This window comes from Saccoglossus kowalevskii, chromosome 14, assembly GCF_978046115.1.
Source record: "Saccoglossus kowalevskii chromosome 14, keSacKowa6.1, whole genome shotgun sequence".
Taxonomy (NCBI): Eukaryota; Metazoa; Hemichordata; class Enteropneusta; family Harrimaniidae; genus Saccoglossus; species Saccoglossus kowalevskii.
In genome coordinates this window covers 30,495,335-30,556,282 of record NC_140654.1, presented here as the reverse complement: position 1 = coordinate 30,556,282, position 60,948 = coordinate 30,495,335, and the positions used below count along the sequence as shown (strand labels likewise).

General features: G+C 36.0%; 1 protein-coding gene across 1 annotated transcript; it reads right to left on the bottom strand.

Moving 5' to 3' along the window:
* Positions 1-4,245: 4,245 nt before the first annotated feature.
* Positions 4,246-9,600, bottom strand: LOC100374709 (tribbles homolog 2-like). Its single transcript, XM_002742267.3, has 3 exons — positions 8,742-9,600; positions 7,350-7,642; positions 4,246-5,403 (listed from the first exon to the last, which is right to left on the bottom strand). Exons 1-3 carry the CDS (start codon positions 8,991-8,993, stop codon positions 4,935-4,937), a joined length of 1,014 nt encoding a protein of 337 aa, XP_002742313.1. The 5' UTR covers positions 8,994-9,600; the 3' UTR covers positions 4,246-4,934.
* Positions 9,601-60,948: the final 51,348 nt, after the last annotated feature.

The window sequence follows — 60,948 nt, the reverse complement described above, 5'->3', positions numbered from 1 at the left end:
AGCTTAAGAATAGATACGGTAAGAGGTAATCCATTTTCTTATCATTGAGCTTAAGAATAGATACGGTAAGAGGTAACCCATTTTCTTATCATTGAGCTTAAGAATAGATAGGGTAAGAGGTAACCCATTTTCTTATCATTGAGCTTAAGAATAGATACGGTAAGAGGTAACCCATTTTCTTATCATTGAGCTTAAGAATAGATAGGGTAAGAGGTAACCCATTTTCTTATCATTGAGCTTAAGAATAGATACGGTAAGAGGTAACCCATTTTCTTATCATTGAGCTTAAGAATAGATACGGTAAGAGGTAACCCATTTTCTTATCATTGAGCTTAAGAATAGATACGGTAAGAGGTAACCCATTTTCTTATCATTGAGCTTAAGAATAGATACGGTAAGAGGTAACCCATTTTCTTATCATTGAGCTTAAGAATAGATACGGTAAGAGGTAACCCATTTTCTTATCATTGAGCTTAAGAATAGATAGGGTAAGAGGTAACCCATTTTCTTATCATTGAGCTTAAGAATAGATACGGTAAGAGGTAACCCATTTTCTTATCATTGAGCTTAAGAATAGATAGGGTAAGAGGTAACCCATTTTCTTATCATTGAGCTTAAGAATAGATACGGTAAGAGGTAACCCATTTTCTTATCATTGAGCTTAAGAATAGATAGGGTAAGAGGTAACCCATTTTCTTATCATTGAGCTTAAGAATAGATACGGTAAGAGGTAACCCATTTTCTTATCATTGAGCTTAAGAATAGATACGGTAAGAGGTAACACATTTTCTTATCATTGAGCTTAAGAATAGATACGGTAAGAGGTAACCCATTTTCTTATCATTGAGCTTAAGAATAGATAGGGTAAGAGGTAACCTATTTTCTTATCATTGAGCTTAAGAATAGATACGGTAAGAGGTAACCCATTTTCTTATCATTGAGCTTAAGAATAGATACGGTAAGAGGTAACCCATTTTCTTATCATTGAGCTTAAGAATAGATACGGTAAGAGGTAACCCATTTTCTTATCATTGAGCTTAAGAATAGATACGGTAAGAGGTAACCCATTTTCTTATCATTGAGCTTAAGAATAGATACGGTAAGAGGTAACCCATTTTCTTATCATTGAGCTTAAGAATAGATACGGTAAGAGGTAACCCATTTTCTTATCATTGAGCTTAAGAATAGATACGGTAAGAGGTAACCCATTTTCTTATCATTGAGCTTAAGAATAGATACGGTAAGAGGTAACCCATTTTCTTATCATTGAGCTTAAGAATAGATACGGTAAGAGGTAACCCATTTTCTTATCATTGAGCTTAAGAATAGATAGGGTAAGAGGTAACCCATTTTCTTATCATTGAGCTTAAGAATAGATACGGTAAGAGGTAACCCATTTTCTTATCATTGAGCTTAAGAATAGATACGGTAAGAGGTAACCCATTTTCTTATCATTGAGCTTAAGAATAGATAGGGTAAGAGGTAACCCATTTTCTTATCATTGAGCTTAAGAATAGATACGGTAAGAGGTAACCCATTTTCTTATCATTGAGCTTAAGAATAGATACGGTAAGAGGTAACCCATTTTCTTATCATTGAGCTTAAGAATAGATACGGTAAGAGGTAACCCATTTTCTTATCATTGAGCTTAAGAATAGATACGGTAAGAGGTAACCCATTTTCTTATCATTGAGCTTAAGAATAGATACGGTAAGAGGTAACCCATTTTCTTATCATTGAGCTTAAGAATAGATACGGTAAGAGGTAACCCATTTTCTTATCATTGAGCTTAAGAATAGATACGGTAAGAGGTAACCCATTTTCTTATCATTGAGCTTAAGAATAGATACGGTAAGAGGTAACCCATTTTCTTATCATTGAGCTTAAGAATAGATACGGTAAGAGGTAACCCATTTTCTTATCATTGAGCTTAAGAATAGATACGGTAAGAGGTAACCCATTTTCTTATCATTGAGCTTAAGAATAGATACGGTAAGAGGTAACCCATTTTCTTATCATTGAGCTTAAGAATAGATACGGTAAGAGGTAACCCATTTTCTTATCATTGAGCTTAAGAATAGATACGGTAAGAGGTAACCCATTTTCTTATCATTGAGCTTAAGAATAGATACGATAAGAGGTAACCCATTTTAAATTGGGGGAGCTAGAGGATTTTCGAGAACTTTTACAGACTCCAAGGAAGAATAAAAATTTCTCTTGACAGAAGTTAAAAAAAAACACTTCATATTTGAAACAAAAAAATAATTCAGACATGTCCTCAGAAAAAAAATGCAATTGATCAATTTTCTCCAGCACCCCACCCGAGATTTCAAAAAAGTCACCCCTAACTGCAAAAATCTGAATTCTTGTCATTCATCTGATGACTCATTTCACTCAGCAAAGAGCAAATAAAAAGAACTTGTTTCCATGGAAACAATGACTTTGTAAATTCCCAATTTATGTTCCATCCTTTTGATAAATTGAGGTTCATAGTTCAAAAATTAGCCTAGTTTCTTTCTTTTCTAGACAGTCTGATAGATATTCGTGTTTTGAATATTCTAGAAATAATTTGAAGAAATGTGTTGGCATCACTCATATCAGTACAGTTTTGCATAGTTGTGTGCGCAAATATCTCCATTTTCTGTTAACCTTGATCCATCAGGGTATGAATAATAATCAGCATGCTGATATTGGCATTTAATTAATTATTTTATGTAATGTGTACAAAAACAGAGTCCAAATCTCGTTGCTGACCATTGTGGATATCAGTACACATAACAAATTTTAGGAAAGTGCAGAAAAGAATGTTTATTTTATCTGTATTGTGTGTGTGATGAGCAAGTATGGTTTTCATTTTTTTATAATGTAACTACATTACATGACAGTTTCATTAACTGAAGTAATTTAAAAACAAATTCTGAGAATTTTTTTAATTGAACAGGTCAAGCTCCATAATCAACCTTCAGAAATATTACAATCTAAAGAACAATTTTGTTCAATATTAAACAACATCATAACCCATAACAAGTCAATTGTATTTTTATATTAATGTAAGTGACCTCTGACAGAATTATTTTGGTAAAATACCCCATGTTTTGCCTGCTGTTGAATACATGCATGGTGTTTGAGTGAGCAGTTTGATCTTTTAATTGTAAATGTAACCAGAATACAATTAAGTAACACCATGGGGAAGTCTGGAACATCAATGAAATTTGCACAGCGCCCTCAATTTGTTGCATTGTCACTGCATTCCACACACATTGGCAATGTGGAGCTACTTAAACTTCTGAATGACTGGCTTGCCACAACACTTGGGGATTATTTATCATTACATTTCAGCTGGGAAGGGCTTTCACACACTTTTACAATGTTAACCATATCTGAAGCACCTACAATTATTTTCATGTTCCATGCATGTTGCACTTTATTCAACAAAGTACTCTGGTCAACAAAAACTCCACAGCAAAAAATCAATTATCTAAAAGTATACATTCCTTTGCAGTAGCATTTCTTCACCCCATTTGATCAGAGACTATCCTGCCCAAGATGAGTTTGTGTTAACCTTAGATGCAAATAGCTGTTAGGGTCTCATTTCCAGTGAGAGCCACCATTCCCTTCCCTTCTGATCAAGTCCAGTTTTTGGTAACATGGATCAGTCAAAGAGTAGACACGATAAAAGAATATGCCGTCACATGGTCGTCTCACTTTCAATTTATTCTTGGAGGTTACTTGCATTTAAGGCTATTTGGAAATAATATTTTGACTTGGGTGTACTGATATACTTCAGGGGAAATCTGAAAGAGCATAAACAACTAAACCAGTACACACATCTAACACCAGATAAATTAAAATAAATGAACATTACTTGCAATAAAGAATGGGAAATCAACACTGTGGGAGGATGCACAACTGTAGAATAAAGTGAATTCCCGAGAGTTAGTGACCATCTATTTGCCAACAATATTGGACATTCCAGCAGACATTCTAGGAATGTTTGCAGTTCACATTTCAAAGGTTCAATTACAACGCATGGTCATGTTGTATTAGTTCCTGTACTGGCTGGCTATCAGGTTAGACAGCTCAAATATATTGACCAAATACTTTATAGTGTAGCAACAAGCCAGATGTGCAATAGTACCTGCATTAACAAGTACGGTCTCTTCACATGGATTCATCCACTTACTGAGTAGAGGTGGCACTCATCAGTTGAGGGTGCACATCACACAAAATTACACTGTACATTGATAAGTTTAAATCATATATATTACAACAAAATTTAAGTCAGAACAGTCTGATTAATTGTTGTTTCGCAACAAATTTTTACAAGCGAAATTTTCTCTTGAACTCCAGTTCTTACAAATAGAAGCTATATTACAAAGCAATTGCATTTTTGTCAAGTTTTCTGTTAAAACTCTTTAGTAAATTTACATTGTACTCCATGTGGCTGTTCTACCACGACAAGCTGTCCCATACAGCCAAATATTCCCTACTTTGGCTTTAAATGGATGTTTTGTGCACCAGCAATGTGGGAAGTTATAATAATTGTGTCTAGTAGTTTTACAACACCTGATTCATAGTTTGAAGTTTCATTGTTTCTTTCTTTCTTTCTTTCATACAGTACACCCAGTCTCTTATTTGAGTCTATAGGGATACTATTATGAATAATGCTATCTCAACTGTTAGTAATTGTTGACAGTACTGGGAATGCCTGCAACACAGACAATATGTGATGTGATACAGAATTCCAAAACCATGTTACATTACATGTATACTTAATAATAATTGTTTTTTTAAACAGTGCAGGTTTTTTTCTGCATTCTTCATTCTATGCCAGTGTCTGATGCTATATATAGTATACTAGAATGAAACTAAATCCTGTACAACCAGGACAAAAACGAGTGTACTAGTTGGTTTCCATGGATTTGCATCCTCCTTTAAGAGAAGAATTGACTATCATCAGACATGCACATATCAGGCACCATCTGATCCAGAGGTTTGTTGCGATCAGCACGGCTCTGATTAGACAAGTGATACGTTGCATGGAACCACGGATGATCCAGTACTTCCCTCGCTGTTAGCCGAACTGCTGGATCACGCTGCATAATACTGCGAGCCAAACACCGAGCTTTTGAAGACTGTGACTCTGGCATAGAGAACTTGCCACGACGAATCTTGTTGAAAAGAGCCCCAGGCTCTGTATCGTGGAATGGATAACGCCCAACCAGCATAGTATACAGCATGACGCCCAAACTCCAGACGTCCGCAGATCTACCAGAATAGGAGCAATTGGCATTAAGGATCTCTGGACTGACGTATGCGGGGCAACCATGTTTATCAGTTAACGAATCATCATCATTGTCCAATACATAAGTGTCTTCCAAACTTTCTAATTTTAACGATGTTCTGAAAGTAAAACAAAATGTTGTGATTAATCTAGAGGGAAAAAAACCAAACAAAATTGCATCATATTAAGTCGTATGATATACGTTGCATGAATACACATAATTTTGTTCTTATCAATACTGTTATCATGTGACAAGCCATCAGCGATAACATGATGCAAGAAATCAAGGTACTGTCTTGTTTACAAACACAGGCCAAAACATTGCATCAGCAAATATCATGTGAGCTGCTGACCCAGTAATTGCATCAGCAAAAAATAAATCACATGATAACCAAAGTTTGACCTCTATTACATGACCTTTTGGAACGCAATAGTAGTGAACAAGAGATGCGTGTTTAAACATCAATAAACACTTTGTCCAACCTACGCAATAAACAAAACAACCTCCTTTACATGTTTTAACTTTTTACAATTTCCGGAATGACTTCATTTTGAAACTACGTACCCACATCACATCCTGTCCCCCACCTTTTCTTGTAAGGTTGCTCAATATAGTTTCAGTGTTTGGAATTATTTTACATTTCGAGAATAGACATGCGAGATAGATATACAATTTCATTTGTAAAAAAAAAATCCAGGGTACGGTAAGATAAATGTGATATTACTCTATCTTAATAACCCAGTTGATACATCTGACTATACAAGGGAAGAATCTGTTCAATTAGAAAAAAATCTTCTTTAAATTTGAAGTAATAAAACAATGCATCTGGAGATACATTTTGAAAAAAATAAATGTTTTTCTCTATGCTAACATATACATATGCTATGTGGGCGATGCATTCTCATGTGAAAACTCCTGCGAATCTACTTCAAACCCAAAATGTTCATGGAAATTGTATTGAGCAATCTTAACAAAATGTATCATAGCTTGAGAAATGGGAATTCAGAAAACTGGGAAACTAATTTCATATTAAATATTGGGATTAATACAATCCGGATAATAATCTTCTATTTTTATATATTCATATTCAATCTAAAACGTGTACATTTTAGGAACCAAGACGAAGTACAATGGAAACGTTTTTTGGTTTCTGAAGGCCAGCGGAAGTGATTTGTGAATCTGATTATTTCCAATTTGCATAACAATTGAATTCCAAATCAATTTCTGATCATCCCACTTCTTACCATATCCTTTTATGCTGTATTTATTAAAATCTTAAGGGTACCTCAACTTTTATTAACCTTGAATTTTAGTGCCTAAAATAAACTCCATACTAAGGTATTAAATAAATCCCTGACACTGATGTTTTCTCGTTCAATAACTTCAGTTCGTCAGCATGTAATGAAAGAGCACATATTGCATCAAATTGCAATTCACTCCTAATTATTACCATGGTAACCTTTAGATTAATTGACTGGCTTTCACATCCCAATTAACAACTTCCTTCCTCCATACATACAATATAAATGTCTTCCTTTGACATTTAATTGAAGAAAATTAAACACTGGCAATTAATATAGGGGAAACAGTCAATTTAGTCTTTTCATAGATTTTAAATGCAATCCATTGTCTTATTAACTTTCGTATTATAGCTCATGGAAATCTCACCACAGGGGATTACATCAGATTTCCTGCATCAGGAAATGCATGCCTCATGGGAGAATACCATGGAAACCGATTCTCTCTTCATCAACCCCCCCCCCCCCTCCCTGCTTGAAATAATTTTCTAATGGCAAGCAAATATGTCACAATTTCTCATAAAAATTATCAAAGTTGTAACTCATAGCACAACAAAGGTATTCCCTCATCTTTATAAATATTTAAAATTTTCACAATTCAAATTGAAACAAGGTTTCTATTAAACAATTGAATAACACTGAATTCAACTGCCATTAAAATTTATAAAGAAGGAAATGCCTTTGTTGTGCTGGGAGTATGATAACATAAATATGCATTCAATTATTTTTTTTAAACAGACCACCTAAGTTACACTCAAATTCTTACCTCTCTTTGTCTTTGAAAACAAACTTGCGCAATTTCAAGTCACGGAGGACGATACCAGATTCATGACAATGGGCAACTGCTGATGCGATTTGATAGAACAACCGACTAGCCTCCTCTTCCTTGATTCTGCGTTTGCTGCGCACATAGGAGTGCATGTCACCATAACTCCATTCAAAGAATACGTATGCATAGGTATCCCCAAGAAGGATTTCCACAATGTGGTTAATGTTCTCATGTTGTTCAAGTCGGAAATAAGCTGCTAGAGACTCTTGGTATCTACTAACTTCAAAAACCTACAAGAGGAAAAACGGATCAAGATATATGAACATTTATGCAGTACAGTTAAGAATGTTGACAATTAACAAACATTAATCCACAACCCTGCTGGTTCTTGATTTTTTAATTAGTTTATACAAGCTACCAGTCTTGCTGTGCTAGCAGTCTGCATACAGCTGTTTACTTTAAAACTTCCTGAAATAGGATAGAACATTTTGAATTTCTAGAATGAGCCACTACAAAGCATTTCCAAAACCACACAAAATGCAAAGCCCAGGGTCAAAAAACAATAGATCTCTCTGTAGAAACTCCCGCCAAATTCAGGAGCATTTCAAAACAAAGAAATGAATTGTTTTGCAGACCAACAACGTTAAATATTTTTTTATTTTTTGTCTACCACCGTACATATACGACTTTGCTAGAATGTTCTTTTTTTTAGAAATTTAATTCAATTGTAATGAATACGAAATGGATGATTCATCCATCCTTCCACGGTTTAAACAAAGAACATTTCAATATGTACTAAAAAAACTTCCCCATCTTACTAATTACATTTACTGGACTAAGTTTTTTCTATATTAAATTTGATTTGCAAATGCAGATATCAATGTCAAATTCGTGGCATATGTTATCCACTTGGCAATCCCTCTGTATTGGTGAATTGTGACATTGAGCTCAATCCACGTGATGGAGACAAAAGGTTGATTTCACAACTACGAAAAAGAATTAGTCACTCCAGTCAAATGATTTGCACTATATTGCACCAGGTTTAATCTTGCCAACATTCTTTTGCTGTTACGAAATTTCAAAAACTGTTCCTTGCAATAAATTGCATCACTAAGTATGGAGCATGGTTCGATCGTTACCAAGTGAAATAAAAACGCCCAGACAACACAAGTGTGATGAACTTTACTCTGGATCAGGCGATGCTCAATAAAAACAACAGAGTTCAGTTCACGTTGATTAGATGAATATGTTTCATCTTACACATATCTTATTGAAAAGCACATAAAAATCCCGATTTTCATAAATACATTTCGAAAGAAACAAGTCGTACATCTATGATCTAGTATAACAACATGGCAAAACGTGTTACTCCTTTGTTTTCAAACTTACCTTACAAAGAAATACACCCTGAGTCAAAGTATCGATGGATTTATATTGATTTTTCTCCAGTTGCTCCACCAATATGTATCTTCCAATTTTGGAAATGACATGAGTACAGTCATTCTCAGTGAACTGGGGAGGGCTGTTAGCCTGTAAATTCGGACTTATGGAATTAAAAGTTAAATCGGGTGGTGAGTCGTATGGCACGAAGTGTTTTGGTCCATGTTGAATTTGGATAGGGGTTGAACGCTGGATGTTCATCTAAAATTAAAACCCTTCCAAAATTCGACAAAGTTTTCTGGTTCCCGAGTTCTTGAATGTAAATATTTCCGTTGACAACTTACTGTTGCAGACGATAATACTGTGTAATGACGTATGTTCTTGCAAGAAATATAAAGTCACTTAAAAACGAAGTATGTCAGGTGAAGTTTTCACGTTGGTAGGAGTAACCAAGAATTCCTCTTCGACGTAAAGAGAAAATTACTAGATTACACAGCTGAGAATCGCACGTACTTGTGGTGACACGAGGTTGCGAAATATCCAACGGATGCACACTGCTGTCAACATCCAAGTATGGCGCAGATAAAATTATTTCAAAAGCACGCGATGTAAGAAAAAGAATGAAAATAGTTCGATTTTTGGCAGACCAACCAAGATTCTGGCTGAGCAGTTCAGGGTTTATAACAGCGCACAACTGTCGATCCGTCTGCCTTTTCTTAAATCGGGTAAACTCGTTCAGACGAACGCAACCACTCCGTTGCAAGTTGGTGACGCAAACCTGTACTGTGCGGTCGTTGGACGGACGGATGAGGATTCCCTTGGTCGATCGCCGCACGTAGCCTGTTGTCGACCCAGTCTTTAAACGTTACCACACGCTGATCACTTCCAAACTCCTTCGGATGTTTCTTTATACCTTCCTCCCAATTTATGTGCGCTGTTCCCACTGCAGGATAGCCAGGGTCTATGGCCGATCCTGCCTAAAAGCAGGGGGACGGTTTTACACTACCGGTGTTTGCCATTGTGCAACGTGGCTACACTATGCAGTACAGCTACTACGAACGTTAGCCTATCCACACCTAGACACCAACAAATCAACGCGCAGCTGTGATGCGTCTTTAAAATTTCCACTGCAAAAAATATTTCACAATCGTAGCTCGGTTGCAGTATTCAAAATAAAATTTCAAATAATAGCTTGTCAAATGTAGCCAAGTTGTACAAGTTCAGTCTCCTAGGCGCAACTTCAATTTTTAGGAGGGATTCCCTAGAACTAGTTTGTTTACAGTGTATGTAGAGACCAGTTTTCGGCGGTAGAGAAGGGTGATTGCAACATCTACATTTCTGGTCATGTGAATTTGATGACGCAACTCACTGGATTTATATGAGTCAACTCTGCTCCATATAAGGATAATATACCTTCGTCACAAAGCATTTAGCCATATAAGGAAGATACATGCCCATATATAAAAATATAGTGCCACTCAACTTCGTTGATGTCAGACACGTCATCGATTCGGTTGGAATGGCGCTAAAGGTTTCCACCAATCACCAGTATCCACACATATTGAAAGAAAATGCATTTCCGGGGCCTCTCTCCGGATCATAGTGGAGGCTCGAGGAGACCTCGGGTTTTACAGACTAGTCGATTTCAGGCAAACGTATGACAATGGGTCAAGGATGGCCAGGCAAACACAGGGGCTGTCACGTTTGCGTTCATATTTGAAGTTATTTTTTTAAGGGTTTAGATACATTACATTTTTTATTTATTTCGCGTCGCCTTGACGCCTTTGTCCAATCAGATATATGTACTGATATTTCTGTGACGAAAATAGAATGGCGTTTATGGTATGGTCACGACTTGAAGGCAATCAACCATTATACCTCGGGGCTTAGAGCTTCCTATCAAACAAGAATACGTTCTCTATAATTTAGAATAACTCTCTGTATTATGGGAGTTTTATTTATTTACTAGTTTTAATGATTTTTGCTTATTTAGTTTAATAATGAAGGAAAATGTGCGGTAAGACGAGGCACTAATTAATCTGAGTGTGGTGTAAATAATAATGTACGAACGGTTACCGAGTGTTTGTTTATGCCACTCTGTTTATGGGTGATACGTGTGTCGCTGTCAGACTTGAGTTCCGGGGTCGATTTGATAAAACAAATTTGGCTGTAGTGGGTAGGTGGGGTGTTATAAGGTAAAACATGTGTTCGTTTACAAGTATATAAAACTAGAGAGTTTTTCCATAAAATATTTGGATACCATGTTTCCCAGACAATAAACTACTTTTCTTTTCAAGCCACCGATATGGGGCCAAGAAGCTCCATGATATAGGAAATTGTGCACAGAATTGTTCCCTAAGTAATTGTCCCCTAGTTTAAATCATTGGGAACCGCCTGTCCGTAGTGTGTGTTTTTGAACGACACAATTTGACATGAAGCTGAACATACACCATTTTTTTGAGCTTGGCGACTATTTACTGTAGAAATCGTACGCACGCCCGTAGCAGCTAATACGATTATACGGTGTTGTTTGTGTACCCTATGACCATCCACCCCACAGTATCCCTATAGACTATAGAAGGACTGTGCACACCCACACTTCACTGTTAAGACCGGGTATCACATGATACTGGTAATTTCATTTCCACCCGCATGTATGAGTACTGACAGAAATAGGCCCAGCACATATCTTCCTCATTTCACAACACACACGACGAACTCTGGTTCCGTGAGTTGTTTACACGACGAAATGACCTTTGCCGTGGATGACTAGATCCCCGGACTGGAATTGAACGTGATTCACCTATATAATACTAATAGGTCATGGTCCGTGCCAAGGAAACTACAATTTCAAAGGTGAACGTTTCGTAACAGCGGAAGTCACACTAATCGTCGTCGGAAGCAAGATAACACGTATCAACAACAACAAAACGTGCATCGTCCAACAAGAGGTGAATTTCGGTTACGTGACAACTGGAGTAAATTGAATTAACAGCTTGCACCGATCACAACAAAACTAATGTCATTATCGCCCTGTTTAGACTAGGTAGACGTGACACTTTGGTGTCAATTAGACTAGGACTTTTAGGCATATCAGATACACATCGAGTATTCACACCATGACACATTGCACAACCGGCAACGTGCCAGACACGTTCAAAATCGATTCAACCACCCTAACATAACGTGATTAAATCGTATGCAGTACGTGTGCATGGCCTTATACATGCACCATGGCGTAGTCCACGTCTTATCATGGTCCTATACCATGTTGTAGTCCATGTCATATCATGGCCCTCTACCATGATCAGGGGTACCAATGAAAGTGTAGCTTTTTAATGAAAATCACAGCTTTGACACCGTGCAGCATAGCTTGGTCAGGAAAAGCTTAACTGCAGGAATGGAATATGCTAGTTTTTGGTACTCACTAAAACGTCGAAGGACCTAACCTAAAGACCGAAGGACTTAAACGGGTGTAATGACTATAAAACCTGATATAAGTTACGTTGTTATACGTTGCATTTGTTCACAAATTATGCAGTAGCGAATAAATTTACAAATATACCTTGATAAATACAGTACATAAAAAATATAAAAGCGAAGCACCACAATTATAATATAAATATGAGCGAAGGACCTCGTTTTTATTGTAAATATGAGCGAATGACCATGATTACGTGGCTAATATGAGCGAAGGACCACGATTATATTATAAATATGAGCGAAGGACCACGATTATAATATAAATATGAGCGAAGGACCACGATATTATTATAAATATGAGCAAAGGACCACGATTATAATATAAATATGAGCGAAGGACCACGATTATATTATAAATATGAGCGAAGGACCATGATTACGTGACAAATATGAGCGAAGGACACGTTTATATTATAAATATGAGCGAAGGACCATGATTACGTGACAAATATGAGCGAAGGACCACGACTATAATATAAATATGAGCGAAGGACCACGATTATATTATAAATATGAGCAATGGACCACGATTATAATATAAATATGAGCAAAGGACCTCGATTATATTATAAATATGAGCGAAGGACCACGATTATAATATAAATATGAGCCAAGGACCACGATTATATTATAAATATGAGCAAAGGACCTCGAATATATTATAAATATGAGCGAAGGACCACGATTATATTATAAATATGAGCGAAGGACCATGATTACGTGACAAATATGAGCGAAGGACCACGTTTATATTATAAATATGAGCGAAGGACCATGATTACGTGACAAATATGAGCGAAGGACCACGATTATAATATAAATATGAGCGAAGGACCACGATTATATTATAAATATGAGCAAAGGACCACGATTATAATATAAATATGAGCGAAGGACCACGATTATATTATAAATATGAGCGAAGGACCATGATTACGTGACAAATATGAGCGAAGGACCACGATTATAATATAAATATGAGCGAAGGACCACGATTATAATATAAATATGAGCGAAGGACCACGATTATATTATAAATATGAGCAAAGGACCACGATTATAATATAAATATGAGCGAAGGACCACGATTATATTATAAATATGAGCGAAGGACCATGATTACGTGATAAATATGAGCGAAGGACCACGATTATATTATAAATATGAGCAAAGGATCACGTTTATATTATAAATATGAGCGAAGGACCACGATTATATTATAAATATGAGCGAAGGACCACGTTTATATTATAAATATGAGCAAAGGACCTCGTTTTTATTGTAAATATGAGCGAATGACCATGATTACGTGGCTAATATGAGCGAAGGACCACGATTATATTATAAATATGAGCGAAGGACCACGATTATAATATAAATATGAGCGAAGGACCACGATTATATTATAAATATGAGCAAAGGACCACGATTATAATATAAATATGAGCGAAGGACCACGATTATATTATAAATATGAGCAAAGAACCACGATTATAATATAAATATGAGCGAAGGACCACGTTTATATTATAAATATGAGCGAAGGACAACGATTATATTATAAATATGAGCGAAGGACCACGTTTATATTATAAATATGAGCGAAGGACCATGATTACGTGATAAATATGAGCGAAGGACCACGTTTATATTATAAATATGAGCGAAGGACCACGTTTTTATTTTAAATAATAGCGAAGGACCACGTTTATATTATAAATATGAGCGAAGGACCACGTTTATATTATAAATATGAGCGAAGGACCATGATTACGTGATAAATATGGGCGAAGGCTCACGTTTATAATATAAATATGAGCGAACAGTGACGACCACGTTTTTATTTTAAATAAGAGCGAAGGACCACGATTACGTGATAAATATTGAGCGAAGGACTACGTTTATAGTATACATATGAGCGAAGGGCCATGATTACATGATAAATATGAGCGAAGGACCACGTTTATATTATAAATATGAGCGAAGGACCACGTTTATATTATAAATATGAGCGAAGGGCCACGTTCATATTATAAATATGAGCGATGATTACGTGATAAATATTAGCGAAGGACCATGAGTACGTGATAAATAGGAGCGAAGGACCACAATTATAATATAAATATGAGCGAAGGACCTCGTTTTTATTGTAAATATGAGCGAATGAAAATGATTACGTGGCTAATATGAGCGAAGGACCACGATTATATTATAAATATGAGCGAAGGACCGTGATTACGTGACAAATATGAGCGAAGGACCACGGTTTATATTATAAATATGAGCGAAGGACCACGATTATATTATAAATATGAGCGAAGGACCACGTTTATATTATAAATATGAGCGAAGGACCATGATTACGTGATAAATATGAGCGAAGGACCACGTTTATATTATAAATATGAGCGAAGGACCACGTTTTTATTTTAAACAAGAGCGAAGGACCACGTTTATATTATAAATATGAGCGAAGGACCACGTTTATATTATAAATATGAGTGAAGGACCACGTTTATATTATAAATATGAGCGAAGGACCATGATTACGTGACAAATATGAGCGAAGGACCATGTTTACGTGATAAATATTAGCGAAGGACTATGATTACGTGATAAATATAAGCGAAGGACCATAATTACGTGGTAAACATGAGCGAAGGACCACGTTTATTTTATAAATCAGAGCGAAGGACCACGTTTATATTATAAATATGAGTGAAGGACCACGTTTATATTATAAATATGAGTGAAGGACCACGTTTATATTATAAATATGAGCGAAGGACCATGATTACGTGACAAATATGAGCGAAGGACCATGTTTACGTGATAAATATTAGCGAAGGACTATGATTACGTAATAAATATGAGCGAAGGACCATGATTACGTGATAAACATGAGCGAAGGACCACGTTTATATTATAAATATGAGCGAAGGGCCATGAGTACTTTATAAATATGAGCAAAGGACCACGTTTATATTATAAATATGAGCGAAGGACCACGTTTATATTATAAATATGAGCGAAGGGCCATGAGTACGTTATAAATATGAGCGAAGGACCACGTTTATTTTATAAATATGAGCGAAGGACCACGTTTATATTATAAATATGAGCGAAGGGCCACGTTCATGTTATAAATATGAGCGATGATTACGTGATAAATAGGAGCGAAGGACCATGAGTACGTGATAAATGCGACCGAAGGACCATGATTACGTGATAAATATGAGCGAAGGACCACGTTTATTTTATAAATCAGAGCGAAGGGCCACGTTTATAGTATAAATATGAGCGAAGGGCCACGTTCATGTTATAAATATGAGCGATGATTACGTGACAAATATGAGCGAAGGACCATGTTTACGTGATAAATATGAGCGAAGGACCATGATTACGTGATAAACATGAGCGAAGGACCACGTTTATATTATAAATATGAGCGAAGGACCACGTTTATATTATAAATATGAGCGAAGGGCCACGTTCATATTATAAATATGAGCGATGATTACGTGATAAATATGAGCGAAGGACCACAATTATAATATAAATATGAGCGAAGGACCTCGTTTTTATTGTAAATATGAGCGAATGACCATGATTACGTGGCTAATATGAGCGAAGGACCACGATTATATTATAAATATGAGCGAAGGACCGTGATTACGAGACAAATATGAGCGAAGGACCACGGTTTATATTATAAATATGAGCGAAGGACCACGATTATATTATAAATATGAGAGAAGGACCACGTTTATATTATAAATATGAGCGAAGGACCAAGATTACGTGATAAATATGAGCGAAGGACCACGTTTATATTATAAATATGAGCGAAGGACCACGTTTTTATTTTAAATAAGAGCGAAGGACCACGTTTATATTATAAATATGAGCGAAGGACCACGTTTATATTATAAATATGCGTGAAGGACCACGTTTATATTATAAATATGAGCGAAGGACCATGATTACGTGACAAATATGAGCGAAGGACCATCTTTACGTGATAAATATGAGCGAAGGACTATGATTACGTGATAAATATGAGCGAAGGACCATGATTACGTGATAAACATGAGCGAAGGACCTCGTTTATTTTATAAATCAGAGCGAAAGACCACGTTTATATTATAAATATGAGTGAAGGACCACGTTTATATTATAAATATGAGTGAAGACACCACGTTTATATAATAAATATGAGCGAAGGACCATGATTACGTGATAAATATGAGCGAAGGACCACGTTTATATTATAAATATGAGCGAAGGACCACGTTTTTATTTTAAATAAGAGCGAAGGACCACGTTTATATTATAAATATGAGCGAAGGACCATGATTACGTGATAAATATGGGCGAAGGCTCACGTTTATAATATAAATATGAGCGAACAGTGACGACCACGTTTTTATTTTAAATAAGAGCGAAGGACCACGATTACGTGATAAATATTGAGCGAAGGACTACGTTTATATTATACATATGAGCGAAGGGCCATGATTACATGATAAATATGAGCGAAGGACCACGTTTATATTATAAATATGAGCGAAGGACCACGTTTATATTATAAATATGAGCGAAGGGCCACGTTCATATTATAAATATGAGCGATGATTACGTGATAAAAATGAGCGAAGGACCATGAGTACGTGATAAATAGGAGCGAAGGACCACAATTATAATATAAATATGAGCGAAGGACCTCGTTTTTATTGTAAATATGAGCGAATGACCATGATTACGTGGCTAATATGAGCGAAGGACCACGATTATATTATAAATATGAGCGAAGGACCGTGATTACGTGACAAATATGAGCGAAGGACCACGGTTTATATTATAAATATGAGCGAAGGACCACGATTATATTATAAACATGAGCGAAGGAACACGTTTATATTATAAATATGAGCGAAGGACCATGATTACGTGATAAATATGAGCGAAGGACCACGTTTATATTATAAATATGAGCGAAGGACCACGTTTTTATTTTAAATAAGATTGAAGGACCACGTTTATATTATCAATATGAGCGAAGGACCAAGTTTATATTATAAATATGAGTGAAGGACCAGGTTTATATTATAAATATGAGCGAAGGACCATGATTACGTGACAAATATGAACGAAGGACCATGTTTACGTGATAAATATTAGCGAAGGACTATGATTACGTGATAAATATGAGCGAAGGACCATGATTACGTGATAAACATGAGCGAAGGACCACGTTTATTTTATAAATCAGAGCGAAGGACCACGTTTATATTATAAATATGAGTGAAGGACCACGTTTATATTATAAATATGAGTGAAGGACCACGTTTATATTATAAATATGAGCGAAGGACCATGATTACGTGACAAATATGAGCGAAGGATCATGTTTACGTGATAAATATTAGCGAAGGACTATGATTACGTGATAAATATGAGCGAAGGACCATGATTACGTGATAAACATGAGCGAAGGACCACGTTTATATTATAAATATGAGCGAAGGGCCATGAGTACGTTATAAATATGAGCGAAGGACAACGTTTATATTATAAATATGAGCGAAGGACCACGTTTATATTATAAATATGAGCGAAGGACCATGATTACGTGATAAATATGAGCGAAGGACCACGTTTATATTATAAATATCAGCGAAGGACCACGTTTTTATTTTAAATAAGAGCGAAGGACCACGTTTATATTATAAATATGAGCGAAGGACCACGTTTATATTATAAATATGAGTGAAGGACCACGTTTATATGATAAATATGAGCGAAGGACCATGATTACGTGACAAATATGAGCGAAGGACCATGTTTACGTGATAAATATTAGCGAAGGACTATGATTACGTGATAAATATGAGCGAAGGACCATGATTACGTGATAAACATGAGCGAAGGACCACGTTTATTTTATAAATCAGAGCGAAGGACCACGTTTATATTATAAATATGAGTGAAGAACCACGTTTATATTATAAATATGAGTGAAGGACCACGTTTATATTATAAATATGAGCGAAGGACCATGATTACGTGACATATATGAGCGAAGGACCTTGTTTACGTGATAAATATTAGCGAAGGACTATGATTACGTGATAAATATGAGCGAAGGACCATGATTACGTGATAAACATGAGCGAAGGACCACGTTTATATTATAAATATGAGCGAAGGGCCATGAGTACTTTATAAATATGAGCGAAGGGCCACGTTTATATTATAAATATGAGCGAAGGGCCATGAGTACGTTTATAAATATGAGCGAAGGGCCATGAGTACGTTTATAAATATGAGCGAAGGACCACGTTTATATTATAAATATGAGCGAAGGACCACGTTTATATTATAAATATGAGCGAAGGGCCATGAGTACGTTATAAATATGAGCGAAGAACCACGTTCATGTTATAAATATGAGCGATGATTACGTGATAAATAGGAGCGAAGGACCATGAGTACGTGATAAATGCGACCGAAGGACCATGATTACTTGATAAATATGAGCGAAGGACCACGTTTATTTTATAAATCTGAGCGAAGGACCACGTTTGTATTATAAATATGAGTGAAGGACCACGTTTATATTATAAATATGAGCCAAGGACCATGATTACGTGACAAATATGAGCAAAGGACCATGTTTACGTGATAAATATGAGCGAAGGACCACGTTTATTTTATAAATCAGAGCGAAGGACCACGTTTATATTATAAATATGAGTGAAGGACCACGTTTATATTATAAATATGAGTGAAGGACCACGTTTATATTATAAATATGAGCGAAGGACCATGATTACGTGGCTAATATGAGCGAAGGACCACGATTATATTATAAATATGAGCGAAGGACCGTGATTACGTGACAAATATGAGCGAAGGACCACGGTTTATATTATAAATATGAGCGAAGGACCTCGATTATATTATAAACATGAGCGAAGGAACACGTTTATATTATAAATATGAGCGAAGGACCATGATTACGTGATAAATATGAGCGAAGGACCACGTTTATATTATAAATATGAGCGAAGGACCACGTTTTTATTTTAAATAAGAGCGAAGGACCACGTTTATATTATAAATATGAGCGAAGGACCAATTTTATATTATAAATATGAGTGAAGGACCACGTTTATATTATAAATATGAGCGAAGGACCATGATTACGTGACAAATATGAGCGAAGGACCATGTTTACGTGATAAATATTAGCGAAGGACTATGATTACGTGATAAATATGAGCGAAGGACCATGATTACGTGATAAACATGAGCGAAGGACCACGTTTATTTTATAAATCAGAGCGAAGGACCACGTTTATATTATAAATATGAGTGAAGGACCACGTTTATATTATAAATATGAGTGAAGGACCACGTTTATATTATAAATATGAGCGAAGGACCATGATTACGTGACAAATATGAGCGAAGGACCATGTTTACGTGATAAATATTAGCGAAAGACTATGATTACGTGATAAATATGAGCGAAGGACCATGATTACGTGATAAACATGAGCGAAGGACCACGTTTATATTATAAATATGAGCGAAGGGCCATGAGTACGTTATAAATATGAGCGAAGGACAACGTTTATATTATAAATATGAGCGAAGGACCACGTTTATATTATAAATATGAGCGAAGGACCATGATTACGTGATAAATATGAGCGAAGGACCACGTTTATATTATAAATATGAGCGAAGGACCACGTTTTTATTTTAAGTAAGAGCGAAGGACCACGTTTATATTATAAATATGAGCGAAGGACCACGTTTATATTATAAATATGAGTGAAGGACCACGTTTATATTATAAATATGAGCGAAGGACCATGATTACGTGACAAATATGAGCGAAGGACCATGTTTACGTGATAAATATTAGCGAAGGACTATGATTACGTGATAAATATGAGCGAAGGACCATGATTACGTGATAAACATGAGCGAAGGACCACGTTTATTTTATAAATCAGAGCGAAGGACCACGTTTATATTATAAATATGAGTGAAGGACCACGTTTATATTATAAATATGAGTGAAGGACCACGTTTATATTATAAATATGAGTGAAGGACCACGTTTATATTATAAATATGAGTGAAGGACCACGTTTATATTATAAATATGAGCGAAGGACCATGATTACGTGATAAACATGAGCGAAGGACCACGTTTATTTTATAAATCAGAGCGAAGGACCACGTTCATATTATAAATATGAGTGAAGGACCACGTTTATATTATAAATATGAGTGAAGGACCACGTTTATATTATAAATATGAGCGAAGGACCATGATTACGTGACAAATATGAGCGAAGGACCATGTTTACGTGATAAATATTAGCGAAGGACTATGATTACGTGATAAATATGAGCGAAGGACCATGATTACGTGATAAACATGAGCGAAGGACCACGTTTATATTATAAATATGAGCGAAGGGCCATGAGTACGTTATAAATATGAGCGAAGGACAACGTTTATATTATAAATATGAGCGAAGGACCACGTTTATATTATAAATATGAGCGAAGGACCATGATTACGTGATAAATATGAGCGAAGGACCACGTTTATATTATAAATATGAGCGAAGGACCACGTTTTTATTTTAAGTAAGAGCGAAGGACCACGTTTATATTATAAATATGAGCGAAGGACCACGTTTATATTATAAATATGAGTGAAGGACCACGTTTATATTATAAATATGAGCGAAGGACCATGATTACGTGACAAATATGAGCGAAGGACCATGTTTACGTGATAAATATTAGCGAAGGACTATGATTACGTGATAAATATGAGCGAAGGACCATGATTACGTGATAAACATGAGCGAAGGACCACGTTTATTTTATAAATCAGAGCGAAGGACCACGTTTATATTATAAATATGAGTGAAGGACCACGTTTATATTATAAATATGAGTGAAGGACCACGTTTATATTATAAATATGAGTGAAGGACCACGTTTATATTATAAATATGAGTGAAGGACCACGTTTATATTATAAATATGAGCGAAGGACCATGATTACGTGATAAACATGAGCGAAGGACCACGTTTATTTTATAAATCAGAGCGAAGGACCACGTTCATATTATAAATATGAGTGAAGGACCACGTTTATATTATAAATATGAGTGAAGGACCACGTTTATATTATAAATATGAGCGAAGGACCATGATTACGTGACAAATATGAGCGAAGGACCATGTTTACGTGATAAATATTAGCGAAGACTATGATTACGTGATAAATATGAGCGAAGGACCATGATTACATGATAAACATGAGCGAAGGACCACGTTTATATTATAAATATGAGCGAAGGGCCATGAGTACGTTATAAATATGAGCGAAGGACAACGTTTATATTATAAATATGAGCGAAGGTCCACGTTTATATTATAAATATGAGCGAAGGGCCATGAGTACGTTATAAATATGAGCGAAGAACCACGTTCATGTTATAAATATGAGCGATGATTACGTGATAAATAGGAGCGAAAGACCATGATTACGTGATAAATATGAGCGAAGGACCACGTTTATTTCATAAATCAGAGCGAAGGGCCACGTTTATAGTATAAATATGAGTGAAAGACCACGTTTATATTATAAATATGAGCGAAGGACCATGATTACGTGACAAATATGAGCGAAGGACCATGTTTACGTGATAAATATGAGCGAAGGACCATGATTACGTGATAAACATGAGCGAAGGACCACGTTTATATTATAAATATGAGCGAAGGACCACGTTTATATTATAAATATGAGCGAAGGGCCACGTTCATATTATAAATATGAGCGATGTTTACGTGATAAATATGAGCGAAGGACCATGAGTACGTGATAAATAGGAGCGAAGGACCACAATTATAATATAAATATGAGCGAAGGACCTCGTTTATTTTATAAATATGAGCGAAGGACCACGTTTATATTATAAATATGAGCGAAGGGCCACGTTCATGTTATAAATATGAGCGATGATTACGTGATAAATAGGAGCGAAGGACCATGAGTACGTGATAAATGCGACCGAAGGACCATGATTACGTGATAAATATGAGCGAAGGACCACGTTTATTTTATAAATCAGAGCGAAGGGCCACGTTTATAGTATAAATATGAGCGAAGGGCCACGTTCATGTTATAAATATGAGCGATGATTACGTGACAAATATGAGCGAAGGACCATGTTTACGTGATAAATATGAGCGAAGGACCATGATTACGTGATAAACATGAGCGAAGGACCACGTTTATATTATAAATATGAGCGAAGGACCACGTTTATATTATAAATATGAGCGAAGGGCCACGTTCATATTATAAATATGAGCGATGATTACGTGATAAATATGAGCGAAGGACCACAATTATAATATAAATATGAGCGAAGGACCTCGTTTTTATTGTAAATATGAGCGAATGACCATGATTACGTGGCTAATATGAGCGAAGGACCACGATTATATTATAAATATGAGCGAAGGACCGTGATTACGAGACAAATATGAGCGAAGGACCACGGTTTATATTATAAATATGAGCGAAGGACCACGATTATATTATAAATATGAGAGAAGGACCACGTTTATATTATAAATATGAGCGAAGGACCAAGATTACGTGATAAATATGAGCGAAGGACCACGTTTATATTATAAATATGAGCGAAGGACCACGTTTTTATTTTAAATAAGAGCGAAGGACCACGTTTATATTATAAATATGAGCGAAGGACCACGTTTATATTATAAATATGCGTGAAGGACCACGTTTATATTATAAATATGAGCGAAGGACCATGATTACGTGACAAATATGAGCGAAGGACCATCTTTACGTGATAAATATGAGCGAAGGACTATGATTACGTGATAAATATGAGCGAAGGACCATGATTACGTGATAAACATGAGCGAAGGACCTCGTTTATTTTATAAATCAGAGCGAAAGACCACGTTTATATTATAAATATGAGTGAAGGACCACGTTTATATTATAAATATGAGTGAAGACACCACGTTTATATAATAAATATGAGCGAAGGACCATGATTACGTGATAAATATGAGCGAAGGACCACGTTTATATTATAAATATGAGCGAAGGACCACGTTTTTATTTTAAATAAGAGCGAAGGACCACGTTTATATTATAAATATGAGCGAAGGACCATGATTACGTGATAAATATGGGCGAAGGCTCACGTTTATAATATAAATATGAGCGAACAGTGACGACCACGTTTTTATTTTAAATAAGAGCGAAGGACCACGATTACGTGATAAATATTGAGCGAAGGACTACGTTTATATTATACATATGAGCGAAGGGCCATGATTACATGATAAATATGAGCGAAGGACCACGTTTATATTATAAATATGAGCGAAGGACCACGTTTATATTATAAATATGAGCGAAGGGCCACGTTCATATTATAAATATGAGCGATGATTACGTGATAAAAATGAGCGAAGGACCATGAGTACGTGATAAATAGGAGCGAAGGACCACAATTATAATATAAATATGAGCGAAGGACCTCGTTTTTATTGTAAATATGAGCGAATGACCATGATTACGTGGCTAATATGAGCGAAGGACCACGATTATATTATAAATATGAGCGAAGGACCGTGATTACGTGACAAATATGAGCGAAGGACCACGGTTTATATTATAAATATGAGCGAAGGACCACGATTATATTATAAACATGAGCGAAGGAACACGTTTATATTATAAATATGAGCGAAGGACCATGATTACGTGATAAATATGAGCGAAGGACCACGTTTATATTATAAATATGAGCGAAGGACCACGTTTTTATTTTAAATAAGATTGAAGGACCACGTTTATATTATCAATATGAGCGAAGGACCAAGTTTATATTATAAATATGAGTGAAGGACCAGGTTTATATTATAAATATGAGCGAAGGACCATGATTACGTGACAAATATGAACGAAGGACCATGTTTACGTGATAAATATTAGCGAAGGACTATGATTACGTGATAAATATGAGCGAAGGACCATGATTACGTGATAAACATGAGCGAAGGACCACGTTTATTTTATAAATCAGAGCGAAGGACCACGTTTATATTATAAATATGAGTGAAGGACCACGTTTATATTATAAATATGAGTGAAGGACCACGTTTATATTATAAATATGAGCGAAGGACCATGATTACGTGACAAATATGAGCGAAGGATCATGTTTACGTGATAAATATTAGCGAAGGACTATGATTACGTGATAAATATGAGCGAAGGACCATGATTACGTGATAAACATGAGCGAAGGACCACGTTTATATTATAAATATGAGCGAAGGGCCATGAGTACGTTATAAATATGAGCGAAGGACAACGTTTATATTATAAATATGAGCGAAGGACCACGTTTATATTATAAATATGAGCGAAGGACCATGATTACGTGATAAATATGAGCGAAGGACCACGTTTATATTATAAATATCAGCGAAGGACCACGTTTTTATTTTAAATAAGAGCGAAGGACCACGTTTATATTATAAATATGAGCGAAGGACCACGTTTATATTATAAATATGAGTGAAGGACCACGTTTATATGATAAATATGAGCGAAGGACCATGATTACGTGACAAATATGAGCGAAGGACCATGTTTACGTGATAAATATTAGCGAAGGACTATGATTACGTGATAAATATGAGCGAAGGACCATGATTACGTGATAAACATGAGCGAAGGACCACGTTTATATTATAAATATGAGCGAAGGACCATGATTACGTGATAAACATGAGCGAAGGACCACGTTTATTTTATAAATCAGAGCGAAGGACCACGTTCATATTATAAATATGAGTGAAGGACCACGTTTATATTATAAATATGAGTGAAGGACCACGTTTATATTATAAATATGAGCGAAGGACCATGATTACGTGACAAATATGAGCGAAGGACCATGTTTACGTGATAAATATTAGCGAAGACTATGATTACGTGATAAATATGAGCGAAGGACCATGATTACATGATAAACATGAGCGAAGGACCACGTTTATATTATAAATATGAGCGAAGGGCCATGAGTACGTTATAAATATGAGCGAAGGACAACGTTTATATTATAAATATGAGCGAAGGTCCACGTTTATATTATAAATATGAGCGAAGGGCCATGAGTACGTTATAAATATGAGCGAAGAACCACGTTCATGTTATAAATATGAGCGATGATTACGTGATAAATAGGAGCGAAAGACCATGATTACGTGATAAATATGAGCGAAGGACCACGTTTATTTCATAAATCAGAGCGAAGGGCCACGTTTATAGTATAAATATGAGTGAAAGACCACGTTTATATTATAAATATGAGCGAAGGACCATGATTACGTGACAAATATGAGCGAAGGACCATGTTTACGTGATAAATATGAGCGAAGGACCATGATTACGTGATAAACATGAGCGAAGGACCACGTTTATATTATAAATATGAGCGAAGGACCACGTTTATATTATAAATATGAGCGAAGGGCCACGTTCATATTATAAATATGAGCGATGTTTACGTGATAAATATGAGCGAAGGACCATGAGTACGTGATAAATAGGAGCGAAGGACCACAATTATAATATAAATATGAGCGAAGGACCTCGTTTATTTTATAAATATGAGCGAAGGACCACGTTTATATTATAAATATGAGCGAAGGGCCACGTTCATGTTATAAATATGAGCGATGATTACGTGATAAATAGGAGCGAAGGACCATGAGTACGTGATAAATGCGACCGAAGGACCATGATTACGTGATAAATATGAGCGAAGGACCACGTTTATTTTATAAATCAGAGCGAAGGGCCACGTTTATAGTATAAATATGAGCGAAGGGCCACGTTCATGTTATAAATATGAGCGATGATTACGTGACAAATATGAGCGAAGGACCATGTTTACGTGATAAATATGAGCGAAGGACCATGATTACGTGATAAACATGAGCGAAGGACCACGTTTATATTATAAATATGAGCGAAGGACCACGTTTATATTATAAATATGAGCGAAGGGCCACGTTCATATTATAAATATGAGCGATGATTACGTGATAAATATGAGCGAAGGACCACAATTATAATATAAATATGAGCGAAGGACCTCGTTTTTATTGTAAATATGAGCGAATGACCATGATTACGTGGCTAATATGAGCGAAGGACCACGATTATATTATAAATATGAGCGAAGGACCGTGATTACGAGACAAATATGAGCGAAGGACCACGGTTTATATTATAAATATGAGCGAAGGACCACGATTATATTATAAATATGAGAGAAGGACCACGTTTATATTATAAATATGAGCGAAGGACCAAGATTACGTGATAAATATGAGCGAAGGACCACGTTTATATTATAAATATGAGCGAAGGACCACGTTTTTATTTTAAATAAGAGCGAAGGACCACGTTTATATTATAAATATGAGCGAAGGACCACGTTTATATTATAAATATGCGTGAAGGACCACGTTTATATTATAAATATGAGCGAAGGACCATGATTACGTGACAAATATGAGCGAAGGACCATCTTTACGTGATAAATATGAGCGAAGGACTATGATTACGTGATAAATATGAGCGAAGGACCATGATTACGTGATAAACATGAGCGAAGGACCTCGTTTATTTTATAAATCAGAGCGAAAGACCACGTTTATATTATAAATATGAGTGAAGGACCACGTTTATATTATAAATATGAGTGAAGACACCACGTTTATATAATAAATATGAGCGAAGGACCATGATTACGTGATAAATATGAGCGAAGGACCACGTTTATATTATAAATATGAGCGAAGGACCACGTTTTTATTTTAAATAAGAGCGAAGGACCACGTTTATATTATAAATATGAGCGAAGGACCATGATTACGTGATAAATATGGGCGAAGGCTCACGTTTATAATATAAATATGAGCGAACAGTGACGACCACGTTTTTATTTTAAATAAGAGCGAAGGACCACGATTACGTGATAAATATTGAGCGAAGGACTACGTTTATATTATACATATGAGCGAAGGGCCATGATTACATGATAAATATGAGCGAAGGACCACGTTTATATTATAAATATGAGCGAAGGACCACGTTTATATTATAAATATGAGCGAAGGGCCACGTTCATATTATAAATATGAGCGATGATTACGTGATAAAAATGAGCGAAGGACCATGAGTACGTGATAAATAGGAGCGAAGGACCACAATTATAATATAAATATGAGCGAAGGACCTCGTTTTTATTGTAAATATGAGCGAATGACCATGATTACGTGGCTAATATGAGCGAAGGACCACGATTATATTATAAATATGAGCGAAGGACCGTGATTACGTGACAAATATGAGCGAAGGACCACGGTTTATATTATAAATATGAGCGAAGGACCACGATTATATTATAAACATGAGCGAAGGAACACGTTTATATTATAAATATGAGCGAAGGACCATGATTACGTGATAAATATGAGCGAAGGACCACGTTTATATTATAAATATGAGCGAAGGACCACGTTTTTATTTTAAATAAGATTGAAGGACCACGTTTATATTATCAATATGAGCGAAGGACCAAGTTTATATTATAAATATGAGTGAAGGACCAGGTTTATATTATAAATATGAGCGAAGGACCATGATTACGTGACAAATATGAACGAAGGACCATGTTTACGTGATAAATATTAGCGAAGGACTATGATTACGTGATAAATATGAGCGAAGGACCATGATTACGTGATAAACATGAGCGAAGGACCACGTTTATTTTATAAATCAGAGCGAAGGACCACGTTTATATTATAAATATGAGTGAAGGACCACGTTTATATTATAAATATGAGTGAAGGACCACGTTTATATTATAAACATGAGCGAAGGACCATGATTACGTGACAAATATGAGCGAAGGATCATGTTTACGTGATAAATATTAGCGAAGGACTATGATTACGTGATAAATATGAGCGAAGGACCATGATTACGTGATAAACATGAGCGAAGGACCACGTTTATATTATAAATATGAGCGAAGGGCCATGAGTACGTTATAAATATGAGCGAAGGACAACGTTTATATTATAAATATGAGCGAAGGACCACGTTTATATTATAAATATGAGCGAAGGACCATGATTACGTGATAAATATGAGCGAAGGACCACGTTTATATTATAAATATCAGCGAAGGACCACGTTTTTATTTTAAATAAGAGCGAAGGACCACGTTTATATTATAAATATGAGCGAAGGACCACGTTTATATTATAAATATGAGTGAAGGACCACGTTTATATGATAAATATGAGCGAAGGACCATGATTACGTGACAAATATGAGCGAAGGACCATGTTTACGTGATAAATATTAGCGAAGGACTATGATTACGTGATAAATATGAGCGAAGGACCATGATTACGTGATAAACATGAGCGAAGGACCACGTTTATTTTATAAATCAGAGCGAAGGACCACGTTTATATTATAAATATGAGTGAAGAACCACGTTTATATTATAAATATGAGTGAAGGACCACGTTTATATTATAAATATGAGCGAAGGACCATGATTACGTGACATATATGAGCGAAGGACCTTGTTTACGTGATAAATATTAGCGAAGGACTATGATTACGTGATAAATATGAGCGAAGGACCATGATTACGTGATAAACATGAGCGAAGGACCACGTTTATATTATAAATATGAGCGAAGGGCCATGAGTACTTTATAAATATGAGCGAAGGGCCACGTTTATATTATAAATATGAGCGAAGGACCACGTTTATATTATAAATATGAGCGAAGGGCCATGAGTACGTTTATAAATATGAGCGAAGGACCACGTTTATATTATAAATATGAGCGAAGGACCACGTTTATATTATAAATATGAGCGAAGGGCCATGAGTACGTTATAAATATGAGCGAAGAACCACGTTCATGTTATAAATATGAGCGATGATTACGTGATAAATAGGAGCGAAGGACCATGAGTACGTGATAAATGCGACCGAAGGACCATGATTACTTGATAAATATGAGCGAAGGACCACGTTTATTTTATAAATCTGAGCGAAGGACCACGTTTGTATTATAAATATGAGTGAAGGACCACGTTTATATTATAAATATGAGCCAAGGACCATGATTACGTGACAAATATGAGCAAAGGACCATGTTTACGTGATAAATATGAGCGAAGGACCACGTTTATTTTATAAATCAGAGCGAAGGACCACGTTTATATTATAAATATGAGTGAAGGACCACGTTTATATTATAAATATGAGTGAAGGACCACGTTTATATTATAAATATGAGCGAAGGACCATGATTACGTGGCTAATATGAGCGAAGGACCACGATTATATTATAAATATGAGCGAAGGACCGTGATTACGTGACAAATATGAGCGAAGGACCACGGTTTATATTATAAATATGAGCGAAGGACCTCGATTATATTATAAACATGAGCGAAGGAACACGTTTATATTATAAATATGAGCGAAGGACCATGATTACGTGATAAATATGAGCGAAGGACCACGTTTATATTATAAATATGAGCGAAGGACCACGTTTTTATTTTAAATAAGAGCGAAGGACCACGTTTATATTATAAATATGAGCGAAGGACCAATTTTATATTATAAATATGAGTGAAGGACCACGTTTATATTATAAATATGAGCGAAGGACCATGATTACGTGACAAATATGAGCGAAGGACCATGTTTACGTGATAAATATTAGCGAAGGACTATGATTACGTGATAAATATGAGCGAAGGACCATGATTACGTGATAAACATGAGCGAAGGACCACGTTTATTTTATAAATCAGAGCGAAGGACCACGTTTATATTATAAATATGAGTGAAGGACCACGTTTATATTATAAATATGAGTGAAGGACCACGTTTATATTATAAATATGAGCGAAGGACCATGATTACGTGACAAATATGAGCGAAGGACCATGTTTACGTGATAAATATTAGCGAAGGACTATGATTACGTGATAAATATGAGCGAAGGACCATGATTACGTGATAAACATGAGCGAAGGACCACGTTTATATTATAAATATGAGCGAAGGGCCATGAGTACGTTATAAATATGAGCGAAGGACAACGTTTATATTATAAATATGAGCGAAGGACCACGTTTATATTATAAATATGAGCGAAGGACCATGATTACGTGATAAATATGAGCGAAGGACCACGTTTATATTATAAATATGAGCGAAGGACCACGTTTTTATTTTAAGTAAGAGCGAAGGACCACGTTTATATTATAAATATGAGCGAAGGACCACGTTTATATTATAAATATGAGTGAAGGACCACGTTTATATTATAAATATGAGCGAAGGACCATGATTACGTGACAAATATGAGCGAAGGACCATGTTTACGTGATAAATATTAGCGAAGGACTATGATTACGTGATAAATATGAGCGAAGGACCATGATTACGTGATAAACATGAGCGAAGGACCACGTTTATTTTATAAATCAGAGCGAAGGACCACGTTTATATTATAAATATGAGTGAAGGACCACGTTTATATTATAAATATGAGTGAAGGACCACGTTTATATTATAAATATGAGTGAAGGACCACGTTTATATTATAAATATGAGTGAAGGACCACGTTTATATTATAAATATGAGCGAAGGACCATGATTACGTGATAAACATGAGCGAAGGACCACGTTTATTTTATAAATCAGAGCGAAGGACCACGTTCATATTATAAATATGAGTGAAGGACCACGTTTATATTATAAATATGAGTGAAGGACCACGTTTATATTATAAATATGAGCGAAGGACCATGATTACGTGACAAATATGAGCGAAGGACCATGTTTACGTGATAAATATTAGCGAAGGACTATGATTACGTGATAAATATGAGCGAAGGACCATGATTACGTGATAAACATGAGCGAAGGACCACGTTTATATTATAAATATGAGCGAAGGGCCATGAGTACGTTATAAATATGAGCGAAGGACAACGTTTATATTATAAATATGAGCGAAGGACCACGTTTATATTATAAATATGAGCGAAGGACCATGATTACGTGATAAATATGAGCGAAGGACCACGTTTATATTATAAATATGAGCGAAGGACCACGTTTTTATTTTAAGTAAGAGCGAAGGACCACGTTTATATTATAAATATGAGCGAAGGACCACGTTTATATTATAAATATGAGTGAAGGACCACGTTTATATTATAAATATGAGCGAAGGACCATGATTACGTGACAAATATGAGCGAAGGACCATGTTTACGTGATAAATATTAGCGAAGGACTATGATTACGTGATAAATATGAGCGAAGGACCATGATTACGTGATAAACATGAGCGAAGGACCACGTTTATTTTATAAATCAGAGCGAAGGACCACGTTTATATTATAAATATGAGTGAAGGACCACGTTTATATTATAAATATGAGTGAAGGACCACGTTTATATTATAAATATGAGTGAAGGACCACGTTTATATTATAAATATGAGTGAAGGACCACGTTTATATTATAAATATGAGCGAAGGACCATGATTACGTGATAAACATGAGCGAAGGACCACGTTTATTTTATAAATCAGAGCGAAGGACCACGTTCATATTATAAATATGAGTGAAGGACCACGTTTATATTATAAATATGAGTGAAGGACCACGTTTATATTATAAATATGAGCGAAGGACCATGATTACGTGACAAATATGAGCGAAGGACCATGTTTACGTGATAAATATTAGCGAAGACTATGATTACGTGATAAATATGAGCGAAGGACCATGATTACATGATAAACATGAGCGAAGGACCACGTTTATATTATAAATATGAGCGAAGGGCCATGAGTACGTTATAAATATGAGCGAAGGACCACGTTTATTTCATAAATCAGAGCGAAGGGCCACGTTTATAGTATAAATATGAGTGAAAGACCACGTTTATATTATAAATATGAGCGAAGGACCATGATTACGTGACAAATATGAGCGAAGGACCATGTTTACGTGATAAATATGAGCGAAGGACCATGATTACGTGATAAACATGAGCGAAGGACCACGTTTATATTATAAATATGAGCGAAGGACCACGTTTATATTATAAATATGAGCGAAGGGCCACGTTCATATTATAAATATGAGCGATGTTTACGTGATAAATATGAGCGAAGGACCATGAGTACGTGATAAATACGACCGAAGGACCACGTTTATTTCATAAATCAGAGCGAAGGGCCACGTTTATAGTATAAATATGAGTGAAAGACCACGTTTATATTATAAATATGAGCGAAGGACCATGATTACGTGACAAATATGAGCGAAGGACCATGTTTACGTGATAAATATGAGCGAAGGACCATGATTACGTGATAAACATGAGCGAAGGACCACGTTTATATTATAAATATGAGCGAAGGACCACGTTTATATTATAAATATGAGCGAAGGGCCACGTTCATATTATAAATATGAGCGATGTTTACGTGATAAATATGAGCGAAGGACCATGAGTACGTGATAAATAGGAGCGAAGGACCACAATTATAATATAAATATGAGCGAAGGACCTCGTTTTTATTGTAAATATGAGCGAATGACCATGATTACGTGGCTAATATGAGCGAAGGACCACGATTATATTATAAATATGAGCGAAGGACCGTGATTACGTGACAAATATGAGCGAAGGACCACGGTTTATATTATAAATATGAGCGAAGGACCACTATTATATTATAAACATGAGCGAAGGAACACGTTTATATTATAAATATGAGCGAAGGACCATGATTACGTGATAAATATGAGCGAAGGACCACGTTTATTTTATAAATATGAGCGGAGGACCACGTTTTTATTTTAAATAAGAGCGAAGGACCACGTTTATATTATAAATATGAGCGAAGGACCAAGTTTATATTATAAATATGAGTGAAGGACCACGTTTATATTATAAATATGAGCGAAGGACCATGATTACGTGACAAATATGAGCGAAGGACCATGTTTACGTGATAAATATTAGCGAAGGACTATGATTACGTGATAAATATGAGCGAAGGACCATGATTACGTGATAAACATGAACGAAGGACCACGTTTATTTTATAAATATGAGCGAAGGACCACGTTTATATTATAAATATGAGTAAAGGTCCACGTTTATATTATAAATATGAGCGAAGGACCATGATTACGTGACAAATATGAGCGAAGGACCATGTTTACGTGATAAATATTAGCAAAGGACTATGATTACGTGATAAATATGAGCGAAGGACCATGATTACGTGATAAACATGAGCGAAGGACCACGTTTATATTATAAATATGAGCGAAGGGCCATGAGTACGTTATAAATATGAGCGAAGGACCACGTTTATATTATAAATATGAGCGAAGGACCACGTTTATATTATAAATATGAGCGAAGGGCCATGAGTACGTTATAAATATGAGCGAAGAACCACGTTCATGTTATAAATATGAGCGATGATTACGTGATAAATAGGAGCGAAGGACCATGAGTACGTGATAAATACGACCGAAGGACCATGATTACGTGATAAATATGAGCGAAGGACCACGTTTATTTTATAAATCAGAGCGAAGGGCCACGTTTATAGTATAAATATGAGTGAAGGACCACGTTTATATTATATATATGAGCGAAGGACCATGATTACGTGACAAATATGAGCGAAGGACCATGTTTACGTGATAAATATGAGCGAAGGACCATGATTACTTGATAAACATGAGCGAAGGACCACGTTTATATTATAAATATGAGCGAAGGACCACGTTTATATTATAAATATGAGCGAAGGGCCACGTTCATATTATAAATATAAGCGATGATTACGTGATAAATATGAGCGAAGGACCATGAGTACGTGATAAATACGACCGAAGGACCATGATTACGTGATAAATATGAGCGAAGGACCACGTTTATTTTATAAATCAGAGCGAAGGGCCACGTTTATAGTATAAATATGAGTGAAGGACCACGTTTATATTATATATATGAGCGAAGGACCATGATTACGTGACAAATATGAGCGAAGGACCATGTTTACGTGATAAACATGAGCGAAGGACCACGTTTATATTATAAATATGAGCGAAGGACCACGTTTATATTATAAATATGAGCGAAGGGCCACGTTCATATTATAAATATAAGCGATGATTACGTGATAAATATGAGCGAAGGACCATGAGTACTTTTTTTAATTTATTTAACACTTTATTTAAAGAGGGTAGGCCAATATACAATAAAGTAATTTTCATTGGGCCCTCTGTAGGGACAAAAAACACAATATACATATTATAGGCTTGAGCCATTTACAACAAATTTTTCACTCAGATAAATTTTGTAGGTTTTCTTAAAAATGCCTAAAGAGGCCGAATTTCTGATATGGAATGACAAGTTATTCCATAGGGTTACCCTTCTATACTGAAACGTCCTCTGACCCATGGATGTTTTCCATTTAGTAATGCATAAATTATTTTTAAGAGAGGAACGTGTACTGTACTTGTGGGTTTGGGAGATAGGACTGAACATTTCACTTATATATAAAGGCGCCAAGCCATTGGTTGCCATATACATTACAATACCTAGAAAATATGAAATTCTGTAATCGATAGGCAAGATACTATGTTTTTTGAACAGTTCAAACGACGATTGGCTAAAGTTGTCAGAGGAAATCACACGAACTGCCCTTTTCTGAAGCTTATACACCCGACATAAATTTGATTGACTTGTATTTCCCCATACTATACAGCAATAGTCCAATAACGACTGAATAAATGAAAAATACAATGTTCTTCTGACGGAAATAGGTAAGAAGCTGCGAACTCTCATAAGAACACCAATTCTTTGGCTAAGCTTTTTACAAAGCATATCAACATGATGATCCCATGATAGAGTTTTATCTAAAACCACCCCGAGCGACTTTTCGAAACTGACTGTTTTAATTATATCACCATTGAAGTTAACCAGAAAATCTTCGCCATTATTATTCAGCCTTTGACGGGATCCAACAAGCATAGATTTTGATTTAGATGTGTTGATTGACATGTAATTGCAATTAACCCAACGCAAAATTGGCCAAACATCATCATTAATGCGCTTTGTGACTACATTGATACTTGGTCCAGACGATAACAGAGTTTGATCGTCCGCATACATATCAATGGAACTGTTTTCAAGAAATAATGGTAGGTCATTAATAAATAGAAGAAATAATAATGGTCCTAAAATCGAACCCTGTGGTACGCCATGTCGAATATTGACAGCATCCGACTGTTTACCCATCAAATACACGACTTGCTTTCTGTCAGTTAAATAAGAATTAAACCAAACAAGGGAGATTGGAGAAATGCCATAAATTGAGAGCTTATTTAATAATACGTGTTTATCTACCATATCAAACGCCTTGCTTAAATCAAGGAAAAGCAAACCACACAATAAGCCATCATCCATATTGCTAAGTAATGCATCGCATAGCTTAATCATAGCTGTATGGCAAGAATGTGATTTCCGAAAACCTGACTGCGATTTAGAAATTAAATCATTACTGTTCAAATAATGGTATAAGTGATCATGCACGTGTTTTTCAAAGATTTTTGAGAGTATTGGGAGAAGCGAAATTGGACGAAAATTACACAAGTCCTGGGATCCGCCCTTGTGTAATGGAATAACTTTGGCATGCTTAAACATGTCTGGAAAAATACCTGATGAAATGCTAAGGTTGAATAAATAAACAATACTTTCACAAATGAATGGAGCAGAAATACGCAAAAGTTTAGATGATGTATTGTCAAGGCCAGCTGACTTAGAACTAGATAGAGAAAACAATTGGTTCTTCACGAACTGGCATGTGACCGGCGGAATAACAAATTGTCGAGTATTGGTCAATTTGGGTTCAATAACTTTCCGTAAATTCGTAAAATATGAATCACCCACTGAAACATTGGGTCGTAACTTGTCGGCAACAGAAGCGAAATGTGTATTGAAATTATTAACAATTTTTTCGAGGTTATTGCCAACTGAAATATTAACGTTGAGAGAGTTAGATTTACCACCACTGATCAAATCGTTAAGGGTTTTCCACAAGGCGGCACTGTTGGAGCTATTGATTTTGATAAGTTGAATAAAATGGTTTTTCTTAGCGGCCTTGATTAAATTAACTACCAGATTACGTTTGGCTCTATATTGGTTTAGGACAGTAACATCACATAAAGTACGTGTACGCCTCCGAAGTTTGTCTCTTTCTCTAATTTTAAGTAGAATGTCCGTATTCAGCCATCCTGGCTGTCTTAATTTTTTCACACGTCTACAAACAAATGGGGCGTGCGAATCACAAATATTATTAAAAATAGAATGCCAAGTCTCAAAAGCTAAATTAGTATCAGTAATGTTGTGAACGGAAATTAGAGGCGTGTTCCGAAAGTCAGCCAAAAATAGAGACTCAACGAACACTTTGAAATTTCTATAACGAATAGAAACATGATTGTTTGATTGAGGGAAGGAACGGAGTTTGCGAACCACGAATATAGGGTTATGGTCCGAAATACCCAAGTTGTGAATGAGAGCCAAATTAACGTTTTCATTATGATTTACATAAACATGGTCCAGACATTTACCGGACGCAGGCCTCGTAACACCATTAATAATTTGAGAAAAGCCTAAATCAGCTAAGCAATTAAACAAGTAGTGAGTACAATTAGATAGAACATCATAATTAAAGTCACCAAAAATATACATTTCTTTACCTTCTAGATACGCTTTTTCAATGTTATGAGCTAACAGCACATCTATGTTATGAAGAGTACTTGGAGGTCTATAAACGCAACCAAGTAAAATAGACCTACAAGTGGGTGGAGTTAATTCAATCCACATAATTTCAATAAAATTGTTCTCAAGGTCAAGTCTACGACTGAAAACGAAGTCGGAGTTGATGAAAGCCACAAGACCACCCCCTCTCCCGTTTGGACGGCCCGCCTAAATTGAAACCATTAATATGAAACTCATTGTCATGGTAAGACGAATTGAGAAAGGTTTCACATACAAAAAATAAGTCGACTTGTTTTTTACAATCAGCAGTAAGTATCAAATTAAGCTCATCAATTTTGTTAGATAAATGGTTAATATTAATAAACCCAAGACTCAGACCATTCTGGAGGTTTAAATTATTCACGAGATTGCAATTGTCCGAAACACTACAACTGGAGTGGCTAGAAACGGCCGTCTCATCCTGACCGGATATCTAAAAGTTACAGTGTTTCTGCTTGTGACCCGTTTTCCCACAACTCCAGCATCGAATACCTGTTACTTGACGACATACGCGAACTGTATGGCCTGCCTCGCCGCAATTGTAACACTTTACATCGCTACTGTTGTGCTGCTGCCTATTTAAATTACACACGTGGAAAGTATGACCAACCACAGTCCCTCTAGAGGGACTGTGGACCAACACTACCACAGCTGTAGCACGTCACACGTCGTCTGCTATTAGAGTGGATATGAGGATTCAAATTATCCCCATGGATACTTCTACGATGAGCACTATTACGTCGGTTTGAAAACTGGGATTTCGATCCAACTCGCACCAAAACCAACTCGCACCATACCAACTCGCACCATACCAACTCGCACCAATGTTAACTCGCACCAATGTCAACTCGCACCAAACCAACTCGCACCACGATCATATTTCTAAGCATTTGTGTGGTTCGCTTTGTTCCTTTGTTGCTAGGGACGTTTCTTGGATAATAAAAAAATACCTTAAGTAGGGTCTGCTTAGTTAATCAGCGGCAACCGGTACAACCGCCTATGAATGTGAGGCGAACGTACCGGCGACTGACTAACTATGCCGACCCTACTGTAGGTCATTTTTAAACTCAAAGAAAACGGACTGCAGGCGATTTCTGGTAAAGAGCTGCATTTATATCGAATTAATCACGATCAAATGTGAAACTGACTGAAACCCGACAAGAAGTCCGCCATCGGGGCGCTGATGGAGTGCGTGGTGGCGGGGGTCGACGACAGACAATGGAAGACTACTGTAGTACATTCAAAAACTAGTAACATGTTTATTCAATGTATGTGTCTTAACGGGCGAAATAATATACGATAGAAATTACATAACATCGGAGTTCTTGAAATTATTAACGGCGAAATAATATGATAGAAATTACACTACATCGGAATTCTTGAAATTATTAACGGCGAAATAATATACGATAGAAATTACACTACATCGGAGTTCTTGAAATTATTAACGGCGAAATAATATACGATAGAAATTACACTACATCGGAGTTCTTGAAATTATTAACGGCGAAATAATATACCATAGAAATTACATAACATCGGAGTTCTTGAAAATTATTAGCGGCGAAATAATATAAACTTCAATCGATGTTTTGGTGCCGAGTCGGCACGTGCCGGAAAAAAAATCGATCTCGGTCCCGATGGATGCGTTGGACCGTAACTTACTAGTATTACATGCCAAGATTTGCTGCCTGAACGCTTCGCACAGCCGAAATCAACCTCTCGGTGGTAAATATAAGAGAACATATACTGATTCATACTGGTATGACAAGACGATGGAGGGAAGTTCAGCCATATATGGTCGGTTGTTGTAGTAGAATGTTATCGGCGTGATTGACGTGAACAAATACTAGTAATTGTTTTTAATCTTCTCCACCGTTTATGTGCACGATGCCCAACATTGAATACTATAACAACAAATGAACATAATTTCACTATAGCAATTAGTATTATAATCATATGCGTATCGTTTTCCTTGTTTGGGCCAAATAACATATCGACGAATGAAGGCGGGATTTCGGCACGAGCCGATTCGGTCCTAAGCGGATCCCCAATAACGTGAACGTAACTGCTATAATCCCTCCACAAACACGAAGAATTAAAAATGTCGGCACGTTCCAAGATCCCGTATCGTAAACGTACCAAGTGAGATTTATACACAGGAAATGATACGGACAATAGTTGTACAAATATAGATTTGGGGGGAGAATCCATTCTTGGAGAACATGTTGACATATATACTTACTGATGGATTGAACTGCTGTTGTTCAAATGTCTGTTAAATAATTTTTGTTCAGTCTGTACTTAATATTTATTAAAAATCACGTGTACGTGTGCATTTTTTTGTACGTTGTGAACGGAGGATTAACATTATCCCAAGGCCGTCGCCTTTAAAAAACAGATCCATTTCATTAAATAAGCTTGGCCCCAAACTCATGATCTTTTGTGATATCTGTAAATAGAATATGACAAATGCTTATCATAAGTAAATGTGACACCACTAGCGGTAACTGACGAAGGAAGACCGGTTGCTGACGCCACACACCCTTACCAGTATAAACATGCTAGTGTGGTGCTTTGTCGCAGGGAACAATGAAAGTCTTATAATGCGTCACTCTCCTGACAAACGAAGTACTAGTAATGGAAAGATCACACGTAGAACAATGACTAACACTGCGTTTAGTTATGAATAGAACAGATTATCACACCAGCAAGTACAAATATTTACACATAGAACAATGACTTACGTTGTATATAGTTCTGAACGCATCTCATTATCACGGCAGCAAGAGCAATTACTCACAGGTTGCACGGTAGTTTACTCTGCTGATTTCCTACTCTGCTTGTAGTATACGAGTGTATGAAAACGGAGTAAATTCTCTGATACAACATTCATGATTACTAGACAGTTTCATATCGTGGATAAGCTGTTCAAAGCTTCACGTTCGTCCACCCAATCGGCCTCATGCCGATCATGAAAAATACGAAATAAGCTTAGTCTATGCAACGCTGTAAAATAATTGCGTATTCCTATTGGGATTTTGACTAAAATGCAATACAGATGTGGATAAAAACAAACAAATAAAATGAGAATAAAAATACACACAGTCAAACAAGCAAATAAAAGTAAAATAAAAAATGAATGGTAAAGTAATTTAGAATCTTTTCCATATTTGTGTTGGTGAATGTTTGGATTACTAATGCATGTACATGACCTTATCTTGAGTTTGCTGACTATATTGTTTTCAGTTTTACCTCTCTTGTTTTGAAACAGTTTTCTTTGTATTTTGCTATTTCTATTATTGTTTTTGCATCTTTATTATTTAACAAATATATGTGTGTATTGAACATTGAAGTCTATTCCCTACTTGAATTCGGATTGGTCACAAGAGATCCTGGCACCACAATACTTACGAGAGAACCCGGCACCAAACGTGGTGTGGATTCACTATTGTTCAAGGTGTCAGCGTTTGAACCTGCCGACTTGGTAATGTGTGACTTGCGCAAGTATTGCGCTATTTTACCATTGTAGGAGGCGTCAGTATTTGAACCTGCCGGTTCGGTAATGTGTAGCATTCATAACTGGCGTAGATCGTCTCAGGCGTCGGTATTTGAAACTGCAATTTTGGTAATGCGCGACTTACACAAGGATTACGTAGTTTTAGCATATATATAGCGATAGCCCCGAGTACAGTTCTGTAGGTTGGCCTCCTTCCGCTGTTCATTCGGTTCCCACAGTCCTGAAAAGTCGCATAGACCGAGGATTCGATACCCGCCTACAAATTTATGGTGTTCTGCAGTTTTCATAATTTTAACCAGCTAAAACATCTATCTAGCGACCACAAATACCTTTTTTTGGCCGAAAAATGAATCTACAGTACTGGAACTAGTTTTACGCCAAGAACAAGATGGCGGCGTATGTTTTCGGTTGACATTGGAAATTGTCGATTTTATGGACCCTGGTAATATATTTTTTGATGGAAAGCTTAATGCCTCTTAAATCGCCCAATTCATTAGTGGTGGTGCGAGTTGGTTTGGTGCGAGTTGGCATTGGTGCGAGTTAGCATTGGTGCGAGTTGGTCTGGTGCGAGTTGGTTTTGGTGCGAGTTGACCTGTGTCCGAAAACTGGATGGATCGAGTGATAGAACACATGGTATTAAAATTTCCCACCAACCTGCCTGTACCCCGGGCATTCAAATGAACCTTATCACTGTATAAGCATTGTTACGTAATATTGTGTCATTGTCAATGAAAGAAGCACCATTGTTTTCCGCCACGAGTCGAAGTGATCGATTTAATGAATTCACAGCTGCACGCAAATAGTCGTCTCTTGGACACACACTTGAAACAAAAATCTTGGTTGCTGGATTAATAGCTTTAACTTTGTTAACAGATGATGTGCATTCGTTAACGATGTCATGTTCAAAAATAAAATTCTGAACATCATTGGTTCCACAATGAATGATAACCGAGTCGCTCTTTGCAATCAATTCTGACATATTGTCAATACACCTTGAAACATCCGGGAAAAGCGCCCCTGACATTGCAATCACTTCGGTTTTGTATAATCTACTTGAATCAATATCTCGGTACGTACGTGATAAATATGAGCGAAGGACCATGATTACGTGACAAATATGAGCGAAGGACCATGTTTACGTGATAAATATTAGCGAAGGACTGTGATTACGTGATAAATATGAGCGAAGGACCATGATTACGTGATAAACATGAGCGAAGGACCTCGTTTATTTTATAAATCAGAGCGAAGGACCACGTTCATATTATAAATATGAGTGAAGGACCACGTTTATATTATAAATATGAGTGAAGGACCACGTTTATATTATAAATATGAGCGAAGGACCATGATTACGTGACAAATATGAGCGAAGGACCATGTTTACGTGATAAATATTAGCGAAGGACTATGATTACGTGATAAATATGAGCGAAGGACCATGATTACGTGATAAATATGAGCGAAGGACCACGTTTATATTATAAATATGAGCGAAGGGCCATGATTACGTGATAAATATGAGCGAAGGACCACGTTTATATTATAAATATGAGTGAAGGACCACGTTTATATTATAAATATGAGCGAAGGACCATGATTACGTGACAAATATGAGCGAAGGACCATGTTTACGTGATAAATATTAGCGAAGGACTATGATTACGTGATAAATATGAGCGAAGGACCATGATTACATGATAAACATGAGCGAAGGACCACGTTTATATTATAAATATGAGTGAAGGACCACGTTTATATTATAAATATGAGCGAAGGACCACGTTTATATTATAAATATGAGCGAAGGACCACGTTTATATTATAAATATGAGCGAAGGACCACGTTTATATTATAAATATGAGCAAAGGGCCATGAGTACGTTATAAATATGAGCGAAGAACCACGTTCATGTTATAAATATGAGCGATGATTACGTGATAAATAGGAGCGAAGGACCATGAGTACGTGATAAATACGACCGAAGGACCAAGATTACGTGATAAATATGAGCGAAGGACCACGTTTATTTTATAAATCAGAGCGAAGGGCCACGTTTATAGTATAAATATGAGTGAAGGACCACGTTTATATTATAAATATGAGCGAAGGACCACGTTTATATTATAAATATGAGCGACGGGCCACGTTCATATTATAAATATGAGCGATGATTACGTGATAAATATGAGCGAAGGACCATGAGTACGTGATAAATATGAGCGAAGGACCATGATTACGTGACAAATATGAGCGAAGGACCATGTTTACGTGATAAATATTAGCGAAAGACTATGATTACGTGATAAATATGAGCGAAGGACCATGATTACGTGATAAACATGAGCGAAGGACCACGTTTATTTTATAAATCAGAGCGAAGGACCAAGTTTATATTATAAATATGAGTGAAGGACCACGTTTATATTATAAATATGAGTGAAGGACCACGTTTATATTATAAATATGAGCGAAGGACCATGATTACGTGACAAATATGAGCAAAGGACCATGTTTACGTGATAAATATTAGCGAAGGACTATGATTACGTGATAAATATGAGCGAAGGACCATGATTACGTGATAAACATGAGCGAAGGACCATGATTACGTGATAAACATGAGCGAAGGACCACGTTTATATTATAAATATGAGCGAAGGACCACGTTTATATTATAAATATGAGCGAAGGGCCACGTTCATATTATAAATATGAGCGATGATTACGTGATAAATATGAGCGAAGGACCATGAGTACGTGATAAATATGAGCGAAGGAACACGTTTATATTATAAATATGAGCGAAGGACCACGTTTTTAATTTAAATAAGAGCGAAGGACCACGTTTATATTATAAATATGAGCGAAGGACCACGTTTTTATTTTAAATAAGAGAGAAGGACCACGTTTATATTATAAATATGAGCGAAGGACCATGATTACGTGATAAATATGGGCGAAGGCTCACGTTTATAATATAAATATGAGCGAACAGTGACGACCACGTTTTTATTTTAAATAAGAGCGAAGGACCACGATTACGTGATAAATATTGAGCGAAGGACTACGTTTATATTATACATATGAGCGAAGGGCCATGATTACATGATAAATATGAGCGAAGGACCACGTTTATATCATAAATACGAGCGAAGGACCACGTTTATATTATAAATAAGAGCGAAGGGCCACGTTCATATTATAAATATGAGCGATGATTACGTGATAAATATGAGCGAAGGACCATGAGTACGTGATAAATAGGAGCGAAGGACCACAATTATAATATAAATATGAGCGAAGGACCTCGTTTTTATTGTAAATATGAGCGAATGACCATGATTACGTGGCTAATATGAGCGAAGGACCACGATTATATTATAAATATGAGCGAAGGACCGTGATTACGTGACAAATATGAGCGAAGGACCACGGTTTATATTATAAATATGAGCGAAGGACCACGATTATATTATAAACATGAGCGAAGGAACACGTTTATATTATAAATATGAGCGAAGGACCATGATTACGTGATAAATATGAGCGAAGGACCACGTTTATATTATAAATATGAGCGAAGGACCACGTTTTTATTTTAAATAATAGCGAAGGACCACGTTTATATTATAAATATGAGCGAAGGACCAAGTTTATATTATAAATATGAGTGAAGGACCACGTTTATATTATAAATATGAGCGAAGGACCATGATTACGTGACAAATATGAGCGAAGGACCATGTTTACGTGATAAATATTAGCGAAGGACTATGATTACGTGATAAATATGAGCGAAGGACCATGATTACGTGATAAACATGAGCGAAGGACCACGTTTATTTTATAAATATGAGTGAAGGACCACGTTTATATTATAAATATGAGTAAAGGACCACGTTTATATTATAAATATGAGCGAAGGACCATGATTACGTGACAAATATGAGCGAAGGACCATGTTTACGTGATAAATATTAGCGAAGGACTATGATTACGTGATAAATATGAGCGAAGGACCATGATTACGTGATAAACATGAGCGAAGGACCACGTTTATATTATAAATATGAGCGAAGGGCCATGAGTACGTTATAAATATGAGCGAAGGACCACGTTTATATTATAAATATGAGCAAAGGACCACGTTTATATTATAAATATGAGCGAAGGGCCATGAGTACGTTATAAATATGAGCGAAGAACCACGTTCATGTTATAAATATGAGCGATGATTACGTGATAAATAGGAGCGAAGGACCATGAGTACGTGATAAATACGACCGAAGGACCATGATTACGTGATAAATATGAGCGAAGGACCACGTTTATTTTATAAATCAGAGCGAAGGGCCACGTTTATAGTATAAATATGAGTGAAGGACCACGTTTATATTATATATATGAGCGAAGGACCATGATTACGTGACAAATATGAGCGAAGGACCATGTTTACGTGATAAATATGAGCGAAGGACCATGATTACGTGATAAACATGAGCGAAGGACCACGTTTATATTATAAATATGAGCGAAGGACCACGTTTATATTATAAATATGAGTGAAGGGCCACGTTCATATTATAAATATAAGCGATGATTACGTGATAAATATGAGCGAAGGACCATGAGTACGTGATAAATATGAGCGAAGGACCATGATTACGTGACAAATATGAGCGAAGGACCATGTTTACGTGATAAATATTAGCGAAGGACTATGATTACGTGATAAATATGAGCGAAGGACCATGATTACGTGATAAACATGAGCGAAGGACCACGTTTATTTTATAAATCAGAGCGAAGGACCACGTTTATATTATAAATATGAGTGAAGGACCACGTTTATATTATAAATATGAGTGAAGGACCACGTTTATATTATAAATATGAGCGAAGGACCATGATTACGTGACAAATATGAGCGAAGGACCATGTTTACGTGATAAATATTAGCGAAGGACTATGATTACGTGATAAATATGAGCGAAGGACCATGATTACGTGATAAACATGAGCGAAGGACCACGTTTATATTATAAATATGAGCGAAGGACCACGTTTATATTATAAATATGAGCGAAGGGCCACGTTCATATTATAAATATGAGCGATGATTACGTTATAAATATGAGCGAAGGACCATGAGTACCACGTTTATATTATAAATATGAGCGAAGGACCACGTTTATATTAGAAATATGAGCGAAGGACTACGTTTATATTATACATATGAGCGAAGGGCCATGATTACATGATAAATATGAGCGAAGGACCACGTTTATATTATAAATACGAGCGAAGGACCACGTTTATATTATAAATAAGAGCGAAGGGCCACGTTCATATTATAAATATGAGCGATGATTACGTGATAAATATGAGCGAAGGACCATGAGTACGTGATAAATAGGAGCGAAGGACCACAATTATAATATAAATATGAGCGAAGGACCTCGTTTTTATTGTAAATATGAGCGAATGACCATGATTACGTGGCTAATATGAGCGAAGGACCACGATTATATTATAAATATGAGCGAAGGACCGTGATTACGTGACAAATATGAGCGAAGGACCACGGTTTATATTATAAATATGAGCGAAGGACCACGATTATATTATAAACATGAGCGAAGGAACACGTTTATATTATAAATATGAGCGAAGGACAATGATTACGTGATAAATATGAGCGAAGGACCACGTTTATATTATAAATTTGAGCGAAGGACCACGTTTTTATTTTAAATAATAGCGAAGGACCACGTTTATATTATAAATATGAGCGAAGGACCAAGTTTATATTATAAATATGAGTGAAGGACCACGTTTATATTATAAATATGAGCGAAGGACCATGATTACGTGACAAATATGAGCGAAGGACCATGTTTACGTGATAAATATTAGCGAAGGACTATGATTACGTGATAAATATGAGCGAAGGACCATGATTACGTGATAAACATGAGCGAAGGACCACGTTTATTTTATAAATCAGAGCGAAGGACCACGTTTATATTATAAATATGAGTGAAGGACCACGTTTATATTATAAATATGAGTGAAGGACCACGTTTATATTATAAATATGAGCGAAGGACCATGATTACGTGACAAATATGAGCGAAGGACCATGTTTACGTGATAAATATTAGCGAAGGACTATGATTACGTGATAAATATGAGCGAAGGACCATGATTACGTGATAAACATGAGCGAAGGACCACGTTTATATTATAAATATGAGCGAAGGACCACGTTTATATTATAAATATGAGCGAAGGGCCACGTTCATATTATAAATATGAGCGATGATTACGTTATAAATATGAGCGAAGGACCATGAGTACCACGTTTATATTATAAATATGAGCGAAGGACCACGTTTATATTAGAAATATGAGCGAAGGACTACGTTTATATTATACATATGAGCGAAGGGCCATGATTACATGATAAATATGAGCGAAGGACCACGTTTATATTATAAATACGAGCGAAGGACCACGTTTATATTATAAATAAGAGCGAAGGGCCACGTTCATATTATAAATATGAGCGATGATTACGTGATAAATATGAGCGAAGGACCATGAGTACGTGATAAATAGGAGCGAAGGACCACAATTATAATATAAATATGAGCGAAGGACCTCGTTTTTATTGTAAATATGAGCGAATGACCATGATTACGTGGCTAATATGAGCGAAGGACCACGATTATATTATAAATATGAGCGAAGGACCGTGATTACGTGTCAAATATGAGCGAAGGACCACGGTTTATATTATAAATATGAGCGAAGGACCACGATTATATTATAAACATGAGCGAAGGAACACGTTTATATTATAAATATGAGCGAAGGACCATGATTACGTGATAAATATGAGCGAAGGACCACGTTTATATTATAAATTTGAGCGAAGGACCACGTTTTTATTTTAAATAATAGCGAAGGACCACGTTTATATTATAAATATGAGCGAAGGACCAAGTTTATATTATAAATATGAGTGAAGGACCACGTTTATATTATAAATATGAGCGAAGGACCATGATTACGTGACAAATATGAGCGAAGGACCATGTTTACGTGATAAATATTAGCGAAGGACTATGATTACGTGATAAATATGAGCGAAGGACCATGATTACGTGATAAACATGAGCGAAGGACCACGTTTATTTTATAAATATGAGTGAAGGACCACGTTTATATTATAAATATGAGTAAAGGACCACGTTTATATTATAAATATGAGCGAAGGACCATGATTACGTGACAAATATGAGCGAAGGACCATGTTTACGTGATAAATATTAGCGAAGGACTATGATTACGTGATAAATATGAGCGAAGGACCATGATTACGTGATAAACATGAGCGAAGGACCACGTTTATATTATAAATATGAGCGAAGGGCCATGAGTACGTTATAAATATGAGCGAAGGACCACGTTTATATTATAAATATGAGCGAAGGACCACGTTTATATTATAAATATGAGCGAAGGGCCATGAGTACGTTATAAATATGAGCGAAGAACCACGTTCATGTTATAAATATGAGCGATGATTACGTGATAAATAGGAGCGAAGGACCATGAGTACGTGATAAATACGACCGAAGGACCATGATTACGTGATAAATATGAGCGAAGGACCACGTTTATTTTATAAATCAGAGCGAAGGGCCACGTTTATAGTATAAATATGAGTGAAGGACCACGTTTATATTATATATATGAGCGAAGGACCATGATTACGTGACAAATATGAGCGAAGGACCATGTTTACGTGATAAATATGAGCGAAGGACCATGATTACGTGATAAACATGAGCGAAGGACCACGTTTATATTATAAATATGAGCGAAGGACCACGTTTATATTATAAATATGAGCGAAGGGCCACGTTCATATTATAAATATGAGCGATGATTACGTGATAAATATGAGCGAAGGACCATGAGTACGTGATAAATATGAGCGAAGGACCATGATTACGTGACAAATATGAGCGAAGGACCATGTTTACGTGATAAATATTAGCGAAGGACTATGATTACGTGATAAATATGAGCGAAGGACCATGATTACGTGATAAACATGAGCGAAGGACCACGTTTATTTTATAAATCAGAGCGAAGGACCACGTTTATATTATAAATATGAGTGAAGGACCACGTTTATATTATAAATATGAGCGAAGGACCATGATTACGTGACAAATATGAGCGAAGGACCATGTTTACGTGATAAATATTAGCGAAGGACTATGATTACGTGATAAATATGAGCGAAGGACCATGATTACGTGATAAACATGAGTGAAGGACCACGTTTATATTATAAATATGAGCGAAGGACCACGTTTATATTATAAATATGAGCGAAGGGCCACGTTCATATTATAAATATGAGCGATGATTACGTTATAAATATGAGCGAAGGACCATGAGTACGTGATAAATAGGAGCGAAGGACCACAATTATAATATAAATATGAGCGAAGGACCTCGTTTTTATTGTAAATATGAGCGAATGACCATGATTATATTATAAATATGAGCGAAGGACCGTGATTACGAGACAAATATAAGCGAAGGACCACGGTTTATATTATAAATATGAGCGAAGGACCGTGATTACGAGACAAATATGAGCGAAGGACCACGGTTTATATTATAAATATGAGCGAAGGACCACGATTATATTATAAATATGAGCGAAGGACCAAGTTTATATTATAAATATGAGTGAAGGACCACGTTTATATTATAAATATGAGCGAAGGACCATGATTACGTGACAAATATGAGCGAAGGACCATGTTTACGTGATAAATATTAGCGAAGGACTATGATTACGTGATAAATATGAGCGAAGGACCATGATTACGTGATAAACATGAGCGAAGGACCACGTTTATATTATAAATATGAGCGAAGGGCCATGAGTACGTTATAAATATGAGCGAAGGACCACGTTTATATTATAAATATGAGCGAAGGACCACGTTTATATTATAAATATGAGCGAAGGGCCATGAGTACGTTATAAATATGAGCGAAGAACCACGTTCATGTTATAAATATGAGCGATGATTACGTGATAAATAGGAGCGAAGGACCATGAGTACGTGATAAATACGACCGAAGGACCATGATTACGTGATAAATATGAGCGAAGGACCACGTTTATTTTATAAATCAGAGCGAAGGGCCACGTTTATAGTATAAATATGAGTGAAGGACCACGTTTATATTATATATATGAGCGAAGGACCATGATTACGTGACAAATATGAGCGAAGGACCATGTTTACGTGATAAATATGAGCGAAGGACCATGATTACGTGATAAACATGAGCGAAGGACCACGTTTATATTATAAATATGAGCGAAGGACCACGTTTATATTATAAATATGAGCGAAGGGCCACGTTCATATTATAAATATGAGCGATGATTACGTGATAAATATGAGCGAAGGACCATGAGTACGTGATAAATATGAGCGAAGGACCATGATTACGTGACAAATATGAGCGAAGGACCATGTTTACGTGATAAATATTAGCGAAGGACTATGATTACGTGATAAATATGAGCGAAGGACCATGATTACGTGATAAACATGAGCGAAGGACCACGTTTATTTTATAAATCAGAGCGAAGGACCACGTTTATATTATAAATATGAGTGAAGGACCACGTTTATATTATAAATATGAGCGAAGGACCATGATTACGTGACAAATATGAGCGAAGGACCATGTTTACGTGATAAATATTAGCGAAGGACTATGATTACGTGATAAATATGAGCGAAGGACCATGATTACGTGATAAACATGAGTGAAGGACCACGTTTATATTATAAATATGAGCGAAGGACCACGTTTATATTATAAATATGAGCGAAGGGCCACGTTCATATTATAAATATGAGCGATGATTACGTTATAAATATGAGCGAAGGACCATGAGTACGTGATAAATAGGAGCGAAGGACCACAATTATAATATAAATATGAGCGAAGGACCTCGTTTTTATTGTAAATATGAGCGAATGACCATGATTATATTATAAATATGAGCGAAGGACCGTGATTACGAGACAAATATAAGCGAAGGACCACGGTTTATATTATAAATATGAGCGAAGGACCGTGATTACGAGACAAATATGAGCGAAGGACCACGGTTTATATTATAAATATGAGCGAAGGACCACGATTATATTATAAATATGAGCGAAGGACCAAGTTTATATTATAAATATGAGTGAAGGACCACGTTTATATTATAAATATGAGCGAAGGACCATGATTACGTGACAAATATGAGCGAAGGACCATGTTTACGTGATAAATATTAGCGAAGGACTATGATTACGTGATAAATATGAGCGAAGGACCATGATTACGTGATAAACATGAGCGAAGGACCACGTTTATTTTATAAATATGAGTGAAGGACCACGTTTATATTATAAATATGAGTAAAGGACCACGTTTATATTATAAGTATGAGCGAAGGACCATGATTACGTGACAAATATGAGCGAAGGACCATGTTTACTTGATAAATATTAGCGAAGGACTATGATTACGTGATAAATATGAGCGAAGGGCCATGAGTACGTTATAAATATGAGCGAAGGACCACGTTTATATTATAAATATGAGCGAAGGACCACGTTTATATTATAAATATGAGCGAAGGGCCATGAGTACGTTATAAATATGAGCGAAGAACCACGTTCATGTTATAAATATGAGCGATGATTACGTGATAAATAGGAGCGAAGGACCATGAGTACGTGATAAATACGACCGAAGGACCATGATTACGTGATAAATATGAGCGAAGGACCACGTTTATTTTATAAATCAGAGCGAAGGGCCACGTTTATAGTATAAATATGAGTGAAGGACCACGTTTATATTATATATATGAGCGAAGGACCATGATTACGTGACAAATATGAGCGAAGGACCATGTTTACGTGATAAATATGAGCGAAGGACCATGATTACGTGATAAACATGAGCGAAGGACCACGTTTATATTATAAATATGAGCGAAGGACCACGTTTATATTATAAATATGAGCGAAGGACCACGTTTTTATTTTAAATAAGAGCGAAGGACCACGTTTATATTATAAATATGAGCGAAGGACCATGATTACGTGATAAATATGGGCGAAGGCTCACGTTTATAATATAAATATGAGCGAACAGTGACGACCACGTTTTTATTTTAAATAAGAGCGAAGGACCACGATTACGTGATAAATATTGAGCGAAGGACTACGTTTATATTATACATATGAGCGAAGGGCCATGATTACATGATAAATATGAGCGAAGGACCACGTTTATATCATAAATACGAGCGAAGGACCACGTTTATATTATAAATAAGAGCGAAGGGCCACGTTCATATTATAAATATGAGCGATGATTACGTGATAAATATGAGCGAAGGACCATGAGTACGTGATAAATAGGAGCGAAGGACCACAATTATAATATAAATATGAGCGAAGGACCTCGTTTTTATTGTAAATATGAGCGAATGACCATGATTACGTGGCTAATATGAGCGAAGGACCACGATTATATTATAAATATGAGCGAAGGACCGTGATTACGTGACAAATATGAGCGAAGGACCACGGTTTATATTATAAATATGAGCGAAGGACCACGATTATATTATAAACATGAGCGAAGGAACACGTTTATATTATAAATATGAGCGAAGGACCATGATTACGTGATAAATATGAGCGAAGGACCACGTTTATATTATAAATATGAGCGAAGGACCACGTTTTTATTTTAAATAATAGCGAAGGACCACGTTTATATTATAAATATGAGCGAAGGACCAAGTTTATATTATAAATATGAGTGAAGGACCACGTTTATATTATAAATATGAGCGAAGGACCATGATTACGTGACAAATATGAGCGAAGGACCATGTTTACGTGATAAATATTAGCGAAGGACTATGATTACGTGATAAATATGAGCGAAGGACCATGATTACGTGATAAACATGAGCGAAGGACCACGTTTATTTTATAAATATGAGTGAAGGACCACGTTTATATTATAAATATGAGTAAAGGACCACGTTTATATTATAAATATGAGCGAAGGACCATGATTACGTGACAAATATGAGCGAAGGACCATGTTTACGTGATAAATATTAGCGAAGGACTATGATTACGTGATAAATATGAGCGAAGGACCATGATTACGTGATAAACATGAGCGAAGGACCACGTTTATATTATAAATATGAGCGAAGGGCCATGAGTACGTTATAAATATGAGCGAAGGACCACGTTTATATTATAAATATGAGCAAAGGACCACGTTTATATTATAAATATGAGCGAAGGGCCATGAGTACGTTATAAATATGAGCGAAGAACCACGTTCATGTTATAAATATGAGCGATGATTACGTGATAAATAGGAGCGAAGGACCATGAGTACGTGATAAATACGACCGAAGGACCATGATTACGTGATAAATATGAGCGAAGGACCACGTTTATTTTATAAATCAGAGCGAAGGGCCACGTTTATAGTATAAATATGAGTGAAGGACCACGTTTATATTATATATATGAGCGAAGGACCATGATTACGTGACAAATATGAGCGAAGGACCATGTTTACGTGATAAATATGAGCGAAGGACCATGATTACGTGATAAACATGAGCGAAGGACCACGTTTATATTATAAATATGAGCGAAGGACCACGTTTATATTATAAATATGAGCGAAGGGCCACGTTCATATTATAAATATGAGCGATGATTACGTGATAAATATGAGCGAAGGACCATGAGTACGTGATAAATATGAGCGAAGGACCATGATTACGTGACAAATATGAGCGAAGGACCATGTTTACGTGATAAATATTAGCGAAGGACTATGATTACGTGATAAATATGAGCGAAGGACCATGATTACGTGATAAACATGAGCGAAGGACCACGTTTATTTTATAAATCAGAGCGAAGGACCACGTTTATATTATAAATATGAGTGAAGGACCACGTTTATATTATAAATATGAGTGAAGGACCACGTTTATATTATAAATATGAGCGAAGGACCATGATTACGTGACAAATATGAGCGAAGGACCATGTTTACGTGATAAATATTAGCGAAGGACTATGATTACGTGATAAATATGAGCGAAGGACCATGATTACGTGATAAACATGAGCGAAGGACCACGTTTATATTATAAATATGAGCGAAGGACCACGTTTATATTATAAATATGAGCGAAGGGCCACGTTCATATTATAAATATGAGCGATGATTACGTTATAAATATGAGCGAAGGACCATGAGTACCACGTTTATATTATAAATATGAGCGAAGGACCACGTTTATATTAGAAATATGAGCGAAGGACTACGTTTATATTATACATATGAGCGAAGGGCCATGATTACATGATAAATATGAGCGAAGGACCACGTTTATATTATAAATACGAGCGAAGGACCACGTTTATATTATAAATAAGAGCGAAGGGCCACGTTCATATTATATATATGAGCGATGATTACGTGATAAATATGAGCGAAGGACCATGAGTACGTGATAAATAGGAGCGAAGGACCACAATTATAATATAAATATGAGCGAAGGACCTCGTTTTTATTGTAAATATGAGCGAATGACCATGATTACGTGGCTAATATGAGCGAAGGACCACGATTATATTATAAATATGAGCGAAGGACCGTGATTACGTGACAAATATGAGCGAAGGACCACGGTTTATATTATAAATATGAGCGAAGGACCACGATTATATTATAAACATGAGCGAAGGAACACGTTTATATTATAAATATGAGCGAAGGACCATGATTACGTGATAAATATGAGCGAAGGACCACGTTTATATTATAAATTTGAGCGAAGGACCACGTTTTTATTTTAAATAATAGCGAAGGACCACGTTTATATTATAAATATGAGCGAAGGACCAAGTTTATATTATAAATATGAGTGAAGGACCACGTTTATATTATAAATATGAGCGAAGGACCATGATTACGTGACAAATATGAGCGAAGGACCATGTTTACGTGATAAATATTAGCGAAGGACTATGATTACGTGATAAATATGAGCGAAGGACCATGATTACGTGATAAACATGAGCGAAGGACCACGTTTATTTTATAAATATGAGTGAAGGACCACGTTTATATTATAAATATGAGTAAAGGACCACGTTTATATTATAAATATGAGCGAAGGACCATGATTACGTGACAAATATGAGCGAAGGACCATGTTTACGTGATAAATATTAGCGAAGGACTATGATTACGTGATAAATATGAGCGAAGGACCATGATTACGTGATAAACATGAGCGAAGGACCACGTTTATATTATAAATATGAGCGAAGGGCCATGAGTACGTTATAAATATGAGCGAAGGACCACGTTTATATTATAAATATGAGCGAAGGACCACGTTTATATTATAAATATGAGCGAAGGGCCATGAGTACGTTATAAATATGAGCGAAGAACCACGTTCATGTTATAAATATGAGCGATGATTACGTGATAAATAGGAGCGAAGGACCATGAGTACGTGATAAATACGACCGAAGGACCATGATTACGTGATAAATATGAGCGAAGGACCACGTTTATTTTATAAATCAGAGCGAAGGGCCACGTTTATAGTATAAATATGAGTGAAGGACCACGTTTATATTATATATATGAGCGAAGGACCATGATTACGTGACAAATATGAGCGAAGGACCATGTTTACGTGATAAATATGAGCGAAGGACCATGATTACGTGATAAACATGAGCGAAGGACCACGTTTATATTATAAATATGAGCGAAGGACCACGTTTATATTATAAATATGAGCGAAGGGCCACGTTCATATTATAAATATGAGCGATGATTACGTGATAAATATGAGCGAAGGACCATGAGTACGTGATAAATATGAGCGAAGGACCATGATTACGTGACAAATATGAGCGAAGGACCATGTTTACGTGATAAATATTAGCGAAGGACTATGATTACGTGATAAATATGAGCGAAGGACCATGATTACGTGATAAACATGAGCGAAGGACCACGTTTATTTTATAAATCAGAGCGAAGGACCACGTTTATATTATAAATATGAGTGAAGGACCACGTTTATATTATAAATATGAGCGAAGGACCATGATTACGTGACAAATATGAGCGAAGGACCATGTTTACGTGATAAATATTAGCGAAGGACTATGATTACGTGATAAATATGAGCGAAGGACCATGATTACGTGATAAACATGAGCGAAGGACCACGTTTATATTATAAATATGAGCGAAGGACCACGTTTATATTATAAATATGAGCGAAGGGCCACGTTCATATTATAAATATGAGCGATGATTACGTTATAAATATGAGCGAAGGACCATGAGTACGTGATAAATAGGAGCGAAGGACCACAATTATAATATAAATATGAGCGAAGGACCTCGTTTTTATTGTAAATATGAGCGAATGACCATGATTATATTATAAATATGAGCGAAGGACCGTGATTACGAGACAAATATAAGCGAAGGACCACGGTTTATATTATAAATTTGAGCGAAGGACCGTGATTACGAGACAAATATGAGCGAAGGACCACGGTTTATATTATAAATATGAGCGAAGGACCACGATTATATTATAAATATGAGCGAAGGACCAAGTTTATATTATAAATATGAGTGAAGGACCACGTTTATATTATAAATATGAGCGAAGGACCATGATTACGTGACAAATATGAGCGAAGGACCATGTTTACGTGATAAATATTAGCGAAGGACTATGATTACGTGATAAATATGAGCGAAGGACCATGATTACGTGATAAACATGAGCGAAGGACCACGTTTATTTTATAAATATGAGTGAAGGACCACGTTTATATTATAAATATGAGTAAAGGACCACGTTTATATTATAAGTATGAGCGAAGGACCATGATTACGTGACAAATATGAGCGAAGGACCATGTTTACGTGATAAATATTAGCGAAGGACTATGATTACGTGATAAATATGAGCGAAGGGCCATGAGTACGTTATAAATATGAGCGAAGGACCACGTTTATATTATAAATATGAGCGAAGGACCACGTTTATATTATAAATATGAGCGAAGGGCCATGAGTACGTTATAAATATGAGCGAAGAACCACGTTCATGTTATAAATATGAGCGATGATTACGTGATAAATAGGAGCGAAGGACCATGAGTACGTGATAAATACGACCGAAGGACCATGATTACGTGATAAATATGAGCGAAGGACCACGTTTATTTTATAAATCAGAGCGAAGGGCCACGTTTATAGTATAAATATGAGTGAAGGACCACGTTTATATTATATATATGAGCGAAGGACCATGATTACGTGACAAATATGAGCGAAGGACCATGTTTACGTGATAAATATGAGCGAAGGACCATGATTACGTGATAAACATGAGCGAAGGACCACGTTTATATTATAAATATGAGCGAAGGACCACGTTTATATTATAAATATGAGCGAAGGGCCACGTTCATATTATAAATATGAGCGATGATTACGTGATAAATATGAGCGAAGGACCATGAGTACGTGATAAATATGAGCGAAGGACCATGATTACGTGACAAATATGAGCGAAGGACCATGTTTACGTGATAAATATTAGCGAAGGACTATGATTACGTGATAAATATGAGCGAAGGACCATGATTACGTGATAAACATGAGCGAAGGACCACGTTTATTTTATAAATCAGAGCGAAGGACCACGTTTATATTATAAATATGAGTGAAGGACCACGTTTATATTATAAATATGAGCGAAGGACCATGATTACGTGACAAATATGAGCGAAGGACCATGTTTACGTGATAAATATTAGCGAAGGACTATGATTACGTGATAAATATGAGCGAAGGACCATGATTACGTGATAAACATGAGCGAAGGACCACGTTTATATTATAAATATGAGCGAAGGACCACGTTTATATTATAAATATGAGCGAAGGGCCACGTTCATATTATAAATATGAGCGATGATTACGTAATAAATATGAGCGAAGGACCATGAGTACGTGATAAATAGGAGCGAAGGACCACAATTATAATATAAATATGAGCGAAGGACCACGTTTATATTATAAATATGATCGAAGGGCCATGAGTACGTTATAAATATGAGCGAAGGACCACGTTCATGTTATAAATATGAGCGATGATTACGTGATAAATAGGAGCGAAGGACCATGAGTACGTGATAAATACGACCGAAGGACCATGATTACGTGATAAATATGAGAGAAGGACCACGTTTATTTTATAAATCAGAGCGAAGGGCCACGTTTATATTATAAATCAGAGCGAAGGACCACGTTTATATTATAAATATGAGTGAAGGACCACAATTATAATATAAATATGAGCGAAGGACCTCGTTTTTATTGTAAATATGAGCGAATGACCATGATTACGTGGCTAATATGAGCGAAGGACCACGATTATATTATAAATATGAGCGAAGGACTATGATTACGTGATAAATATGAGCGAAGGACCACGTTCATGTTATAAATATGAGCGATGATTACGTGATAAATAGGAGCGAAGGACCATGAGTACGTGATAAATACGACCGAAGGACCATGAGTACGTGATAAATGTGAGCGAAGGACCACGTTTATTTTATAAATATGAGTGAAGGACCACGTTTATATTATAAATATGAGCGAAGGACCATGATTACGTGACAAATATGAGCGAAGGACCATGTTTACGTGATAAATATGAGCGAAGGACCACGTTTATATTATAAATATGAGCGATGGGCCACGTACATATTATAAATATGAGCGATGATTACGTGATAAATATGAGCGAAGGACCATGAGTACGTGATAAATATGAGCGAAGGACCACGATTATATTATAAATATGAGCGAAGGACCACGTTTATATTATAAATATAAGCGAAGGACCATGATTACGTGATAAATATGAGCGAAGGACCACGTTTATATTATAAATATGAGCGAAGGACTATGATTACGTGATAAATATGAGCGAAGGTCCATGATTACGTGATAAACATGAACGAAGGACCACGTTTATATTATAAATATGAGCGAAGGGCCATGATTACGTGATAAATATGAGCGAAGGACCACGTTTATATTATAAATATGAGCGAAGGTACACGTTTATATTATAAATATGAGCGAAGGACCACATTTATATTATAAATATGAGCGAAGGACCACGTTTATATTATAAATATAATCGAAGGGCCATGAGTACGTTATAAATATGAGCGAAGGGCCACGTTCATATTATAAATATGAGCGATGATTACGTGATAAATATGAGCGAAGGACCATGAGTACGTGATAAATAGGAGCGAAGGACCACAATTATAATATAAATATGAGCGAAGGACAACGTTTATATTATAAATATGATCGAAGGGCCATGAGTACGTTATAAATATGAGCGAAGGACCACGTTCATGTTATAAATATGAGCGATGATTACGTGATAAATAGGAGCGAAGGACCATGAGTACGTGATAAATACGACCGAAGGACCATGATTACGTGATAAATATGAGCGAAGGACCACGTTTATTTTATAAATCAGAGCGAAGGGCCACGTTTATATTATAAATCAGAGCGAAGGACCACGTTTATATTATAAATATGAGTGAAGGACCACAATTATAATATAAATATGAGCGAAGGACCTCGTTTTTATTGTAAATATGAGCGAATGACCATGATTACGTGGCTAATATGAGCGAAGGACCACGATTATATTATAAATATGAGCGAAGGACTATGATTACGTGATAAATATGAGCGAAGGACCACGTTCATGTTATAAATATGAGCGATGATTACGTGATAAATAGGAGCGAAGGACCATGAGTACGTGATAAATACGACCGAAGGACCATGAGTACGTGATAAATGTGAGCGAAGGACCACGTTTATTTTATAAATATGAGTGAAGGACCACGTTTATATTATAAATATGAGCGAAGGACCATGATTACGTGACAAATATGAGCGAAGGACCATGTTTACGTAATAAATATGAGCGAAGGACCACGTTTATATTATAAATATGAGCGATGGGAAACGTACATATTATAAATATGAGCGATGATTACGTGATAAATATGAGCGAAGGACCATGAGTACGTGATAAATATGAGCGAAGGACCACGATTATATTATAAATATGAGCGAAGGACCACGTTTATATTATAAATATAAGCGAAGGACCATGATTACGTGATAAATATGAGCGAAGGACCACGTTTATATTATAAATATGAGCGAAGGACTATGATTACGTGATAAATATGAGCGAAGGTCCATGATTACGTGATAAACATGAACGAAGGACCACGTTTATATTATAAATATGAGCGAAGGGCCATGATTACGTGATAAATATGAGCGAAGGACCACGTTTATATTATAAATATGAGCGAAGGTACACGTTTATATTATAAATATGAGCGAAGGACCACATTTATATTATAAATATGAGCGAAGGACCACGTTTATATTATAAATATAATCGAAGGGCCATGAGTACGTTATAAATATGAGCGAAGGACCACGTTCATGTTATAAATATGAGCGATGATTACGTGATAAATAGGAGCGAAGGACCATGAGTACGTGATAAATACGAACGAAGGACCATGATTACGTGATAAATATGAGCGAAGGACCACGTTTATTTTATAAATCAGAGCGAAGGGCCACGTTTATATTATATATCAGAGCGAAGGACCACGTTTATATTATAAATATGAGTGAAGGACCACAATTATAATATAAATATGAGCGAAGGACCTCGTTTTTATTGTAAATATGAGCGAATGACCATGATTACGTGGCTAATATGAGCGAAGGACCACGATTATATTATAAATATGAGCGAAGGACT

What these genes read in the sequence shown, in the direction of transcription:
- LOC100374709 (XM_002742267.3), bottom strand. Translation starts at nt 8,993, where the DNA reads ATGAACATCCAGCGTTCAACCCCTATCCAAATTCAACATGGACCAAAA. An exon ending in AGGGTGTATTTCTTTGTAAG is followed by an intron (nt 7,643 to 8,741) that starts GTAAGTTTGAAA and finishes TTCCTCTTGTAG; the next exon opens with GTTTTTGAAGTTAGTAGATA. An exon ending in GTTTTCAAAGACAAAGAGAG is followed by an intron (nt 5,404 to 7,349) that starts GTAAGAATTTGA and finishes TTTTACTTTCAG; the next exon opens with AACATCGTTAAAATTAGAAA.